The 72,089-nt window shown below is 39.7% G+C and overlaps 2 protein-coding genes across 2 annotated transcripts; one reads left to right on the top strand and one right to left on the bottom strand.

The window, feature by feature from the left end:
- Positions 1-5,616: 5,616 nt before the first annotated feature.
- Positions 5,617-6,570, top strand: LOC136392447 (olfactory receptor 10D1B-like). Its single transcript, XM_066364611.1, has one exon. It carries the CDS (start codon positions 5,617-5,619, stop codon positions 6,568-6,570), a length of 954 nt encoding a protein of 317 aa, XP_066220708.1.
- A 29,484-nt stretch (positions 6,571-36,054) lies between these two features.
- On the bottom strand, positions 36,055-37,943 carry LOC136393828 (olfactory receptor 8D1-like). The gene is made up of 2 exons (XM_066366478.1): positions 37,881-37,943; positions 36,055-36,994 (listed from the first exon to the last, which is right to left on the bottom strand). The coding sequence occupies exon 2, from the start codon at positions 36,976-36,978 to the stop codon at positions 36,055-36,057; it is 924 nt and encodes a 307-aa protein (XP_066222575.1). The 5' UTR covers positions 36,979-36,994; positions 37,881-37,943.
- Positions 37,944-72,089: the final 34,146 nt, after the last annotated feature.

Raw genomic sequence — 72,089 nt, 5'->3', positions numbered from 1 at the left:
AGGAGAGAGTAAGACCGTCAGAGAGTTAAATGACCAAATTGGAGGAGGAAAAAAAAAGAAAAAAAAAATCAAGAATGAAGATAAGAGAAGGAAACGAACAAATATAATAAAATGGGATAGGTTATAAAGTCTGCAGATTATTCTTGATTTTGAGAGGTTATCTTCTTGCTTTTTCTTTTCTCTCCCTCTTCCTGGTCGGTGACTCTGTACCCCGGGTTCTGCCCCTTTGGCACGCTCAGGTAGAGGTTTGCAGTTGATAAGTCTCTATGGCGATGTCGTGTATTGTGCTTCAGTCTCGTTGGCAGTCGAGGCTATTAGCATTTATAGGCTCCGACAGTGAGAGAGTCTGTGTTCCTGGAGCCTCTCTCCTAGTCTTTCCTTCCTCAATTAGTAGCCTGATAATCCAGCTATGGGGTTGTTGCTGCCTCTGCCTGGATAGTAAGAGGCTCAAAGAGCTGGCCACTCCCCACTCTATTCCCACTCAGCACAGGGCTCTGGGTAAGGCTCAGTCAATCAGAGCTGCTAGCATAATCAGGCGGGGCTTCTGCCCACTCAAAGACCTCTGGCTCTGCCACTCTGTTCGGTAACACGGGTGGGCACCCACTCCTGGGGCGCTTGGAGGAAACTCTCGCTCACTTATCTGTGCGAGCACCAGGATATCAGGCCAGCCGCCTCACCCTCTGAGTGAAACCCCTCCCGCACGGAAAAGTTGCAGCATTGGAATTGGCTCTCACTCCCTCCCCATGCTCGGCTCCCTCAGGGCACTGGGGCGGCCCGGAGATTCTGCTTTCGGCCCACGCAAAGGCTCTGACTCTGCCTCTCTGTGGGATAACACGGGCGCCCACTGCTGAGGCAGTCGGAGGAATCTCTCGCCCACTATCTGCGCATGCCGACCAGGAGATCGGGGAAAATGGCTGCCCCACTTGTCTTTCTTTGTCTGGGTTTGGCACGAGTGTTAGCTTGTGTTGCCCGGGTTGCCACAGGAACAGTTTTTCCTCGGGTTGGATCTTTGTGCCACAGCCTGGTTCGGCCGTTTGTGCCACAGCCTGGATCTATTCACCCCCTTTACCCTCCTCAGTTTCTATATTCTCAGTTCCCAGTGAAAGCTGCCCTGTTAAGGTTAGTCAGGAAAGTGGAGCATTTCTTACTCCCTAATTCCTTCGGGGTTTGATTATATATTTAGCCAATTTTTCGCTCGACCATACCTTCAGGTGTATTGCGAAACATTTGGAGGCTCCAAGGATAGGTTTTTCTGTTTCTGGTTGAAGATCTTGTTGAGTTTTGGGGGAGATTTATCGGTATCGCTTCCTACTGCGCCATTACGCTGACGTCATCCCTTTACACTTATTAGTCTGAACATGTATTATTATATTTATTGTTTACCTTTTGGCTTTCAGATGGGGGTTGGGCTTGGGGATTTCTAAAGCAAACACAAAACAAACAAAAACAACAAAAAACAGTCTTGATTCTGTCTTCTCCTTTATAATGCAGAATCAACAACAATTAGTTTTAAAGTAGCCTTGTTTAGTTTTCCACTTGCGTTCTCATGCTACGAAATCTACCAACTATAAATTCCTCAAGTCTAAACAAGCATCAGCCTTCATAAGCAACAGACATGTTTAGGGAAGCCCCCTTTCAGAGCTTGGCACTTCATATTTTAAGAAAATATAAAGCACTATGTGGTTTCAGAAACTGACGTCTGGGCAAGGGGCCCAAGACCGTCTCTCTCATTGGCTGTCCTCACCCTGCAGTTGTTTCCTGGCATCTGCAGGCTTGGCTACAAAAATATCAGATAGCATTGCTCCCAGACTCACCTGCTCACTCTGAACTTGGTGCTTCCAGGTCCAGGTACCATGTTCTACATACACTTGTGAATGAAACCCATTACCTGTCTACCCCAATTCCAAAAGTGCCATACTGTGAACCATTTAGCATTTGTTGTTCCCCTCCCAACTCCCAGCTATTGGTTCCTTAAAAAGAGTCCATCTGTTTGCAGGATCTGATTGTTTAGAAGAAAATCAAGAAAGAAACCCGTGCAATGAGTTAACTCCATGTATTCTGAGTTCTGTCAGTTTTGGCCTCTATATTTCGACGTTCTCTTGTTAAGTATACATACATCTGTGCCACAGCGATCTGCCTTGAGGGGACTGTCCAACCATCTGCCTCTTTTTGTTCTAAGTCAGTGGTGTTCCCAGACCCTAGAACTCAGCATATGCAGGCTCATAGTTGTAGTGCCAAGACATGGGCTTTCTGATGGTGATGTGAAAGGGAAAAACAAGACCACAGCTTTGCGTTTAAACACTGGCTCCCTGACCTCTGAGGCAAATAGAATAAATATCCTTAACTACATAGCTGAAGGATGATTTTCTTTATACCTTCTTGAATATTTCCAGAGACAAGGTGCTAACTACCTCCCCAGGTTGCTTATTTCACTGATGTCCATTTAGTTGTATATTTAATAATTAAACACTTTTTATCAACAGTGAAAAACAATCTGCCTTTCTACCACATCTACCCACAGTTCCTGAGCCACCACACAGAATAGTGCTTTGATACCAGCCCTGCAAACATTTGAAGATCGTATTTTATCTCTGCTGCTTTTTGAGTGCAAAACCCAATCTCTGGAATTTATAAGACAGTGATTGAAAGCATTGATTTTGAAGTTAGAGAGTCTCAGTTCGGTAACTTTCTAGTTATGTCATCATCAAGTTATTTAATCTATTTTTTTCAGTTTCTTTGTGAAATAATACCACCTACTTTATAAAGTTTCTTTTGGAGATTAAATATAATAATTCATTTTAAAATTCAGCCTAATACTTAGCACATGGTAAGTGCTTACAATAACTAACTAACTGTTAACTATTTTGTCAATAATTTTTCTTTTGAGATGGTTTATACTCTCTTTATCCTATGAATGTGCCTAGTATATCTTTGTCACTTTAAAAATGACATAAAGTGTACATAATGGTTAACACATAATGAATAATTACTAACTGATTAGGTTTTTATTTAAATGGTGATATTTATTAGAGCTAGCTATGACATATGAATATATAGATAATTCCAAAAGCAATGAGATACATGATATCATAAGCCAGGTGTAAAAGAAAACAAACACACAAAGGAATAGCATTGTAAGAATTGAAGGTTAGAATCCGAGCTCATCCTACCATATAAACTATTGTACCTTGGAGACAGATATTTCCCCCATTTATAGCCCCCCTTTCTGATGAGTTCATTACCACTGTTTCATAGCTAGATGATGAATCAGTTTGACAAACAAATTGCTCCCTCAGAGCCATGAGTTCAAAGTAAGGCTTCAGGGAGTCTGAAAACACTTCCAAGGGAGAAATCCAGGGAGAGTGAGTATGGATAGGTCTTGATAGTACAAACCCTATGGGACTCAGTTCTCCATAAACAGGAGAACTGAAGCGTCTGTTGCTGGAGCACTCTGTGCTCTGCTCAGAAACAGTAAATGTGAGGTCTTGTAACATTTTGGAAAACTGGACTGTGTTCTCAGGCAGACTGTGTGAGTGTTCAGACTGCTGCTCACGTCTCATGATCAGTCCCTGCTCCCCATACACTAACAGGTCCACACACAGGGTCCTTCCTGGCCCTTGCAGACTTCTTTTTCCTAAAATGGACTTAAAAATAAAATAGGATTATAGAATTATACATTATCATGATGTCTGATCATAGGCAAGGACCAATGACCTCAGAGAGCCTTTGTTGACCAGGGGAAGCTGTTCCGATCTCTGAGAAATTTGCACGGCTCTGGACTTAGGAACCAGAAGGAAGCGGTAAGCGACATTCTCTGCCATTCTGTCCCTGCTTCACTCTTTGTCACCTTCACCTTTGCTCATTTCTAGGATGGTATGTGAGTTACTCATTTTGGCTTGGTCATTCTCTTTCAATATGTTTTTTAGTGGCACTTGCCACAGTTTATGGTTAAAATCTTCATAGTGAATGTGTCTATTAAGTTCAAAGCTCCCATATTGGAGTTGATATTAAAGGTATAGTGTCAAAGGCAAAAAAGCATAAGCCCATTATCTGATTTTTAAAACTGAACTATATGTTAATAGATGTGCTCTAAAGTCAAGACTGGAAATGACCAGAAAGAAGTAAAACAAAAATACTTTTCCCACCTTAATATAAAATAATAATGTGAACCCATCCAGAACAGAGACATTGCCTAACAATGAAACAGACTATTTTTACAAAGCAGAGGCAAACAAAGGACAGGTTTTCTAATGATAGGTGTGGACAATGGCAAGAGAAACGTTTGAGTCTTGGCTCTGTCACATACTGCTTTGTAAGTTTGGGCAACTTGCTTACTTTTTCTAATTTTCAGTTTCCTGATCTGTAGATGGAAATAGTAGTAATAGTTCCTTCTTATAGGTTTATGAAAAATTAAATTATATTTTTAAAGCATTAAGCCCAGTCCTTGGAACACGGTAAATATTAATTAAATGGCATGCATACATATGCATGCACCTATGTAGTAGTATCCGGATTAATGTTAGTGTTAGTATTAGCATATGTTATCTGTGTCTGCCAGACACTACACCTTGCTCTTGACTTGTTTAACCTTTCTCATTTGAGTTGTTCTTTGCTTTTCTGCTATATGGGTGACAGTATCTCTTTCTTCACCACAGTAACATGAGTTTGATGCTTGTCTTGCTGCTACTGTCTCTTTTGCTTAGCATTTCAGAGTTGCCTCAAGTTCACTTAGAAAAGTTTAAAGAACCAGAAGAACCAAAGCAGTGGCATCTCCTGGTGGATTCAGGGATATTAGGTCTCCGAAGTCTGGAAGGATGTAATCTGAAAAAGGTATGATCTAAGTCTATTCAGTAATGTTATTTAAGAAAAAAAATTATTTGTAAATAATTATATAATACCAACATTAGAGAAAGGCACTTAAAGAAATAAATTTAAGATGAGTAAAAGAAAGGAGCTCTTTCCATTAGGATTTGTATTTTTGTCAAATAGTTTCACACAGACGTTTCATAAACTTTTCTGTGATACTAGGGTCTTTTTGTTGTGGATGTTGTAGTTATAATAATTATGAGATTTATTTTGTAGGTAGTGACACTATATCTATGAAAAGTGTATAAATCACTTAAACTAGTGTAGCTCATAAATTGCAAAAGCAGGATTGAAATGAAGTGTTCTCATTTCTAAAGTGATTTCTTTTCCTGATATTTTTCAGCAGGTAATAAATAGTGGGAGTTTGTTGCTCAAAGATCCAGGGAGAGTTCAAAATATAAAGATGCTTAAAGAGAGTAAAGCCGTGAATCAAACAACTGTAAAAAGGTTTCTAACTTAACATGAGAATGTTTTGACTATACCTTCAAACCGATCTTGTCGAAGACAGGCATCTGCCCATCTGCCTCCATGAAAACGTCCCTTCCAGGACTTGGAGAGACTGTGGCTCTAAAATAAGCAGTTCTTACTAACTGTTACTTTGATACAGACCTGGCCATTCATAAGAAGGCTGGTGGTTGCTTCTTAGAAACACAATCAAAACACTCATTGGCAAATAGGGTGGTAATTTCATACTGATGCTCAGACTTCGGTATCTTGAGTCCTTTTTCAAAGACTTCCCTTGTCAAAGCTATGAGGAATGCCTCAGTGGTGACCGAGTTTATCCTGCTGGGCATCCCCCACACAGAGGATCTGGAGACCATGCTCTTTGCCCTGTTTCTGTCCTTCTACATCTTCACCCTTGTGGGAAACCTGCTTATCCTGCTGGCAATTGTCTCCTCCGTTCAACTTCACACTCCCATGTACTTCTTCTTGTGCAAACTGTCGGTGTGTGACATATTCTTCCCTTCTGTGAGTTCCCCGAAGATGCTCTTCTACCTCTCGGGGCATACCCGAGCCATCTCCTATGCAGGTTGTGTGTGCCAGCTCTTCTTTTACCATTTCCTGGGTTGCACGGAGTGTTTCCTGTACACAGTGATGGCCTATGACCGCTTCGTTGCTATATGTCACCCTCTACGCTACACGGTAATCATGAGCCACAGAGTGTGTGCCATCCTGGCCATGGGTGCCTCATTTTTTGGCTGTATTCAGGCCACTTTTCTCAGCACTCTCACCTTCCAGTTACCCTATTGTGGCCCCAATGAGGTGGACTATTTCTTCTGTGACATCCCTGTGATGCTGAAGCTGGCCTGTGCAGACACCTCCGCCCTGGAGACGGTGGGGTTCATCAGTGTGGGCCTCATGCCCCTCAGCTGCTTCCTTCTCATCCTCACCTCCTACAGTCTCATTGTCTACTCCATCCTGCAGATCCGCTCTGCGGAGGGCCAGCGTCGTGCCTTCTCCACCTGCAGTGCCCACCTCACTGCCATCCTCCTTTTCTACATGCCTGTGGTCCTCATCTACTTGAGGCCAACCCCAAGCCCCTGGCTGGATGCAACTGTCCAGGTCCTGAATAACCTGGTCACCCCCATGCTGAACCCCTTGATCTACAGCCTCAGGAATAAGGAGGTAAAATTGTCTCTGAGGAAAGTCCTACATCAGCTGGGCTTTCTTCCTGAGCCATGGGAGAGAGAGAACAGTAGCTAATGCTTTAACTGGACTTTGTAACTTGTAAAATATTTTATATGGTTCTCACAAATGTTTTTGAATTGAAGAGTGAAGGTATTATTATGATTATCTCCAGTTTACAATGAAGGGACCGAGATTCAGAGTTAAAGTGACTTGTCGAAGGATACATGAAGAGTGGGGGCAGAACAAAGATGCTAGGGCTGGTTTTCTGACTCTGGGACCTGTGCTGTCTTGAGGATATCGATTGATGATGAGGATAGATAGGAGCTCGCCACAGTTGGCAGAAGAACCAGCACCTTCTGCTTTTTAATCTTTGTTTTCTTCATCCACCTACACCCCCTTCTCCTCTTCTTTCCCTCCTCATCCTGACAGTTATCTTGGCTGCATTGATTGTCTCCTCAAATGTTTGAGTTGAATAAACTTTCATTTATTGGCCTGGATGTCATTGAAAACATGGAACAGGTGCATCCCCATGGCTTTAAGAAATAAAGTTGTGTAAAGAGAATAACTTCTAGCAAGCATGTAAGTCAGGTTTCTTTTCTTTTCTTTTCTTTCTTTTACAGAGACAGAGAGAGAGTCAGAGAGAGGGATAGATAGGGATAGACAGACAGGAATGGAGAGAGATGAGAAGCATCAATCATCAGTTTTTTGTTGCGATACCTTAGTTGTTCATTGATTGCTTTCTCATATGTGCCTTGACCGTGGGGCTACAGCAGACCGAGTAACCCCTTGCTCAAGCCAGCGACCTTGGGTTCAAGCTGGTGAACTTTTGCTCAAACCAGATGAGCCTGTGCTCAAGCTGGCGACCTCCGGGTCTCGAACCTGGGTCCTCTGCATCCCAGTCCAACACTCTATCCACTGCGCCACCACCTGGTCCAGCTATAAGTCAGGTTTCTAATGAGTGAGGCAAAGGTACTGGTGTGTCTTATCACCTATAAACCCTGTCTGTGGGGCTTTGACCTGGAAGCAGTCCCCAGCTGTAGAAGCGCAGCATGTAAGTGAGAATGTATCAAGGGCAGATGGCGGACTCCATGGAGGGATGACTGTGGCGTGACACTGTATTAGACAATCTGGACTTGGTTTTGCATTTCCCAGTACATCCTGGGAACAATTCTGGGTTTAAGCTTTCATTATTTTGTGTCTTCTGTTTCTCCTTCCCTCCCTCCCTCCCTCCCTTCTTTCCTTCCTTTTTTGGCTGGAATAAGCAAAGAAGGAAAAAAATGTGCTATTTCAACGCAGTGAGCTATTGTTTTGATGACTGAATTCATTGAGAACATTATCACACTTGGGACACATAGTGACGTTTATTCTAACAGTGAAGTAGAGAGGGAAGGAAACTGGGAGGCAGATGATGGAAAAGGAAGGGACAGAGGTAGAGACTAGTTTGCCTGTGCTTCTCAGAAGCAGAGAGCAGCCAAGGCACCTGCCAGACCAAATCAGCACCACCGCATCTGTGCCTCCAGCCCCGGGGTGAGTCAGCACACACACACTCCTGCGGTGGAGACAAACTCTGGTGTAGTCACTTCCTTACATGCCTAACACCCCACCCCCACCGCTCAGTACTCGTTTGCCTTTGTTTCTCTGTAAACAAGAACTTAAAGGAGAAAATAGGAATACATCTAAAATTATTGCAAATATACCACATCCCAGCTGGAGCCTCTCCAAATCCATTTGGAGGTCTCTTCCCATTCCTCAGTTGCCCGGTGGTAGCTGCTCAGATGGTCAAAACAGAACAATTTGTAAGAATAAAAGACACAATCCAATTCCTTTTAATTTTCACTCGTATGGATGTCATTTGATGAATAACTTTGTGCTGGGGGTGGAGAATGCAAAGAGGAAGATGTGATCTTACCAGGATAAGACATAGTCTGAGGGAGAAAATAAACAGATAGGCAACTGACATCCTCATGAGAAAGGTATAAATATAGCAGAAAATGTGGGGTACATTTTTCTGGGGCTGTAGAGGGACCCCACAGAAGAGGGGCTGAGAGTTGAAGGTTTGTGTTTGTTTTCCCCCTTCCCCATGAAGAATGGCTCTTACAGGAAGAAGCAACATATTTCTCAGTCTTTTGTTTCTGAAGTGTTGGGGATGAGACGTAATTCCTTATGTGGGTATCTCAACTATTTGCCATGTATGAGTGAATGTTCTTGTAAAAAAAATAAAATAAATTTGGCCTGTTTTCTGAGTTCTTTTTTTCACCTCGGCAATTTGTTTCTGAATTGGAGAAATGCTTTGCACAAAATGGCTCTACCTCTATCTCCTTAAACAATCGACTCCTCTGCTTGTCCCAGAGTTTCTGAGAGATGCTGGAAGCTCTCTTGTCTCTAGGTAGGGTCTGAGCTCTCTTTCCTAAGCAGGAGACCAGAATGTCAGGCCCAGCCTAGGGTCTGATGGTGGAATGAGACTTTTCTGTGTACTAAATATAAAGAGACAATATTAGAAGAATTTTGAAAAAAATAGAAGTCAATAAGATAAAGCCAAACCAGGTAGAACTTCTAGCAGGATATTTGACTCACAGGGTAGAACATAGACAGGAACTCAAGCTCCAAACTGGGATTAAGGACTGGCAGAGAAGAAGAAAACTATTGAAGCAGATTCAGGGTATGTTTTGATCCCAGTACAGTATGTTTGGGCTATAGCAGCAGCATTTCCTGAGACACTAGATTCAATCATGGTCTAGGACTGGCATCCAAAACCTGACCTCAGGTAGATTCTAGGTCCTTCCTTTCTTCCTTTCTTCTTTCTTCCTTTCTTCCTTTCTTCTTTCTTCCTTTCTTCTTTCTTCCTTTCTTCTTTCTTCCTTTCTTCCTTTCTTCTTTCTTCCTTCCTTCCTTCTTTCTTCCTTTCTTCTTTCTTCCTTTCTTCTTTCTTTCTTTCTTTCCTTTCTTTCTTTCTTTCTTTCTTTCTTTCTTTCTTTCTTTCTTTCTTTCTTTCTTTCTTTCTCTCTCTCTCTCTTTCCTTCCTTCCTCCCTCCCTCCCTCCCTCCCTCCCTCCCTCCCTCCCTCCCTCCCTTCCTTCCTTCCTTCCTTCCTTCCTCTCTTTTTCTTTTGAAACTAAATTCAATGTGGTGACATTGATCCATAAGAGTACAGAGGTTTCAGGTGAACATCTCTATAGCATTTGAACTATTGATTATATTGTGTGCCCATCACCGAATGTCAAATCATTTTCCATCATTGTATATTGTCCCTCTTTACTTCCCTCCTCCATTTCCCTTCCCCAGGTAACCACTTCACTTTCATCTATGTCCATGAGCCTCCTTTTTATATCCCACTAATATGTGGAATCACATAGATTCCAGTTTCTTTAAAAGGTTTCTCTGTTTGCTCCAACACATTTTATAACAACCCATTGTAGTCTCTAATCAGTTTCTTTTTGCTCCTCCCTATATTTGTTACATAAGCAATGCCTGTTCTGAATTTCATCTATGTGTTGAGTTTTACCTACAGCCCCCGGGGAGAGAAACTGTGGTGTGGGCATCTAGCCTGGAAGCTTGTGACGCAGACACCGAAAGTAGCTGAGAAAGTGGCTCCTCACACGACTTTGGGGGAGTGTGGGCGGAAGTTGTCTAAGGAGTGTTCACAGTAGATGCCCATTCTGTTTGTTCCTTGCCTCTCTGGTACCCTGATGATTTGTTCTAAATCAAATTCATGAAATGAATGAATAACTAGTCAGAACTAATGTTTTTAGTCACTTGATTTGCAGGGGTTTTTTTTTGCTCCAGAATATTGACTTCACCTCTTCCAAAATAATGATTCCAAGGGAAGATAATATAATTATTTTTGTTTTGCTAGTTTGTTTAATGAAAGAAGAGCAATAATGCCCATGATAGGGCAATAATAAACTGGTGAGAGATAATGTATTATTTAGCATTCCTTTATTTTACTTTCCCTTATTTAAAAATATTAGTTTCATGCTTGTTTTGATAATGTTCCACATGACAACATCAAAAGGCCATTTTTCATTGTCCAGCAAGATGCTTTAAAAATGTTTGTATTAAATAGTAACTAATTAGAAAATGATATTAATAATATATGTAAAGTATGGAGAACTATGATACAGTGAACACTGGGTTCCACGACCTCCTTCAAGGGCGAGCACAGTGTAAATGCTCTGGATGTTCCCCGTAGCCCCGAGGGCCTGACTGCATCTCTTTCCCTCTCTTTAGAAGGCATCACTCTTCTGAATTTTGTGTTTATCATTCCATTGTTTTTCTTTAAGTTTTCCCTCAGATGTTTGCGTCCCTTAAACACCATATTGCAAGTTTTTTTTTTTAACTTATTTTGTTTTTGTTTTTTTTAGTTTAATATATATTTTTTATTTATTCATTTTAGGGAGGGGGCAGAGCAGGAGGCATCAACTCCCATATGTGCCTTGACCAGGCAAGCCCAGGGTTTTGAACCAGCAACCTCAGCATTTCCAGGTCAATGCTTTATCCACTGCACCACCACAGGTCAGGCCATATTGCAAGTTTTGGAATTTTATATTAATTTAATTCTACTGAAATTTGTTCCTTTAAACTTAAATGTTACTTTTTTGACATTTATGTCATTGTATATGTCTGAAATTAATTCACTGTTACCAAAGTATAACATCTGATTGTGTAAATGGATAAACATTTATTTTCTGCTGTTGTTTTTTATTCACGAATGAAGATGAATTTCAAGAATATAAAACTTCCTTATTTTAAAAAGCCATAGTCTCTTGTTGGGTTCTTTATACCTATCAGTATGATAGACATGACACAGAGATATCACCACCAGCCTTTCTTCAAGAGTCTCTTCTACGAAAGGAAAGAAAAAAATGGAAACTTTTATTTAGTTTGGGTTTGCCCAATAGCAGACGCTGAGACAAGGGTTTGAGTATAAGCAATTTATTTTTATTTTTTTATATTTTTTTTTACAGAGACAAAGAGAGAGTCAGAGAGAGGAATAGGTAGGGACAGACAGACAGGAACAAAGAGAGGTGAGAAGCATCAATCATTAGCTTTTTGTTGTGACACCTTAGTTGTTCATTGATTGTTTTCTCATATGTGCCTTGACCGGGGGGCTGCAGCAGACCGAGTAACCCCTTGCTCGAGTCAGCGACCTTGGGTCCACAAGCTGGTGAGCTTTTGCTCAAACCAGATGAGCCCATGCTCAAGCTGGCAACCTCGGGGTCTCGAACCTGGGTCCTCAGCATCCCAGTCTGACGCTCTATCCACTGCACCACCGCCTGGTCAGGCTATAAGCAATTTATTTGAATGATCCTGGGAAGCATGATAAGGGGGCAGGAGAACAAGACAGGAAAGGACAGTCAGTGAAGCAAGTGTCAAGGCGTTGTTTACCACTGTGGATAACCGGGGCTCAGTCATGCGGGCTGAGACCCTCTAGAAAGTGGCGTATAACAATCTACTGGGGTGTAAAGGAAGCTGCTTTTATACCAACTTCTGCCCCACACTTGCCTGTGGACTTTGAGGGGCATTAATTATCAGGCATTTCTGGCCTGCTCCATATATGTAGACTGAAAATTTTTCTTGGCTAAAGACTACTACCAGACAAAAGACATACAACTCAACAACAGGAAAGAAACAATCCAATTAAAAAATGAGCAAAGGACTTGAACAGACACTTCTCCCAAGAAGACATACAAATGGCCAACAGACATGTGAGAAGATGCTCAACTTATTAGATAAATGCAAATCAAAACCACAATGAGATACCACATACTTGTTAAAATGGCTATTATCAACAAAACAAGTAACAACGTGACTTGGAGAGGTTTGGGGACAAAAGGAAACCTCACTCACCGCTGGTGGGAATGTAAACTGGTGCAGCCACTGTGGAAAACAGTATAAAGGCTACTCAAAAAACTAGGAATAGAGTTACTATATGACCTAGCATCCCCCTTTCTGGGTATCTACCTCAAAAATTTGAAAACATTTATTCACAAAGATATATGTACCCCTATGATCCTTGTAGCATTTTCACAGTGACCAAGACATGGAAATCACTGATGTGTCCCTCAGTAGAAGATTGGATGAAGAAGATGTGGTCCATATATACAATGGAATACTACTAAGCCATAGGAAAAGATAAAATACTTCAATTTGTGGTAATATGGATAGATCTTAAGAACATCATGCTAAGCAAAATAAATCAGATAGAGAAAGTTAAGAACCATATGATTTTACTCATGTGTGGGATATAAAACTGGAAGCAACAAATGAATAAACAAGAAAAACACATAGACACAGACAACAGTATAGTAGTTACCAGAGGGAAAGGGGTGGGGTGGGGTAGAAAAAAAAATCTAACACAGTATCATGAATTTAATAGGGAGTTGGTAAATGTGTTACTTTCCTCTCTTTTGTGTTGCTTAAGAAATACATGTGTTTAAGTAAAATAAATGCAATAGAAAAACAATGTCCAGTTTACAACATTTTTCTTTGGAAATAATTTTTCAAGCAGAGAGCAGTGTTGAAGAGCTTTGTAGCCACATAGATTAGAATTGAATTTCCCATCTGCCCACTCGTCATTCATGTGTTAGGCGAGTCTCTCAGAACACACTTTGTTCAACTGTATTATGAGAAAGATACAAGCACCTAACTCATAAGGTCAATGTGAAGATTACATGACATTATCCATATAAAGTGCCTAGTACAGGGCTTAGCAACATAAGAACATGTTAGCCTGTATTGCATATATTAAAACATTTTGATATAATTTAATATAAAATACTTGTTTTATACATTCATTTAGACTCGTAATATTTTGGATTGATTAACACAAAATTGAATGAGGCTCTGTTTTCTGTTATAGTTCTTACAATGACTTTTTCTTCACTTAAATTCATTGAAACACTAAACCCTTGACTATATCATCCCACAAAAGTGATAGGTAATAGAATTAATAATGGAATTCCACAGTATTTGGTCTTTAGCTATAACTAACAAATTATAGATAGATATAAACAAAGACTTAGAAATAAAAAAAGCCAAAAATATATTTGCCAAGAAAGTAAACAATATACAAACTCTCCAGGAAATATCAGAAATAAAGATGATACTGCTGCTTGTGACTTTCACCAGAAATTGAGAATTTGTTGAAACAGTTTAAACAAAAAAACATATAGGATGAAAGGTTATATTAGCTTGAATATGACCAAGATTAGAGAAGCAAGCTAATAATCATATTAAATTAAATTGGAGATGAAAAAGGATAAACTAGAGCTGCTATCAAAAATGGTACAAAAATGTAAAATTATGTTGTGATTAGCTGAGGTTTTATGTGTTGTTTACCACGTGCTAAGCACTGTAGTCTTACTTTATTTCATTCTCATAATAATCCTATGAGGTAAATGCTTAGTATTATTATCCTTGTTTTACAGTTTAGGAAAATGAGATTGAGAGCTTGGATAACTTGCTCAAAATGATATGTGTAGCGCATGCGCTAGCTACTACCACTTAGTTCTAAGTCTGTCTTACTCTCTGTGTGGGCTGAATGGTATCCCCAAAATTCATAGGTTAAGCCCTAAATCCCAGAGCCTTGGAATATGGCTGTATTTGGAGATAGGGTCTTCACAGAGATGATTAAATAAAATGAGGCTGGTGTCCTTAAAAGAAGAGGAAATCTGGACACACGAAGAGATACCAGAGACATACACACAGAGGAGCGACATTATGAGGAGGCAGCATGAGGGTGGCCATATTCAAGCCAACAGGCTGAAACAGAACCTTCCCTTGCTCCTTTAGTGAAAATCAAGCTCTTTGAAACCTTGTTCTCAGACGTCTAGCCTCCAGAACTGTTAGAAAAAACATTTCTGTTCTTTAAGCCAGCTAGGTGGTGATGATTTGTTATGACTATCCTATATAAGTAATATATAAATACTTCCCAGCCTAGATCTGCTCTAATACCATGCGTGTTCAAGGTCTGCTCTGTGCTACTGTACTTTCTTTGTGCATTGTTATTAACCCTTGTTTGTCAAAGTCGGGAATGGAAAGCTCCACATAAGAAGCACACTTATAGAACGTTTCTTACCACTTACATCAGCTATAAGATTTCCCTGAGGGCATCACTGAGAACTTTTTAGATAATTAATCTCAAAGGTACTAATTTCTATGAGATGCTTCTCAATGCTTATTATGACTTTCGCTTTTATTGCCCTGTAATATTTCCTTCCCACTTGTGAGCTGTGTTAGTGGAGCAACGTGTATTAATAAGACTGGGAATTGGCTTAGGAAGTGCAAGAAGGCTTGTTAAAGTGTTATGATCTTGGGTTCTCTCTGTAATTATTATTCCAAGGAAAAACCAAGTGGGAGTGTAACACATGTATGCATGCACGCGTGCGCGCACACACACGTATATTGGTCCTCAGCCTCCTCCACATACACATATTTATGCACAGTTTTATTCACATCAGTTTTTCTAGTATTTTCAAAATGAGGCTTATTTTTTCCTAAATCACTGCAGAAAGAGAGCGCTCTTGAGAGAAATAAAGAGAAAGATCCTATACCATTACCTGTCTTGTGAGATTTAGTAATAAAAATTCCACTTGCCAGTTATGAATAAATTAAATTGCCTTCACAGGACAGTGAAAGCATGGAGTGTTTAATGTAAAAGCTTCAAGTGGCTCCATATTTGGAGTGTGGAATCTTCTCACTCTCAAAGAAGCATCAGTCGAATCTGTCTGTCATGCTTCAGTGCTCAGAACTGGCTTTGTCTATCGGAATTAAAATAAGGTAGTTAGACTGAGCTGCAGGACCCCGTAAGCAATTTGAGACTCGGTCAATTTCAAGAAAGAATGCAGAAAGCTCAATCTATCAACAATGACAGTTCTCATGGCCTAAGTGAATCAGATTCTGGCTGGTTCTTTCCATCAGCGCATTCTGTGAATATTTATCATCTCTCCTGTCACCCCAACCTCAATTTTGAAAGCCAAAATTTAGAAGGGCTTTACATTCTTTATTATTTTTTAAGTTATTTTGAGGACACTAAGAAAAATTTAATCCTTAAATACATACAAAGAAACATACACAATATAATCATTGGCAATAACAAGAATTTTGAAAATATACTGGTAAAATGAAATCTGTTGGTTTTCAACTAAATATCACAAAGATCCTTTACAGTTACCAATAAACAAGACTTCTTTATCAGATTCAAGAGATAATTCCACATTTCCTTTTATTTTTATTTATTTTTAATTGAATTTTACATGAGTGACACTAGTTAACATAATTATACAGGTTTCAGGCACCCAATTCCATAACACATCCCTGTATTCCATATTGTGTGTTCACCCCCTCAAGTCAGGTCTTCATCTTCCACCATTTATCCCTCCTGTCCCCTCCTCCACCTCCTTCCACCATGGCAGTCACCACACTGTTGTCTGTGTCCATAAAATGTTTTCTTTCTTATTTTTGTCTTTTGTTCTCAATTCCTCTACCCCATCACCTAGTCTCCATGCCCAATAGCTGTCCACCTGCTCTCTGTGTGTGAGTCTGTCTCTATTTTGCTTATTAGATTGTTATGTTCATTAGCCACCACATAGGAGTGAACTCATATGATACTGTCTTTTTCTGACTGGCTTATTTCACTGAGCATAGTGCTCTCCAGGTCCATCCATGCTGTTACGAATGATAAGATTTCCTTCTTTTTTTTTATAGCCATGTAGTATTCCACTGTGTAGAAAATGTGCCACAGCTTGTTTATCCACTCATTTACTGATAGGCACTTGGGTTGCTTCCAAATTTGGCTATTGTAAATAACACTGCAATGAACATAAGGGTGCAGATATTCTTTCAAATTAGTATAAGGTCTACTGGAAAGTTCTGTCCGTTTTTGGAATAAAACAAAATACAAATTTTTCTTACCGTCAATAAACTTCATTAAATAATATAATTGCCATTATTATTAATGATTTCTTGCCAGTGTGAGGGCAATTTGTATATCCCATTTTTGAAAAATGTTTTATCTTTTGATGCGAAAAATTAAACCAGTGCTTGTTTGATATCTTCTTCATTTTTGAATTTTTTGCCCTTCAAAAAATTTTGTAAGGACAAAAACAAGTGATAGTCAGAGGGTGCTAAGTCCGGGGAATATGGTGGATGCGACAGACATGCTTCTGTAGCATTTCTTCCTTGTTGAAATTTGTAAAAATTACAGTGGTGTAAATGAACTTTATCAGTAGCCATGGGTACACTATGGCTTCACACATAAGACTAATATGAATCAACTTTGTTTTAGTTAATTTGCTACGTCAGTATGTATACGTTAAGTGATAAAAATAGAGAGGCACACATGAGCCAAATAAACATGTGCTTATGTGTTGAAACTTGTTGTGATAGAAATAGACAGAACTTTCCGGTAGAACTTATATTTTGGGTTTCTTCAGATAAATTAAACCCAAGAGATAAGGAATTTAAATGAATTGACAACTACAAATAGTATGGTCTCAAGGTCAAGCTCATCCTCATTTAGAAAGGAATAAATTGTAGCCAATTGATTCCAAGTATTATTAGCCCATTGGAAAATTACTTGTATTGAGAGATAAATTCAACAGTTACTTAAAATATCTAATTTAGTGATTTACTAACTCTGGCCTAGGCAATAGTGTGAAGGTATGATAAAATTTCCGCCAGTCATTGGAAAAAAGAAAATTTAGTGCTGGTGTCTCCTTCTCTGTAGATTAAAAAAATATGTTGGCCCTGGCCAGTTGGCTCAGTGGTAGAGCATTAGCCCAGCATGTGGAAGTCCCAGATTCGATTCCTAGAAGCACCCATCTGCTTCTCCACCCTTCCCCCACTTTTTTCTCTCTGTCTCTCTCTTCTCCTCCTGCAGCCAAGGTTCCATTGGAGCAAAGTTGGCTTGGCACTGAGGATGGCTCCATGGCCTCTGCCTCAGGTGCTAGAATGGCTCTGGTTGCAATGGAGCAACACCCCAGTGGGCATGTCTCCTAGTGGGCATGCTGGGTGGATCACGGTTGGGCACATGCAGGAGTCTGTCTGTCTGCCACCCCACCCTTCTCATTTTGGAAAAAAAAAAAAAACCAAACCAGAAAAAAAAAACAGTATTTTTTTTCCTCTGAAATTATATGCATTTTTTTTTAGAATGGTAGCTTTAATGTTATTTATATTTGTAATGTCTTTACTTGCCAGAATAAATGTATGCAATTCCATAGATATCTCAATGAATGTTTAATTTACTTATTAATAAAATCCAGAACTTCAGAAAACCCAATTTTGTTTAATTTAATCCAATTTACCAATATTTCTCTGCTTTAGCTTCTAAAACCTTACTAAAGAGAAACTGCAGGCTGCAGATTTTGCCTCTCAGAGGGACAGTTATGATTCACGGTTTAAGTAAAAAGTTTTGGCATTCAGACCTCCCATGTGTAATGTAATATTTCTCTGAGTAATTCTATGTATTCTGGATTTATGGAAAATTAATAAATTAGAATGCTGGTTTTATGCCTAAGCTTTATGTGCTTGGGTAATATGAAATATATGACTTGAGAGGTCAACTCCCTTTCTGGGTGCAGAGAAAATTAAGTTTCTAAGACTACAAAACTGAAGGTCAGATGTCTAGGCTGTGATAAATTCACTGAGGTCATAATATCACTCTATGTCATTTTTTGGAGCAGTTGCTAGGCTTTTCCTGGTGATGCCTTTATATCACTGAAGCCTATACTCTTATCTTTATTGCACTGAAGAAGAAAAATAACTGAAAATCGTTAAAGGTAAGACATATACCTGAGGAAATGGAATAATTTGGGTGAAGCTGGTTTCCAAATCCAAGCCTTTTGATTGTTGGTCTTATTAACATATTTTTAGCCAGTGTTTCTTAAAATATTTCATGGAAGTGACTCTAAAGACTGTGGAGAAAAAATTCTGTAGAATAGGATGAACTTGGAAAGGAACGGCAATGATGGGGGAGGAATAGTTAACTTGAAATTATCTGTATCAATCTTAGATATTTTCTAAGCTCCATTTTGCATTAAAGGTTATTGGAGAGTTTGATTTATGAATATTTATAATCTATTCCATGATAAATTTATTTTAACTTTTTTTTCTATTAAGTGAGAGATGGGGAGGCAGAGACAGACTCCCACAAGCACCCTGACTGGGATCCACCCAGCAAGCCCCCTACCAGATGATGGTCTGCCTGTCTGGCCACTGCTCTGTTGTTTGGCAACTGAGCTATTTTAGCACCTGAGATGAGGCCATGGAGCCATCCTTGGCACCCAGGGCCAACTTGCTTGAACCATTCGAGCCATGGCTGTGGGAGGAGAAGGGGGAGGAAGGGTTGGAGAAGTAGATGGTCACTTCTCCTGTGTGCCCTGATCAAGAATTGAACTGGGGACTTCCACAGGCCAGGTCAATACTCTACCACTGAGCCAACTGGACAAGGCCTATTTCAACTTTTAAAATAATTTTATACTCAAAATTTTAAGTTCTTTTAGACTTTATAAATATCAATTTTATTCATTTTATTGCATCAAGAACCCTAAACTTAATCTTTGTCTACAGAACACAGTTTGAAATGCAGAGCTCCACAGTTATTTTCTTTCATTTTGGTCTTTATAAAAGTTATCTTTATTTTTCTTTCTTTCTTTCCCTCTATCTCTTTTTCCATGCATACTCGTCTATCTCCTTAGTCTTCATTTGGTCTGCAGGACTTCCAGTCTGGTCTTTAAGGAATAGTTGAAAGTTTTTCCACTACAGAAATATTGGGCATTTGGAAGATTCAGAAACAATGCCAGTGAAAAGTCTGGTTCAGTTTCTGTTTGTGAAGTACTTCTCTGACCATCAATTTCCCAAAACTTTTAAAAAGCCGTAGAGCTGGATAGAAGTCAACCACAGCTCATTGTTTGTTTGTTTGCTTTCTTGCTTATTTACTTGTCTGTTTTCAGTTCTACTTTTTGGAGCAGGTGAGACTCACTCTAACACCTAATTGCAAAGAATGAATCCAACTTTACTTTGTTTTATGTGGAACACTTATTCTGTTCATGACGTAGCTTATGTTTTCTACTGCCTACTGACAGATGCAGGGCACAAGTGTCCTATGTCACTATGGTAGTTCCTATGTTCATCACCTCTCTCCTTGAATATTGGCATAGTTTTTGTGATATTCTCTACAGTTTTATCATTTATGTATACTCAACTTTTGTGATGTGAAATCTATGTTCCAAATATACAGTCCAGCCTTTCTCCATACATACTCAAAAACCACTATTGGTGCCTCCTTCCAGGCAATCTATAATCTACAATATGTCCTTGGATGATTTGTCCAGTCTTCTGTTGCTGCTCACTTCTGAGCCCAGCCACATTCATTTATTAATCTATACTTAATTTGTCCTCTTATTTTCTACCTCTGTGCCTTTTATTTGTATAATCTCCTTTGATACATATTATAGGGCCTCAGTACTATATAGATAGATAGTAATCAATGTTGAATTGATTTGAAATTATTAGATTCAGAAAATAGGGAAACAACCATGAATACAGGGGTTGGGACTGTCAGTCCCATGCTCTCATTTCAGGGGAGTGAGAGAGACTGGAGATGGAATCAAACCCCAATGCCAATGATTTAATCAACTATGGCTATGTAATAAAGCCTTCATAAGAGTCCAAAGGACAGGATTAGGAGAACTTCCAGGTTAGTAAACACATGCAGGTGCGGGGAACACCTGGTGAGGGCATGAAAGCTTCATATCCTTTGCCCATATTTTGCCTTAAGCATCTCTTCCATCTGACTGTTCCTGAGTTACATATTTTTATAATAAACCAGTAATATAAGAAGTAAGATGCTTACCTGAATCTTGTGAGCTGCTCTAGAAAAGTAATCAAATCTAAGGAAGAGGTCATGGGAATCTCCAATTTGTAGTTGATTGGTCAAAAGCCCAAGGGACAAATTGAACTTGGGATTGGTATATAAAATTGGGGTTGGGGGATTGCTTAACCTGTGGGATCTGACTCTATCTCTGGGTAGATAGTGTCAGAATTGAGTTGAGTTGTAGGACACCCAGGTGGTGTTGGAGAATTACCTAGATGTGAGGGGAACTCCTCACCTCATTGGGAATTGGGTCCAGAAGAACTATTACAAGCCTAACAATAGGTGTTGAATGCTATTTATGGCAAACATCCTAAACCTATTTCTACTTTCTATAACACTGCTCCCATTCTATTCTTGCTATTGCCTAGTTCCAGCCTGCTGGCCCTTTTCAGTTTAACCACACTCAAACTCCTTTATAATTAATTTTTTGTTTGTTCTACCAGCATGATGTTTAGAATCACCCCCAAGGACTTGACTCTTATCTATCCTACTTGGAGATCACTGTGTTGTGCTCTCTTGAGCAAAATGTTTAATACAGAAAGAACTACATAGGTTTTCTTCTAGGCTCAAAGCTGCAATAAGGCAAGATCACTTGAGCTCTTTTTTTCTTTCTTTCTTTTTTTTTTTTTTATATTTTTCCGAAGCTGGAAACAGGGAGGCAGTCAGACAGACTCTCGCATGCGCCCGACCGGGATCCACCTGGCATGCCCACCAGGGGGCGATGCTCTGCCCATCCAGGGCATCACTCTGTTGCAACCAGAGCCACTCTAGCTCCTGAGGCAGAGGCCATGGAGCCATCCTCAGTGCCCGGCCATCTTTGCTCCAATGGAGCCTTGGCTGCGGGAGGGGAAGAGAGAGACAGAGAGGAAGGAGAGGGGGAGGGTTGGAGAAGCAGATGGGCGCCTCTCCTGTGTGCCCTGGCCAGGAGTCGAACCTGGGACTCCTGCACGCCAGGCCGATGCTCTACCACTGAGCCAACCGGCCAGGGCCACTTGAGCTCTTTTTAAAATTAGTCTATCCCTTGGGCTTAGTATGGGACCAGTCACAGAGTAGGTAGTCAAGGTAACTTGTTGATTTTGATTAGTTGAAGAAACGTTTTTGTTGTTTGTTTTGTCTTATTTCCTTGTTTTTACAAAATCCATTTTCTGGTAAGATGTCTGTTGTTATGGCAACACATACAAATTGTCATGGCAACATGCTCACATGTCAATTTCATATTCTTATGAAACAGAAATGTTTGTCTGATTCAAAACAAGCAAGATAGTAAGACTTACATTGTCAGTGTTAGGTTCTATGTTTTTATGCCCCTAGACCACTTCTAGTAACAATTCAACTCTCAATTTTTTACTTTATTGACAGTGACACTGGTTAATAAAATATATAGGTTTTAGGGGCATAGTCTTCAACACATCTCCTGTAAACTGTATTGTGTATTCACCACCCAAAGTCAAGTCTCCGTTCATCACCTTTATACACCTATACCAGCATCACCTGCAATCCTCCATCCCCCTCTGGCGATCCCCACACTCTTCTCCACATCACCTTTATACACCTATACCAGCATCACCTGCAATCCTCCATCCCCCTCTGGCGATCCCCACACTCTTGTCCACATCTATGAGTTTTCTGTCTTGCTTTTTTTGTCCTCTTTACTCAGTCCCTTTACCCCCCTCATCCAGGACTGATTTTCAGTGTTGAGTTTTACAAGTTCTTTATAAATTTTGGATGTAACATTTGTAACTCCTTATCAAATGTATCAGGAAATATATTCTCTCATTCAATGGGTTTTCTTTTTCTTTTGTTGATGGTTTATTGTTGTTGTTGTGTTTTTTTTTTTTTGCGATGCAAATTTTTTTAGTTGAATGTAATCCCATTTGTTAATTTTTTCTTTTGTCTCTCTTGACCACGGAGATAATTCAAAAAATGTATTGCTACAAGAAATGTCTGAAATTTTACTGCCTATGTTTTCTTCTGGGATTTTTATATCAATAGTTTCAAGGCTAACAATTCTTTAATCCATTTTGAGTTTATTCTTGGGTGTGGTGTAAGAAGACGGTCTAGTTTCATCCCCCCCATCTACCCAATTTTCCCAACACTATATATTGAATAGATAATCTTTAACCCATTTTATGTTTTTGCCTCCTTTGTCAAATATTAATTCACCCCAATGTCTTGGATTGATTTATTGGCTCTGCATTCTGTTCCATTGATCTATATCTCTGTTTTTATGCCAGGACCATGCTGTTATGATCACTATGGCCTTATAGTATAGTTAATATCAGATAATGTGATTGCTTGAACTTTGTTTTCCTTTCTCAGGATTGCTGTGGCTATTTGAGGTCTTTTGTGGTTCCATATAAAGTTTTGGAATATTTGTTCTGGTTCTGTGAAATACACCATTGTTCTCTCTTAATAAGTATTACATTTAATCTATAGATTGTTTTCTGTAATATGGACATTTTAATAATGTTTATTCTTCTTATCTGTGAACAAGAAATATGCTTCCACTTATTTGAATCTTCTCCAATTTTGTTCTTCAGTATCTTATAATTTTCCAAGTACAGGTCTTTTAGTTCCTTGATTAAATTTATTCTAAGGTACATATTTTATTCTTTTTGAAGCAATTGTGAATGGCAGTGTTTTCTTAGTTTTCCTTTCTGATAGTTTATTATTGGTATATAAAAATGCAACTGATTTCTGGATATTTATTTTGTATCCTGCTACTTTACTGAATTCATTGATTAGTTCCAGTAGTTTTTTGGTGGAATCTTTTGGGTTCTCTAATACAATATCACGTCATCTGCAAATAATGACAGTTTTACATCTTCCTTTCCAATTTGTATGCCTTTTATTTCTTCATCTTTTCTGATTGCTGTGGCTAAGACTTCCAGGACTATGTTGAATAAGAGTACTGATAGCAGGCATTCCCGTCTTATTCCTGATCTTAAGGGAAATGTTTGTAGTTTTTATCCATTAAGTATGACATTGGCTGTGCATTTGCCATATATGGTCTTTATTATGTTGAAGTATGTTCTCTTTATTCCCACTTACCAGACAGTTTTTAACATAAATGAATGTTAGATTTTATCAAATGTTTTTTTATGCATATATAAATGCGATCTTGTGATTTTATCTTTCATTTTGTTTATGTGGTGTACCATGTTTATTGCTTTGCATGACATATAAACTTTTTAATGCATTGCTGGATCCAGTTTGCTAATATTTCAATGAATATTGTAGCATCTATGTTCATCAGGAATACTGGCCTATAATTTTCTTTATCTGTGGTGTCTCTATTTGATTTTTGAATTAGAATAATATAGGACTCTTATAATGAGGTTGAGAGTCTTCCCTCTTGAATTATTTTGAATGGGTTGAGAAGGATAAGCGTTAGCTTTTTTTTAAATGTTTGGTAGCATTTACCTGTGAAGCCGTTCAGTCCCTTACTGTATTATTCATTTATTCAGCCATCATCTTGGATCTTCTTATTTTTTATTTCTTAATAACAAGCATAGAAATTAAATAACTTGGTAAAGCTGCTATAGAATTTACAATATACTACATTTATTATATATACTATCAAAATTTTTTACAGAAATTAATACAGATGTTTAAATAAGCATTTGACTATTGTTTTACTTTAAATTTTTAGTCCAATCAATAGTTAAAAAAGTTTAATTTGGAGATGACGTCAGAGTAATGGCGGGGTAGGAAGTGATACCGATAAATCTCCCCCAAAACTCAACAAGATCTTCAACCAGAAACAGAAAAACCTATACTTGGAGCCTCCAGATGCTTCGCAATACATTCAAAGGTATGGTCGAGTGAAAAATTGGCTAAATATATAACCAAACCCCGAAGGAAATAGGGAGTAAGAAATGCTCCGCCTTCCTCACTAACCTAAACAGGGCGGCTTTCTCTGGTAACTGTGAATATAGAAACTGAGGCGGGCAAAGGGGGTGAATAGATCCAGGCCGCGGCACAAACGGCCGAACCAGGCTGTGGCACTGAGATCCAAGCCGAGGAAAAACTGATCCTGTGGCAACCCGGGCAATACAAGCTAACACTCTCGCCAAACCCAAACAAAGAAAGACAAGCGGGGCAGCCATTTTACCCAGTCTCCTGGTAGGTGAGCAGTTAGTGGGCGAGAGATTTCTTCCTAAACCCCGGAAGTGGGTGCCCGTGTTACCCCACAGAGAGGCAGAGTCAGAGGCCTTTCTGTGGGCCGAAAGCAGAATCTCTGGGCAGCCCCAGCGCCCTGGGAAAGCCGCGCACGGGAGGGAGTGAGAACTAATTCCAACAGTGGAAATTTTCCGTGCTGGAGGGGGTTTCACTCAGAGGGAAATGCGGCCGGCCTCATATCCTGGTTTGCGCGCGCAGATAAGGAGTGAGCGATTCCTCCGAGTGCCTCGGCAGTGCGCGCCCGTGTTATCGCACAGAGGGGCAGAGTCAGGGGCCTTTGTGTGGGCCAAAGCGGAATCTCAGGCCGCCCCAGCACCTTGCAAAAGCCGCGCACGGGGACGGAGCGAGACTCAATTCCAACGTTGCAACTTTTCCATGCGGTTGGGGGTTTCACTCAGAGCGTGAGACTGCTGGCCGGATATCCTGGTCTGCGCATGCAGATAGTGAATGAGCGTTTCCTCCAAGCGCCCCGGAAGTGGGCACCCGCCTGTGTTACCAGACAGAGTGGCAGAGGCAGAGGTCTTTGAGTGGGCGGAAAGCCTACCTGATTATGCTAGCAGCTCTGACTGACTGAGCCTTACCCAGAGCCCTGTGCTGAGTGGAAATAGAGTGGGGAGTTGCCAGCTCTTTGAGCCTCTTACTATCCAGGCAGAGGCAGCAGCAACCCCATAGCTGGATTATCAGGCTACTAATTGAGGAAGGAAAGACTAGGAGAAAGGCTCCAGGAACACGGACTCTCTCACTGTCGGAGCCTATAAATGCTAATAGCCTCGACTGCCAACGAGACTAAAGCACAATACATGACATTGCCATAGAGACTTATCAACTGCAAACCTCTACCTGAGAGTGCCAAAGGGGCAGAACCCGGGGTACAGAGTCACTGACCAGGAAGAGGGAGAGAAAAGAAAAAGCAAGAAGATAACCTCTCAAAATCAAGAATAATCTGCAGACTTTATAACCTATCCCATTTTATTATATTTGTTCGTTTGTTTCTCTTATCTTCATTCTTGATACTTTTTTTCCTCCTCCAATTTGGCCGATTAACTCTCTGCTGGTCTTACTCTCTCCTCTCCTTGAACTACACTACCCATAAGTGTTACATCTCCCATTATCTTTTCTCTCCTCTTCCTTTCTCTCTATGAGGGTTGCACTCCAAAACCCTTAACTCTCTCTCTCTCCTTTCTTTTTTCTTTTTTTAGTGGTTCCCTCTTTTTTTCTCTCTCTCTCTTTCTTTTCTCCCTCTATATTAGTTTCTTCCTTTCTCCTTTACATCTCCTCTCATTCAAACCTCAATAACAAACAAAGTATCTTATCTGGGACTCAAACTTATGTTTGTGGCATTTTGGGGGGTTTTTAGTTCACCTTTTAAACTCACTAGCAGTGCTCCCATCCCTGGCTCTCCATTTTATCTAGTTCTTGTTCCACTAAATACAATAGTAATTTTTTAATTTGTCCCCCCATTTTTCTGTTTTCCTCTTATTCCTCCCATCATAACTCTTAGACAACCAACACCTAAAAGCAAATCATTTTATTCTTGACCCAATTTTTTTCCTTATTTGCTTTTTGTGGGTCCATACCCTCTTTTTTCTTTTTTTTTCTTTTTTTTGACCCTTTATAACTTTTCCCCAATTCAGGCCCTCCATCACAGGCATTGTTTGTTATAATTCACAGTTCACCACAAGATTTTCTCAAGAAAGGGGAGAGGAGAGGAGAGGAAAAAAGGAGGGGGGGAATAATTTCCTTTTTTTAAAATTTTTATTTTATTTTATTTTTCTTTATTTCATTATTAATTTTTTTTAAAAAACAACTCTTTTTTATTTTTTATTTTTTTATTATCTTTTTTATTTTTTTTAACTTTTTATTCTTTATTAAATCTCATTAATACTATCAACAAAACCACCCTCAGATGCCATTAAAGAAGAGAAAATCGAATATCATGGATACAAAAGAAAGAGAGGTAACACAGCTAGATGAGGAAAAATCTATGGAGAAAAAATTTAATATATTGGAAATCTTGGCGCTAAATGACAGAAAATTCAAGATAGAAATCCTAAAAATCCTCCGAGATATACAAGAAAACACAGAAAGGCAATTTAGGGAGCTCAGAAAACAACTCAATGAACACAAAGAATATATGTCCAAGGAAATTGAAACTATAAAAACAAATCAAACAGAGATGAAATACTCAATTCACGAGCTGAAAAACGAAGTAACAAGCTTAGCTAATAGAACAGGTCAGATAGAAGACAGCATTAGTGAAATAGAAGACAAGCAACTTGAGGCACAACAGAGAGAAGAAGAAAGAGACTCAAAAATTAAAAAAAATGAGATAGCCCTACAGGAATTATCTGACTCCATCAAAAAGAAAACATAAGAATAATAGGTATATCAGAGGGAGAAGAGAGAGAAAATGGAATGGAGAACATACTCAAACAAATAATAGATGAGAACTTCCCAAGCCTGTGGAAAGAACTAAAGCCTCAAGTTCAAGAAGCAAACAGAACTCCGAGTTTTCTTAACCCCAACAAACCTACTCCAAGGCATATCATAATGAAATTGACACAAACCAACAGCAAAGAAAAAATTCTCAAGGCAGCCAGGGAAAAGAAGAATACAACATATAAAGGAAGGCCCATTAGATTATCATCAGATTTCTCAGCAGAAACTCTACAAGCTAGAAGAGAGTGGACCCCAATATTTAAAGTCCTGAAAGAGAGGAACTTTCAGCCACAAATACTATACCCATCAAAGCTATCCTTCAAATATGAAGGAGAAATAAAAACATTCACAGATACAGAAAAGATGAGGGAATTTATCATCAGAAAACCCCCACTCCAGGAATTACTAAAGGGGGTTCTCCAATCAGATACAAAGAACAAAAAAAAAAAAAAAAAACAGAGCCACAAGTAAAAGCTCCAAGAAGAACACAATAAAACCAAATTTAAACTGTGACAACAACAAAAAGAAAGAGGGGGAGAAGATGGAGATTAACAGTAGCAAAGGACGATGGAGTGCAAAAGTACTCACAAAATAGTTCGCTACAATGAACAGGGTAGAGACCCTTTTCATTACTCAAAGTTAACCACCATTGAAAAAACCACCACAGAAGCACATGAGATAAAAAAGATAGCAACAGAGGAAAGATGTATGGAATACAACCAAATAAAAACAAAAGATAGAAAAACAAAAGAGAAGGATCAAACAAGACACAAAACTAACAGAAAGCAAGATATAAAATGGCAATAGGGAACTCACAAGTATCAATAATTACACTAAATGTAAACAGATTAAACTCACCAATAAAAAGGCACAGAGTAGCAGAATGGATTAAAAAAGAAAATCCAACTGTATGCTGCCTACAGGAAACTCATCTAAGTAACAAGGATAAAAACAAGTTCAAAGTGAAAGGCTGGAAAACAATACTCCAAGCAAATAACATCCCAAAAAAAGCAGGTGTAGCAATACTCATATCGGATAATGCTGACTACAAGACAGGAAAAGTACTCAGAGACAAAAATGGCCATTTCATAATGGCTAAGGGGACACTGAATCAAGAAGACATAACAATTCTTAATATATATGCACCAAACCAAGGAGCACCAAAATATATAAGACAGCTATTTATTGATCTTAAAACAAAAACTGACAAAAATACAATCATACTTGGAGACCTCAATACACCGCTGACGGCTCTAGATTGGTCATCCAAACAGAGAATCAACAAAGACATAGTGGCCTTAAACAAAACACTAGAGCACCTGGATATGATAGACATCTACAGGACATTTCATCCCAAAGTGACTGAGTATACATTTTTCTCCAGTGTACATGGATCATTCTCAAGAATTGACCATATGTTGGGCCACAAAAACAACATCAGCAAATTCAGAAAAATTGAAGTTGTACCAAGCATATTTTCTGATCATAAAGCCTTGAAACTAGAATTCAACTGCAAAAAAGAGGAAAAAAATCCCACAAAAATGTGGAAACTAAACAACATACTTTTAAAAAATGAATGTGTCAAAGAAGAAATAAGTGCAGAGATCAAAAGATATATACAGACAAATGAAAATGACAATACGACATATCAGAATCTATGGGATGCAGCAAAAGCAGTGATAAGAGGGAAGTTCATGTCACTTCAGGTATATATGAACAAACAAGAGAGAGCCCAAGTGAACCACTTAACTTCCCACCTTAAGGAACTAGAAAAAGAAGAACAAAGAAAACCCAAAACTGGCTGAAGAAAGGAGATAATAAAAATCAGAGCAGAAATAAATGAATTAGAGAACAGAAAAACTATAGAAAAAAATCAATAAAACAAGGAGCTGGTTCTTTGAAAAGATCAACAAAATTGACAAACCCTTGGCAAGACTTACCAAGGAAAAAAGAGAAAGAACTCATATAAACAAAATCCAAAATGAAAGAGGAGAAATCACCACGGACACCGTAGATATACAAAGAATTATTGTAGAATACTATGAAAAACTATATGCCACTAAATTCAACAACCTAGAAGAAATGGATAAATTCCTAGACCAATACAACCTTCCTAGACTGAGTCAAGAAGAAGCAGAAAGCTTAAACAGACCTATCAGTAGAGAAGAAATAGGAAAAACCATTAAAAACCTCCCCAAAAATAAAAGTCCAGGCCCTGACGGCTATACCAGCGAATTTTACCAAACATTCAAAGAAGACTTGGTTCCTATTCTACTCAAAGTCTTCCAAAAAATTGAAGAAAAAGCAATACTTCCAAACACATTTTATGAGGCCAACATAACCCTCATACCAAAACCAGGCAAGGATGGCACAAAAAAAGAAAACTACAGACCAATATCTCTAATGAATACAGATGCTAAAATACTAAACAAAATACTAGCAAATCGAATACAACAACATATTAAAAAAATAATACATCATGATCAAGTGGGATTCATCCCAGAATCTCCAGGATGGTTCAACATACGTAAAACGGTTAACGTAATACACCATATCAACAAAACAAAGAACAAAAACCACATGATCTTATCAATAGACGCAGAGAAGGCTTTCGATAAAATACAACACAATTTTATGTTTAAGACTCTCAACAAAATGGGTATAGAAGGAAAATATCTCAACATGATAAAGGCCATATATGATAAACCATCAGCTAACATCATATTAAATGGCACTAAACTGAAGGCTTTCCCCCTTAAATCAGGAACAAGACAGGGTTGTCCACTCTCTCCACTCTTATTTAACGTGGTGGTAGAGGTTCTAGCCAGAGCAATCAGACAAGACAAAGAAATAAAAGGCATCCATATCAGAAAAGAAGAAGTAAAGGTATCACTTTTTGCAGATGATATGATCCTATACATCGAAAACCCCAAAGAATCCACAAAAGGACTACTAGAAACAATAAGCCAATACAGTAAGGTCGCAGGATACAAAATTAACATACAGAAGTCAATAGCCTTTCTATATGCCAACAATGAAACAATTGATAACGAACTCAAAAGAATAATCCCCTTCACAATTGCAACAAAAAAATAAAATACTTAGGAATAAACTTAACAAAGAATGTAAAGGACCTATATAATGAAAACTATAAACCATTGTTAAGGGAAATCGAAAAAGATATAATGAGATGGAAGAATATACTTTGTTCTTGGCTAGGAAGAATAAATATAATCAAGATGGCTATATTACCCAAAGCAATATACAAATTTAATGCAATTCCCATCAAACTTCCAATGACGTTTTTTAAAGAAATAGAGCAAAAAATCATCAGTTATATGGAACTATAAAAAACCCCGAATAGCCAAAGCAATCCTAAAGAAAAAGAATGAAGCTGGGGGCATTACAATACCTGACTTTAAACTATATTATAGGGCCACGACAATCAAAACAGCATGGTATTGGCAGAAAAATAGACACTCAGACCAATGGAACAGAATAGAAAGTCCAGAAATAAAACCACATATATATAGTCAAATAATTTTTGATAAAGGGGCCAACAACACACAATGGAGAAAAGAAAGCCTCTTCAATAAATGGTGCTGGGAAAACTGGAAAGCCACTTGCAAAAGAATGAAAATGGACTACAGTCTCTCCCCCTGTACAAAAATTAACTCAAAATGGATCAAAGATCTAAACATAAGACCTGAAACAATTAAGTACATAGAAGAAGACATAGGTACTCAACTCATGGACCTGGGTTTTAAAGAGCATTTTATGAATTTGACTCCACAGGCAAGAGAAGTGAAGGCAAAAATTAATGAATGGGACTACATCAGACTAAGAAGTTTTTGCTCAGCAAGAGAAACTGATAACAAAATAAACAGAAAGCCAACTAAATGGGAAATGATATTTTCAAACAACAGCTCAGATAAGGGCCTAATATCCAAAATATACAAAGAACTCATAAATCTCAACAACAAACAAACAATCCAATAAAAAAATGGGAAGAGGATATGAATAGACACTTCTCCCAGGAAGAAATACAAATGGCCAACAGATATATGAAAAGATGCTCATCTTCTTTAGCTATTAGAGAAATGCAAATCAAAACTGCAATGAGATACCACCTCACACCTGTTCGATTAGCCATTATTAGCAAGACAGGTAATAGCAAATGTTGGAGAGGCTGTGGAGAAAAAGGAACCCTCATCCACTGTTGGTGGGAATGTAAAGTAGTACAACCATTATGGAAGAAAGTATGGTGGTTCCTCAAAAAACTAAAAATAGAACTACCTTATGACCCAGCAATCCCTCTACTGGGTATATACCCCCAAAACTCAGAAACATTGATACGTAAAGACACATGAAGCCCCATGTTTATTGCAGCATTGTTCACAGTGGCCAGGACATGGAAACAACCAAAAATCCCATCAATAGATGACTGGATAAAGAAGATGTGGCACATATACACTATGGAATACTACTCAGCCATAAGAAATGATGACATCGGATCATTTACAGCAAAATGGTGGGATCTTGATAACATGATACGAAGCGAAATAAGTAAATCAGAAAAAACCAGGAACTGCATTATTCCATACGTAGGTGGGACATAAAAGTGAAACTAAGAGACATTGTTAAGAGTGTGGTGGTTACGGGGGGGAGGGGCGAATGGGAGAGGGAAAGGGGGTGGGGAGGGGCACAAAGAAAACAAGATAGAAGGTGACAGAGGACAATCTGACTTTGGGTTCTGGGTATGCAACATAATTGAACGACAAGATAACCTGGACTTGTTATCTTTGAATATATGTATCCTGATTTATTGATGTCACCCCATTAAAAAAATAAATTTTTTTAAAAAAAAGAAGTTTAATTTGCATGTATAATTATTTTTTCTATATTTTCCCATTTAAATGATTTTTGGCTATTTTTCTATGGGCTAGTAATCTATTTGTATTAATTTATAAGGAACTTTTTACATATTTTTGTTTTAATCAGCTAAATCCTTTTGCAATCCTCTTTTGATTCTAATGTTTCCTTCTAGAGTAAGATGCAATCATCCCAATAGGTTTACTAACGAATGCTTTAAAGCCTATAGGAAATTTTGTGTCACTTTCTGTAAGACTTTCTTAGAATTTCTTAATCATAATTTAAGTTTTAAATCATCTAACTTTATTGATTCTATTTTTATTCAGTATAACCAAAAATATTTTTCTAAATTAATTGGAATCATTTTTTTTGGAATCATTTTTTTAAAATTTATTTTTATTAAAAAAATTTTAAACATTTTTATTTAATTTATTAGGGTAAGGAAATTTGTACAACCTATGGTTAATAAAAATGTACAGATTTCAGATGTACAATTCTACATACATCATTGCATTGTGGACAATTGCATTGTGTGTTCACCACTCCAAATCAAGTGTCTCTCCATCACCATCTATCCCCCCTCTATTTTTCCAAATTCTTGGAGTACAGGAAAGGAGAATGAGACACCTCTCCCTTATTCTTGATAGTTACTTCCATGTGGAGGTTTATTTATTACTCTAACACTCCAGCCCCAGCTTAGTACCCTTAGTCTTCCTCGGAAGGCAAAGTTACTTATTTTATTGGTAAATTTCAAAAGAGAAACTTTTTTTCTTCTTACTTAGTTTTTGAGAATTAGCATATTTTCAGAAAGAATATATTTCAGTACTCTTTCCCAAGCATTTCTACCTCTACTGGTAGAGACCTGCAGGCAGCCAGCATTTTGTGTCTTAGAGTAGCACGTTCACTCAATTCTAGAGCTTGGTGTTAAGTTGTTAAGTTCACTTGACCCAAAATCACTTTTACCAATAACAAAGATATTTTAGGTTTCACTTGAAATGTGTATTTACTATATATATTGATGCAGAACAAGGGCTCTGTATTTTACGTCCTCAAACAACTGACACTTTGTGAATTGGACCAATGTTATAGAGAAGTTACCAGAAGAAGTTGATTTAGGAGCAAAAGCAAAACTAAGAGTTTTGGGCTTTTGATAGGGAGAAGTGACTTTGAATTCAGTGGAATAAAGTGACATTTATTTCATTATATTTTTATAGTTTTAGTTTATGCATAACTTTTACCAATGTGACTATGACTCTAAATCCTTTGAGAATGTGGGATTTTAACCTCTATAGGTACAATATACAGGCAAGTGAATAATTTTATGTGGGTGCACAATGATTTTGCCAGAGGCCATACTGACTTTGGTGGGCCTCTAGCATAGGTAAATACGTTAACAGAGGCTAATTACCTTGAAAAGTGTGAGCTAAGTGAGCCTCCATGAATCAGTGTCTCCTATGGTCTTCTGCAAATGTAGGTTGAGGAATCCTCAACAACTATGTGAGTAAATATAGCTGCAGCCTAAATTTGGTATAAAGAGAATGCTTTCCCCAAGTGGTCAATGATTTGATTATAAAGAAAGGAGAATATTTTCATATAACTTTTTTTGTAGACAATAGGAGTAGAACAATCATTTGTTGTTTTCATGCTATTTTTTAGCCATATCTTCAGGAAATATTGAGTTTCAAGTCTAGTATGGCAGGTGGATAGACTGCTTTAAATTTTGTCTCTTTTTTAATGCTGCTTTACACTGCCTTTGTGACCCAGACATGGAACTATGGAAAGTCTAACTTTGAATTCTTGTAGCTTGTGTGTAGACTTAAGAGTCAGTTTGCACCAAGTGGGCTGAATTTGGTCCTGGATTTGGCTTTGAAGTTTTATCCTCTCATCTGAAGCTTCTCTCAAATGGGAAGTAGCTTTCACTAAAAAACCAGTAAAACTGGAGGGAGGGGGATTGTATCATAAATATACCATATTTAATTTTATGGAGAAAGAGAAAAACTCAATTAAATTGTAAACTAAGAAGGTAGCTGAAATATCTGAATTTGAAACACTCTGTGTCTAGGAATCAAGTTTACTTAGGAAACAAATGAGTTATAGGGTTGTTTTAGTTTTATAATCATAACAGGAGCAGTAGGAAAAAGAACACAATGTCGAGCAAAGCAAGTGTAATTAAACTGGGATAAAAGAGAGAATGAAGAAGACAGATTACAAATCTGTGTGATAGAAAATACTTTGAAGGCCTGGAGACTGGATCCAGGAAACTATTTATTTCAATATTAAGCCTCTGACAAAGAGTAAATAAATAACACATGTCCCTCTTAAAGAATGGAAGAATTTAATGGGGAGCTTGAGAAGATACAGACATTGTGGGACCCTATAAAATACATGAAAAAAAGAAAACAAGGTATAGAAAAGAGGAAGTATATATATTAAGGAATAGATAGGCAAGGTCATGATTCGATCTCAGGACCTGACTAAAGAAACTGATGGGTCAGATGTATTCTTGGTGGGATTATCAGAAGGACGGAACTAAATATAGGTAAGCGTTGCTACCACAGTAAGATTTTGGCAGACCCAGACCTACTGATTTCATATTTCTCAAATTATATTAATTTTCCAAGAGAAGCTCTAGAAAATAATGTAAAATTTATATTGGCAAAAGCAAGAAAACATTTTTTTTTAATGTAAAGAGAAAAAGACACCTAATTTCAACAAAAACTGCTAGTTTAACATCTTAAAATGAGTGAAGAGAAGCAACTTGTGATGGAAGATAAAATTTTAAAAATTCCATGGAACTTTTCTTAGAGGAAGAAATAAACAGCTGAAGGATGCAAAATAGTAGAGGGATGTTTCATTACACCCCACAAAAAGACAAGAACAAACAAAAGCAGAAAGAAATGATACTGGAGTATCTACAGAGTGCATAGTACTTACACCGTAATGTTACATGTTTAGAACGGCACTACAGCCTCAGTTTCAGGAGCTGGTTTAGAGCAAACTCCAACTGAAACAAATCTAAGAGTTACAGCTTCCCTGTGAGACAGGTTTCACAACCTTCATTGCAACATGTAGTGGAAACTCCAACTATGACACAGTCCTGAAAATGTCTGTTCAGAGGTACCTTAATATAGCACCATACATATCTACTGCTCACAAAAATTAGGGGATATTTCAAAATGAATATGAAGCTATCAAATATCCCCCTAATTTTTTTGTGAGCATTATCTATGTCACCAAGGAAATGAAAAGAAAGAGATTTTGAATATGCTGAATAGAAAAAAAAGGAGGAAAAGCATTTTGGACTAGAATTGCCATTCTTGTTCTGCAACTGTTTTTCTTTCATTTCTTTTCTCCACCATTGTGCATTTGACTGACTCCCTTGAGGATTAATGGAGACATTGGATTGAGTTACATATCTTGTTTATCATTTATATTAATGGACAACCCAGTGCTTTCTATATAGCAGTTATTTGATAAGAGAAAACACAGGATATTAAGGAAAGAATAATAATGCTCTAGGAAATAGGAATTCTCATCTTTTTTTTATCACAGTAGGTTAGAAAAAATAAAACTATCTAAACCTCAATTGTGTCAAAAATAAGAATACTAATACCTTTAGTGAAGGCTTTGCTAAATGCCTTTTCATTTCTTTTAGAAAATTTAATCAAATTAGAGATGAGGAAGTATTTTTATTTTTATTTATTTTTATTTATTTTTGCATTTTTTTGAAGTTGGAAACAGGGAGGCTGGTCAGACTCCTGCATGCGCCCACCGGGATCCACCCGGCACGCCCACCAGGGGGCGATGCTCTGCCCATCCGGGGCGTCGCTCTGTTTGCATCCAGAGCCATTCTAGCACCTGAGGCAGAGGCCACAGAGCCATCCCCAGCGCCTGGGCCATCTTTGCTCCAATGGAGCTGTGGGAGGGGAAGAGAGAGACAGAGAGGAAGGAGAGGAGGAGGGGTGGAGAAGCAGATGGGCGCTTCTCCTGTGTGCCCTGGCCGGGGATCGAATCCGGGACTCCTGCACGCCAGGTCAACGCTCTGCCACTAAGCAAATCGGCCAGGGCCGAGGAAGTATTTTTAAAAACCAAATATTATGTATATTATAATAGAAAAACAAAGAAAAATGAGCAAGAACATATTTTCATTGGAACCATTTATTTCTCTATTCTATCAATTTCCCAAAGGAAAACTCATTTTCTCACCAAAATCTTCCTCACTGCTTTCCTCACGTCCTTGTTCCTCAGACTGTATATTAAAGGGTTCAGCATGGGGATCACCGTGGTGTAAAACACTGAGGAAACCTTCTCCTGTTCTAGGGAGTTGGAAGGGGGCTTGAAATACATGAATGTGATGGACCCAAAGAAAATGCCCACAGCCAGGAGGTGAGAGCTGCAAGTCCTAAAAGCTTTGGACCGACCCTCTGAGGACTGGATGCGAAGGATGCTGCGGAAGATGAAGGCATAGGACACGAAGAGAGTGAGGATCGGCAGCAAGACATTAACCCCTCCAATGATAAAAAGCAGAAGCTCATTGAGGTGTGTGTTGGAGCAGGAAAGGTGGAGGAGTGGAAGGAAATTACAGAAGTAATGGTTGATGATGTGGGATTTGCAGAAGGACAGCTGCGTCATGGCACTGGTATGGGCCACAGCAGTGAGAAAGCCCAGGGTCAAGGCACCCAGCACCAGCAGTGAACAGACCTGAGAGGACATGATCACATTGTAACGCAGCGGGCTGCAGATAGCAGCGTAGCGGTCGTACGCCATGGCAGTCAGGAGGTAACACTCAGCCACCGCAAAGACGTTGAAGAAAAAGAGCTGCGCCATACACTCAGAATAGGGGATCACATTCTTCTTCCCCAGAAAGTTGACCAGCATTTTGGGGGTAATGACGGAGGAGTAGCAGAGATCGATGAAGGACAAGCTGCTGAGGAAGTAGTACATGGGAGTGTGAAGCAGGGGGCTGGCTGCGATGAGAAGGATCAAGCCCAGGTTGCCCATGACTGTCACCGTGTAGATTCCCAGGAACAGGAAGAAGAGAGGCGACTGGAGTTCTGGCTGCTGGGTCAGACCCACTAAGACGAATAGGATTGCTGTGGAATGATTCCCTGGGGCCATTCTTCTTTAGAGATTTCTGTGAAAATGTTAAATAAGAACTATATATATTAGAATGGATGTTCACTTTCTTTCCAAATGAAACCAGATCTACATAGGGAGGTGGATAGGATCAGAGAGACTGAATAGTAGCTCTCTTTATCTCTGTTTCCATCTCCCTAAAGCACCCTGACCCTCTTCCAAGCTGGTCCCAGGATTTCCAACACACACACACACACACACACACACACACACACACATACACACACACACACACACATACACACACACACACACACACACACTGTTCTTTGTCTGGTTAAGAAAACTTCACCATATGACTTTAGTAGTGAAATCAAAGCCCCTTTTATGGTGCAGATTTTATTAGCCAAGAGCTATTTGCTGATAGTCAAACAGAGGAAAAGATTCTAATTACTCTTTCAATTTCTCCAGTTTTCTCATGCTCTAAGATTTGCAGGCCTCCCCCACAGCTTCTGCAAACAGGAAGACAGAATAATACCTGGGATGCTAACAACGGCTTCTTACTCCCAATCAGAATAGTGTTTGGGCACAGGTAAGGCATATATGACCATTCTACCAACAAAAATGTCTCTAATAGTAAACAGCACTGCAGAAGCAGAATTACTCATCTAACATCCCTGGTCCTCCACTAAGCTGGGTGAAGATGAGGAAGACCGAAGAGTTCATTATAGGAATCACCGATAGAGAACAATTTCTTTTTTTTTAATTGAATTTTTATTTGAGTGATACTTTCTTTTAACTCAGGGACCAGCTAACTGTAAAGTTTATAATGAGCATCTCCTCAGACTGCAACCATTTCCAGAAATACTGGGTGGCTTGAACCCTAGGGATGAACTACTATCCCCTTGTGCATGAGACCCCAACCCTCACCGAGCATCCCTTACTGTGAAAGGCAGAGGACGTCTGAGATGAATGTTGTCACTGGTGTAAGCTTGACCTGAAGCCCAGAGTCCGTGATGGTTTAGCTTCTGGATCTGAAGAAATAAAAGAGTGTGGAATACTGTATTTTCCCCAGAAGTGGTGAAATCCAGTTAGTCCATCATCTTGCAAGATGAACTGGTTCCCAAATAGAGCCACTTTAGCTGGATATGGGTTTTAGTAGCATTCTAGTTATTCTTTTCTCCTATTTAGGAACACTCAATTGCTCTCATTAAAAAAAAAAAATCCCAGATTCTTTACCTAATACTTAAGACCTGTAATGAAGAGGCCTGAATTTAACTTTCAAGCTTCTATTTCTCTTGGAAGTCTTCCATGCCCCTATACCATTAAATGTTTTTCTTTCCCTGCCTCTCTTGATTGTACATCCTCTGCACTATTATCATTTGTTCTTTTTTTTTTTTTTTTGTTCAGTGAGAGGAGAGAGGCAAAGAGACAGACTCCCACATAGGCCCCAGTAGGGATCCACCTGGCAAGCCCACTAGGGGGTGATGCTCTGCCCATCTGGGGTGCTGTTCTGTTGCTCAGCAACCGAGATCTTCTTAGCACCTGAGGCGGAGGTGATGGAGCCATTCTCAGTGGCAGGGTCCAAGTGAGCCATGGCTTCAGGAGGGAGATAGAGAGAGAAAGAGAGAGAGAGAGAGAGAGAGAAAGAGAGAGAGAAGCGAGAAGGAGAGAGGTGGAGAAGTAGATGTGCCCTTCTCCTGTGTGCCTTGACCAGGAATTGAATCTGGGACAGGCCAACTCTCTACCACTGAACCAACTGGCCAGGACCAATCATTTGTTCTTTTTAGCCCAACTTAAATACTACCTCATTTTGAAGTCACTAGCACTTTCTGTGTCCCCATAACATCCTAAATATCTTCATTTTAATACAAAGTGTGCATATAACAGCTGTTTTCTTCTAAAACTCCCTGTGCTAGGCTTTAAGCCCTTTAAGGACAGTGACAGCATTAGGCATTTTTTGTGCTCCTAATTCCTAAATCATTGTGGACACTCCATATATATATTTTTAACGGGAATGTATGATGTTCCTGGCCATTCCTCAAAGACAATGAGGTTATTGGAGAGAGTGGGAAAATTACCAGTAACATATGTTTGCATAACTTCATTTGCCACCATTTTTAAAGTAAGTTAATATATAAACTTACTTTTCTCTTTATTTAGATGCCAGAGTTTTAAATTATTACATGTCAAATATATAACTACATATAAAAGAATAAATTTTTCACGTGTACTATTTTAATTTTAGTATAGATGTTTTTCTCTACCTTTGTTTCTTGCCCTCCATTCGTGGAGCCTTTAGCTTCTCAGTTAACTTTCTATGTGCTCATAGAATTTCACACACACACACACACACACACACACACACACACACACACACACGGTTTTGTCCTCTGCTTAGAATGTAAAATGATGAGGGTGACGTCACGGAAATGGCGCCGTGAGTAGCGCGTCCGACAGATCTCCCCAAAATCACAACAAATTTATCAACTAGAAACAGGAAAATTTATCTTCGGAGCAAACTGAAAGCAAAAGGACTGTTATCGCTCGAATCTGAGAGACGAGGGTGTGGAGGAAGCTACCGCAGGGACGTTCATTCAAGCCGCGAGAAAGTTCGCCTGTGGTAAGTCATCCCGCACTCGGAAGCCGCCGCCGCCGCCGCCGCCCGGGTCGTTTGCAGAACGAGCGGCGAGCAGCTGCTGGCGCGCTCCCGGTCTGGTTGCAGACCGAGCATTGCAGACCGAGCACCGCTAACGTTCCCAGCGGCCCGCGCACGGGGAGCGGGAGAGGCCCCAGGGCGGTATTCCCTACTTGGGAGATTCTCTCCGGGGGTGGGGCACCTCACCCAGCCATTCAAGCTAACAATCAAGCGTTGGGGGAGGGGCGCGCGCAGGCAGCCTGAAATACCTTCGGGAGCACAGCTGCGACCCAATTACTAAAATTAACTTAACCCGTGAAATCTGCGCACCCTCGGTTCTAATTGATAAGATCTCTCTCAGTTCACCGACCCAAGACAAGAGGCGTGATATTTTTTGGTGCCTCTCGCTAAAGGGGCGGGGGCAACTTCTGATTGATAGAGCCTCCATATTCAGGGATAAACGCTAACAAGAAGGACTTGGCAGATAATAAGATCTATACCAAACTAGTCGCAAGCAGAGACTAGTGCCTCTTCTTACCGGCCAAAACAGGCTACAAAGTGTGGAAAGCCTGGGTTGAGAGGTCCAACTGAATGCTAGGCGCTGAACAGACACCTTGACAACAATTGACTCCCACCCCCGCCTGATTACACTGGAGGCCCTGACTGTCAGAGCCCTTCCCAGAGCCTTGCACTGAGTGAGGATAGAGTGGGGATTTCCCAGCTCTTTGAGCCTCTTACTCCCCAGGCAGAAGCAGTGGCAGCCTTGTGGCTGGATCGCCAGGCTGCTGGTTCGGGAGGGGGGGACTGGGAGAGAGAATCCACGAAGGCAAACTCTCTCGTCGTTAGACCCTGCAGACGCTGGCAGGCCTTGATTACCAGCAAGACTAAAGCCAATTGTGTGACATTGCCGTAGAACCCCATCAACTGCAAGTCCCTGCCTGGGTGTGGCGCAGGGGCAGGGCCTGGGGTGCAGAGTCGCCGACCGGGAAGAGGGAGAGAGGAGAAGGAGGAAGAGGTTGACATCTCAAAATCAGGAAAAATCCACAGACTTTGCAGCTTGTTCCACTGTTTTTTTTTTTGTTTTTTTTTTTGTTGTTGTTTGTTCCTTCTATCTTATTGTCTTTATTTCCTCCACCTCAGTCCTTCTATTCTCTGCCCATCTTATGCTTCCCTTTTCTTGAACTACACTACCCATAAGTGTTACATTTTATTTCTCTTCTTCATCCTCACCCTCCTTTGGGGTTATACTCCAGGACACTTAATTCTCACTCTCTCCTCTTTTGTTTTTTTTTGCCTTATTTTGTTTTTTTCTCTTGCTTTTTTATTTCTTCCTTTGTTTTACTCTTTTTCTTATTTTTCCCTTTCTATTCGTTTTTTCTTTTCTCATTTTACTTTCCTCCCATTTAATCCTCAATCACGAACAAATTAGTTAATTTGGGACTCAAGGTTTTTTTTTTTGGCTTTGTTTTTCTTTTTCGGTTTTGTTTTTGTTTTTTTCTGGTTGGTTTGTTTTTGTGGCATTTTGGGTCCTCCCAACCCAAGGTCTCCATTGTATTTGGTCTTTGCTCCACTTAATACAACGTATTTTTACTTATTATTTTTATTTTTTCTTCTTTATTATTCCTTTTTTTGTCCTTTTTTCTGGTTCCCTCTTGTCCCTCTCATTATATCTCTTGGTTGACCGTCACCCGCAGGCAGATCAACTTATGCTTGTCTAAGATTTTCTTCCTTTTTTTATTTTTAATTTTTTTTTTTTCTTTTTTTTTTTTTTTTTTTTTTTTTTTGCCCCCTTGAACTCTTCACCGCAAACCAGGCCCTCCATTATAGGCACGATATTTTCCTGAGGAGGGGAGAGGAGGGAAGGGGAACAAAGCAAAAAAAAAGGGGGAAATAATAAATTATTACTGCTTTTTTTGTGGGGTGTTTTACCCTCTGGTTTTTTTTTTTTTTTTTTGTTGTTGTTGTTGTTTTTTTTGTTTGTTTTTTACTTTTTACTCTTTATTAATTCTAATTAGTGCTATCAACAAGACCACCCTCAGATGCCAATAAGAAAGAGGAAATCGAATATTATGGATACAAAAGAAAGAGAGGTAACACAAATAGATGTGGAAAAATCTATGGAGAAAAGACTTAACATATTGGAAGCCTTGGAGCTAAATGACAGAGAATTTAAAATAGAAATCTTAAAAATACTCAGAGATATACAAGAAAACACGGAAAGGCAATATAGGGAGATCAGAAAACAACTCAATGAACACAAAGAATATATTACCAAGGAAATTGAAACTATAAAAACAAATCAAACAGAAATGAAAAACTCAATTCACGAGCTGAAAAATGAGGTAACAAGCTTAGCTAGCAGAACAACCCAGATTGAAGATAGGATTAGTGAAATAGAAGACAAACAACTTGAGGCACAACAGAGAGAAGAAGAAAGAGACTCAAAAATAATAAAAAACGAGAAAGCCCTACAGGAATTATCTGACTCCATCAGAAAGAATAACATAAGAATAATAGGTATATCAGAGGGAGAAGAGAAAGAAAATGGAATGGAGAATATACTCAAACAAATAATAGACGAGAACTTCCCAAGCCTGTGGAAAGAACTAAAGCCTCAAATTCAAGAAGCAAACAGAACACCGAGTTTTCTTAACCCCAACAAACCCACTCTGAGGCACATCATAATAAAGATGACACAAACCAATGACAAAGAAAAAATTCTCAAGGCAGCCAGGGAAAAGAAGAGTACAACATATAAAGGAAGGCCTATTAGATTATCATCAGATTTCTCAGCAGAAACTCTACAAGCTAGAAGAGAGTGGACCCCAATATTTAAAGCCCTGAAAGAGAGGAACTTTCAGCCAAGAATACTATACCCATCAAAGCTATCCTTCAAGTATGAAGGAGATATAAAAACATTCACAAATACAGAAAAGATGAGAGAATTTATCACGAGAAAGCCCCCACTCCAGGAAATACTAAAGGGGGTTTTCCAACCAGATTCAAAGAACAAAAGAAAACAACACCACAAGTAACAGCTCCACCAAGAACACAATAAAACCAAACTTAAACTGTGACAACAAAGGAAAAAAAAAAAGGGGGGGGAGAGAATGGAGATTAACAGTAGCAAAGGACGATGAAGTGCAGAAATACTTATAAGATAGGGTACTACAATGAATATGGTAGGTACCCTTTTCATTACTTAATGGTAACCACCCTAGAAAAAACCACCACAAAAACACATGACTTAAAAAAGGTAGCAACAGAGGAAAGAAGTATGGAACACAAACAAACAGAAACAAATGATAGAAAAACAAAAGAGAAGAATCAAACTAGATACAAAACTAACAGAAAGCAATTTATAAAATGGCAGTAGGGAACCCACAAGTGTCAATAATTACACTAAATGTAAATGGATTAAACTTACCAATAAAAAGACACAGAGTAGCAGAATGGATTAAAAAAGAAAATCCAACTATATGCTGCCTACAAGAAACACATCTAAGCAACAAGGATAAAAACAAATTCAAAGTGAAAGGCTGGAAAACAATACTCCAAGCAAACAACACCCAAAAAAAAGCAGGTGTAGCAATACTCATATCTGATAATGCTGACTACAAGACAGAAAAAGTACTCAGAGACAAAAATGGTCACTTCATAATGATTAAGGGGACACTGAATCAAGAAGACATAACAATCCTTAATATATATGCACCAAACCAAGGAGCACCAAAATATATAAGACAGCTACTTATTGACCTTAAAACAAAAACTAACAAAAATACAATCATACTTGGAGACCTCAATACTCCGCTGACGGCTCTAGATCGGTCATCCAAACAGAGAATCAATAAAGATATAGTGGCCTTGAACGAAATACTAGAACACCTGGATATGATAGACATCTACAGGACACTTCATCCCAAAGCGACAGAGTATACATTTTTCTCTAGTGTACATGGAACATTCTCAAGAATTGACCATATGTTGGGCCACAAAGACAATATCAGCAAATTTAGAAAAATTGAAATTGTACCAAGCATATTTTCTGATCATAAAGCCTTGAAACTAGAATTCAACTGCAAAAAAGAGGGGGAAAAAAACCACAAAAATGTGGAAACTAAACAACATACTTCTAAAAAATGAATGGGTCAAAGAAGAAATAAGCGCAGAGATCAAAAGATACATACAGACAAATGAAAATGAAAATACGACATATCAGAATCTCTGGGATGCTGCAAAAGCAGTAATAAGAGGAAAGTTCATATCACTTCAGGCCTATATGAACAAACAAGAGAGAGCTGAAGTAAACCACTTAACTTCACACCTTAAGGAACTAGAAAAAGAAGAACAAAGACAACCCAAAACCAGCCGAAGAAAGGAGATAATAAAAATCAGAGCAGAAATAAATGAAATAGAGAACAGAAAAACTATAGAAAAAATCAATAAAACAAGGAGCTGGTTCTTTGAAAAGATCAACAAAATTGACAAACCCTTGGCAAGACTCACCAAGGAAAAAAGGCACAGGACTCAAATAAATAAAATCCAAAATGAAAGAGGAGAGATCACCACAGACATCATAGATATACAAAGAATTATTGTAGAATACTATGAAAAATTATATGCCACCAAATACAACAATCTAGAAGAAATGGATAAATTCCTAGAACAATACAACCTTCCTAGACTGAGTCATGAAGAAGCAGAAAGCCTAAACAGACCAATCAGCAGGGAGGAAATAGAAAAAACTATTAAAAACCTCCCCAAAAATAAAAGTCCAGGCCCAGACGGTTATACTAGTGAATTCTATCAAACATTCAAAGAAGACTTGGTTCCTATTCTACTCAAAGTCTTCCAAAAAATTGAAGAAGAAGCAATACTTCCAAACACATTTTATGAGGCCAACATAACCCTCATACCAAAACCTGGCAAGGATGGCACAAAGAAAGAAAACTACAGACCAATATCTCTAATGAATACAGATGCTAAAATTCGAAACAAAATACTGGCAAACCGAATACAACAACATATTAAAAAAATAATACATCATGATCAAGTGGGATTCATCCCAGAATCTCAAGGATGGTTCAACATATGCAAAACGGTTAACGTAATACACCATATCAACAAAACAAAGAACAAAAACCATATGATCTTATCAATAGATGCAGAAAAGGCTTTTGATAAAATACAACACAATTTTATGTTTAAGACTCTCAACAAAATGGGTATAGAAGGAAAATATCTCAACATGATAAAGGCCATATATGATAAACCATCAGCCAACATCATTTTAAATGGCATAAAACTGAGGACTTTCTACCTTAAATCAGGAACAAGACAGGGTTGTCCACTCTCTCCACTCTTATTTAACGTGGTGCTAGAAGTTCTGGCCAGAGCAATCAGACAAGACAAAGAAATAAAAGGCATCCATATCAGAAAAGAAGAAGTAAAGGTATCACTTTTTGCTGATGATATGATCCTATACATCGAAAACCCGAAGGACTCCACAAAAAGATTATTAGAAACAATAAACCAATACAGTAAGGTCGCAGGATACAAAATTAACATACAGAAGTCCATAGCCTTTCTCTATGCCAACAATGAAATATTAGAAAACGAACTCAAAAAAATAATCCCCTTCACGATTGCAACAAAAAAAATAAAATACCTAGGAATAAACATAACAAAGAATGTAAAGGACCTATATAATGAAAATTACAAAGCATTGTTAAGAGAAATCGAAAAAGATACAATGAGATGGAAAAATATTCCTTGTTCTTGGATAGGAAGAATAAATATAATCAAAATGGCCATATTACCCAAAGCAATATACAAATTTAATGCAATTCCCATCAAAATCCCTATGGGATTTTTTAAAGAAATGGAACAAAAAATCATCAGATTTATATGGAACTATAAAAAACCCCGAATAGCCAAAACAATCCTAAGGAAAAAGAATGAAGCTGGGGGCATTACAATACCTGACTTTAAACTATATTATAGGGCCACAATAATCAAAACAGCATGGTATTGGCAGAAAAATAGACACTCAGACCAATGGAACAGAATAGAAAGCCCAGAAATAAAACCACATATATATGGTCAAATAATCTTTGATAAAGGGGCCAACAACACACAATGGAGAAAAGAAAGCCTCTTCAACAAATGGTGTTGGGAAAACTGGAAAGCCACATGCAAAAGAATGAAACTCGACTACAGCCTGTCCCCGTGTACTAAAATTAATTCAAAATGGATCAAAGACCTAAATATAAGACCTGAAACAATAAAGTACATAGAAGAAGACATAGGTACTAAACTCATGGACCTGGGTTTTAAAGAACATTTTATGAACTTGACTCCAATGGCAAGAGAAGTGAAGGCAAAGATAAATGAATGGGACTACATCAGAATAAAAAGTTTTTGCTCAGCAAGAGAAACTGATATAAAAATAAACAGACAGCCAACTAAATGGGAAATGATATTTTCAAACAACAGCTCAGATAAGGGCCTAATTTCCAAAATTTACAAAGAACTCATAAAACTCAACAACAAACAAACAAACAATCCAATAAAAAAATGGGAAGAAGACATGAATAGACACTTCTCCCAGGAAGAGATATAAATGGCCAACAGATATATGAAAAAATGCTCAGCTTCATTAGTTATTAGGGAAATGCAAATCAAAACTACAATGAGATACCACCTCACACCTGTTAGATTAGCTATGATCAACAAGACGGGTAATAGCAAATGTTGGAGAGGCTGTGGAGAAAAAGGAACCCTCATTCACTGTTGGTGGGACTGTAAAGTAGTACAACCATTATGGAGGAAAGTATGGTGGTTCCTCAAAAAACTGCAAATAGAACTACCTTATGACCCAGCAATCCCTCTACTGGGTATATACCCCAAAACCTCAGAAACATTGATACGTGAAGACACATGTAGCCCCATGTTCATTGCAGCACTGTTCACAGTGGCCAAGACATGGAAACAACCAAAAAGCCCTTCAATAGAAGACTGGATAAAGAAGATGTGGCACATATACACTATGGAATACTACTCAGCCATAAGAAACGATGACATCAGATCATTTACAGCAAAATGGTGGGATCTTGATAACATTATAAGGAGTGAAATAAGTAAATCAGAAAAAAACAAGAACTACATGATTCCATACATTGGTGGAACATAAAAATGAGACTAAGAGACATGGACAAGAGTGTGGTGGTTACCAGGGGTGGGGGGAGGGAGGACAGGGGGAGAGTTAGGGGGAGGGGGAGGGGCACAGAGAACTAGATAGAGGGTGGCGAAGGACAATCTGACTTTGGGCGAGGGGTATGCAACATAATTTAATGACAAAATAACCTAGACATGTTTTCTTTGAATATATGTACCCTGATTTATTAATGTCATCCCATTACCATTAATAAAAATTTATTTAAAAAAAAAAAAAAAAAAAAAAAAAAGAATGTAAAATGATATTATTACATAAGATTTAAAAAAAATACCTTTTAGAATATTCCTTCAAGGCAAATGTGGCACTTGGATCCATTGTTTTAAATAGTGACATGATACTCAGTGGTGTTGATATGCCATAGTATATTTATGTCTTCTTATTGATAAGCATTAAACATTGTTTAGATTAAAAATGCTACCAATAAATATAATGTTATTTAAAAAAGCCATGCCCATTCATGTATTAGTGTTTTATTTCTATGAAATAATTTCCAAGAAGACATACTTATAATTTTTTTCTTTATATAAATGATGCAATCTTGATTTCCTAAAACTGCAATATATACATTTTGATAGCAATACATAAGTACCCTTTTTACAGAATCCTCACTAGCAACACATATTATCTGTTTTTGCCAGTGTGCTGGGTATTAATATGACAAATTATTATTATGCAATTTGCCTTTTTAAATCTTCTAATGTTTAGGTCTCCTAAAATGCTAGCTCATTTTTATATGGTTTAAGCCAATTTTGATTTGTTCTTAAAGTGTTTATTGTGTTGTGTATTTTTTTTTAATTTGTAGATACTCTTAGTCATTAAGAAGTTAACCTCTTTCTCTCCTCTACACTGTGATATTTCTTTCAACTCCATTTTTAAGTATTGATTTTATTTATGGTATCTTTTCTTTAAAGGTAGAGATCAAGCATTCCACGGGGTTAGCTTTGTTGCTAATCACCAACGGCACTTTTTATTAGAGTACGACTGCCATAAATGAAGCCGGACACTTACCTTGATCCTGCACAGACACGGACACTGTTAGGGATTGCTGACTATGTCTCTGTCACAGGCTTTTGCTATAGCTAAGAAGGAGCACAGCCTCTTCTACTGCCTGATGTTCAGGCTTGCATGTCAGTGGTTGAATTATTTGGCTGGCTAAAAGTAAAATATCAAAATTCATCTGAAGGTACACACCCTCTGGATCATGAAGCACATCACGGTACTTAGCTTTCCCAATTTTAAAAGCAAGGTGACGTGATATGTAACTTTTATTTGAGGTTTGTTGAACTTAAAAACATCATTAGAAATACTTACCTCACTTGCACATGCCGCTCCCATAAGACCTATTGAGCGTAGAGAGATTTCTGGAGTGCTCAGTTTTAATAATTCTGAAAAAATATTTATATCATCCTCTGGGCCTCCTTATTGTTATAGTTCCCAAGAGTAGCGATTGTCTTAAAAAGACTTCCTTATTTTATATTATCATGTTAGCAATGAGGGTTCTGAAACAGAGAAATTAGAAAAGTGATTCCCCAAGCAAATCTGCAATTAGTTGTAGACTCTTGACTATGATTTCAGGAGTCAGTAGGGAACAAGTGGAGAAAAATAATGAAATATAATTTTGCCAAAGGCAAATTTATTCAATATAAAAACTGCTTTATTCTTTCTATTTTATTGTAGTCCTAGTATATATTATACATAACATAACATTTACTATTTTAAGCATTTTAAGTGTATAGTTCTGAGGCTTGAAATACATTTACATTGTTATTCAATCATCATCATTATTGTCCGTCTGCAGAACTTTTTTTATACAATATTTCTCTTTTCGTGTCCAGCTCATTTCACTTAGTGTAGCAACTTCAATATTCATGTATGTTATAATAAATGTAAAAAAATTTTAAGATGGAATAAGTTTTCATTCTATAATAGATAATAGTTACAATTCTTGATTGGTTACTTATTTTCTTTTTCTTCACGAATGCTTTAACTTAGCGAACTAAACATTTGGTAACTCTATATGCCATCATTAGAATTTTAGCGTCCTTGGAAATACAAACCCTGAACACTGTGCAGCTATGGACATAGTGATGGCATAGAAACGTGAACTATGAGAAAAGGATGGGAGTTACAAGTGCCAAAGCTTTGGACCATCACTCCATGGAGCAAATATGGTGGATACTATGTAGATGTGATGAATGCATAAGAGATACATACAGCTAGCACAGATGCTTATGGGATTGACCTCTCCAATAATAAATGACAATATCTCATTGATAAGAGCTGGAGCAGGAGAGAGTCAACATGGGGAGGCTACTACAAAAATGACTGACAACATGAGACCCATGGAAGGACAACCCTGACATACAGGTCGCATGGACTGTAGCCCCAGACAAACCCAGTGAATATACCACAGTCATTACAGAGCAGACCCTAAGGGATATGGTAATACTGTAAAGTCGTGGACTAGAAGTAGTCTGACATGCCTACCTTGATTGTTTTGATTTCTTATCTGTCATATGACTACATCTTTTCCAGGGACCTCTTAAAAGCTCGAGGACAAAAACAAAGAATAGAATGCAGAGCTTTGGATTCACCCTAAAACCCTTTCATTTTGCTGCCAGCCTAACGACCTCACTTTGAAAGAAAGAACAAATTTTAAGACCTAACTAGTTTTTATTAATATTATTAAAAGGACATTGCTCCCCCTCTTTTTCTGGGCATGTGCTAATAGAAACTTCAGTCTTGGTTGCAAAATGGCTTTCAGACTGGCTCTGATCAGATAGAGTAGATTGTTTTGTTTTTTCAATCCATCTACATGAGTTAGCATAATTCATAGTCTTTACAGCAGGGTTATTAGAGACATAACACCCTTCTATAAAGAAACGATGAGTGCCAAAAGAAATTAGAGAAATGGTTCTCATAAATCCAGATACTCATTCTACTAATTCTGTCCTCTGGATAGAAAACTTTGGAAGTCCAGAAATTTTTTTTCACTGTCGATGTGGTTGAAAGAAAGGTGGCCCCAAAGGCTATTTATTCTTAGACTATATTTTAAATCTCTTTCATGGAAGAAACAGCAAAGAAATAAGATTGGTTTTCAGATGTAATACTTTATTATAATACAATCATTGTTCTCTCTCCAACTCTTCCCTGTTGTCCGTGATTACAGGACTAACTGTCTCAAAGTTGTTTGATCAGAAATGGGGGATTTCTCCTTTAATAATTTAGTCTTCCATAAATTATAGGGAAAGGATTCAGGGGAAAGGGTTTCCTGATTTCAGCTGATACATTATACGTTATATAAGGCAGCAATTTTTAACCAGTATGCTATAAGAATTTTTAAAACATGCAATACATGACTATTTAGTCAGGGACCCTGACCTCTTTTCCTTAGATTGTCAAATAAAAAAATTATACTGGCCAATAAAACAGTAGCTATCCAGTGTAAATGAATCAAGTTATACCAATTTTTTTTGTCAGATCAGTAAAATATATAATGTTTTCTGGTGTGCTGCCAAATTTAGTAAGTAGTGTATGTTTACCATGAGATAAAAAAATACTGAAAATGGCTGATGTAAGGAATTAACATTCATAAATTTTTATTAAGTCACGTTGAATATTACATAACATTTCTTTGATGCATAGTACTTAAGTGAGAACATGTGCCATATCTAAACATTTTAATTTTATTTTTCAAAATAAGAAAATATGTCAATGGAGGAAAATTCTGTACATTGAAAAATACATAGTTTGCTTTTATTTTGCATGAAAAAATGTGTAACCTGTGATAATTTTTTCCATAATCACAAACAAAAATTTATGAGACTTTGCTGTAATCTATTTTCTCTCTATACCTTTGAAAAGATATTAAGGGTATTCTGTTCTGAACTTGTTCAACAATCCATAGGAATACTTGCCTGGTGTTTCTGTTATTTATACAGAAGCCAACACTCCATGGAAGTCAATAGGGAAACAGGTGGACATTTGGGTTTGAGATCCGCTGAGTGGGTACCACAGTTCTTTTTAATAGGCTCACACATAATTCTGAATATTAAGGGTATTCAGTACATATGTTGATTTAGAGGCCTAATTAAATAAGGTGTTATTATCTCCAAAAGCACACTGGAAGAGAGCCTTGCTTCTAAGTTCAGAAAACTAGATAATACTTGAAGAGAAAGAAAATCAGAGTTACCAGGATACAACTTGAAGTAGCCTGATTAGTAATGGCCATGAAATCATTTCCAGATAGATTCTCTGAACTTGTTCAACAATCCATAGGAATACTTGCCTGGTGTTTCTGTTATTCATACACAAGCCAACACTCCATGGAAGTCAACAGGGAAACAGGTGGGCATTTGGGTTTGAGATCCGCTTAGTGGGTACCACAGTTCTTTTTAATAGGCTCACACATAAACTGGCTAAATTTTCTTTTATAATTCCAAATAATATTGAAATCATTACCACTAGGAAGAGTTGTCCAGAGGCCAGAATCAAAACAGAGTGATTCTTTCGTTACTGTAGAGATATTTCTGCTGATATTGAGACTAAAATTGCAGACCTTTTAGATTAAACAAACCCATTAGGCAATGCTTTGATAGAATCCAATGGATTGAGGAAAGCAAAAAATATGTTGCAATACTTTACTTATCTGGAGGTTTGTGTTTCTTTGTTTTTTGGGTTTTTTTGACAGAGACAGAGAGAGGAACAGACAGACAGGAAGGGAGAGAGATGAGAAGCATAAGTTCTTTGTTGTTGCATCTTAGTTATTCATTGATTGCTTTCTCATATGTGCCTTGACCGGGGATCTACAGCAGAGCGAGGGACCCCTTGCTCAAACCAGATGAGCCCTCACTCAAACTGGCGACCTCGGGGTCTCAAACCTGGGTCCTCCGTGTTCCAGTCCGATGCTCTATCCACTGCACGACCGCCTGGTCAGGCTGGAGATTTTTATCTAGTGACTTAGAATTTTCAATATTACCTAGAAACTGAATGTAACTAAAAACACCTTTAAGACATCAATATGAATGTCATAATATCTGTTCATTAAAGTGATTCACTTATCAGTCTGCATTGATTCTCTTAGTTCCACATTATTCTTTTGAGAAAGAAATAGTTTTAGCAGACCTGGAGGAATTCATAACGAAGGCAGCAAATTTAAAAGGGGAGATGGGGCATGCGAAAGCTGTTGAAGAAAATCGAGGATGACAAGGTGAGCAAGTCAATGAGGGAGGCAGGCAGCTTAGAGCAGGCTCCTCCTTGCAGTGTGGCTTGTGGGAGGGGCCGCATGTTAGCAATGGCAGCTAAGCTCTGTTTTTATCTTTATTTTGTTTTTAAGAGAGGGAGGACCATCGAGCTGCTCCTATATGTGCCCTGGCCAGAAAATCAAACCAGCAACCTCTGTACTCCTGGACAATGCTCCAACCAGCTGAACTATCTAGCCAGGGCGTAATTTTTATTGATTTTTTTTTTTTTTTTTAGAGAGAGACAGAGAGGAAGAGAGAGAAAGAGGGGAGGGTGAAGGGAGCATTCATTGTTGTTCCATTCAGTTGTGTATTCTTTGGTTGCTTCCCATGTGTGCCTTCACTGAGGATTGAACCTGCAACCTCGTCATTTCAGGACGATGTTCTTAAACCGACTGAACCAACCGGCCAGGGCCAGCTCTGTTTTTAAATTTGAGCCCAGTTAGCCACCAGGAGCCCTTTGCAACAGGTGCATTTTATTCTTAGGGTCGATACCTTTCTATGATGCAACTTCTTTATTTCAGAGAAAATAAAATTGGCTCAATATCAGAATCTCAGATATTGGGAATGTAGATGTCTCTTTGGGTTTTAATAAAGTGGGCATTTTGTCAAGAAAATATAATTTATTAAGTGTAATCTTTTGTGCTCTGGCTTATTAATTTTATTGCTTAAACTGGTTTTTTTCTTTTTAGACTTTGGCTCCATTAACTATGAGTTCAGAAAATAGAAAAAAAAATTCCTCAGAGACTTATAGCATTAGGATATTAAAATTTTTCTGCTTGAGAACCAAGTGTTGACTCTTTTTTAAAAAAAATCTTAAAAAATTTTTTTATTGGTTGATTTTAGAGAGAGGAGAAAAAGAGAGAGAGGAGAGGAGGGAAGAGCGGGAAACATCAACTTGTAGTAGTTGTTTCTCATATGTGCCTTGAGTGGGTTAGCCTAGGCACTTCAGCATTCCAGGTCAATGCTTTATCCACTGTGCCACCACAGGTCAGGTCCTAGTTTTGACTCTTATTTTCTCTCAGTCAGTAGTATTTTGGGTAAAACGGTTTTGATAATAAAATTGTGAAGTTTTACAGATGCTCCTCTACTTAAAGCGCAGAAAGCATCAGAGCACAAGCATTACCCAAGGATGGTTCTGTGGCTCCTCGGAGCTGAAGATCAAGCATCCATTTCTTGACCTTCAGCCAAGGAGTCTACTTCAGTTGCGATGGAAGAAAGAGAAGACAGTGTCCTTGTTATTATCAGATGATCAACCTAGTAATACAGCACAAAGGATATGATTCTGTGTTTGGACATGCTAGGTAACAGATTAGTACCAAGAGACAGAGCCTCTCCCAGAAAATCGACATCTTTATACTTTATTTGAGCTAAGGTGTGCACACTGTCTCCTTGGAGACACCATCTTCTACTCAAATTGCATCTTTAGAGATTTTATATTCCCCAGTTCAGTGGAGACTGAAATCTTCTGTGTCCAGACTCTGCAGGTCATCCTAACCTCTGACACGAAGGTTAATTAATGTTTTTCTGCTTCACATCAAATCATTTACTCAATGATCACATTTAGTGTTTTATATCGGGGTGTAAAACTGTGAGGCCAGGGGTATAGGAATTCGTTTTCTAAACATGGGGACATACAGATCAAGCCCAGTGTGGTCAGGGGTGGTTTTCTTATAAGAGTATCCCACAGGCAGAACTTTGTTGATTGCATGAAATAAAAATTTCTGTATGCTGTTTTTACAAATTGTTTACATACTATTTTCAATGTTGTTTTATTTGTGATTCTCACTAAGTCTTCCAAAGCCAAGATTTTAGTAAAGCATCTTTCTCTGCAATTAACTCCCATAAGCATCCCCAAAATTCTTTTAAAATTTCTGAGCATTCTTATTAGATAAAGGCCACAGATGTTTCCCTAATGGTTATAAAGTACGGTTCAAAGGACAGAGCATACAAAACAGTTGTTTTCTCCCACTCAATATTCCCCAGAATAGTACTGTTCAATAGAAATACAATAGATTTTTGCCTGACCAGGAGGTTGCACAGTGCATAGAGTATTGTCTTGGGATGCAGAGGACTCAGGTTTGAAACCCTGCAGTCTCTCGTTTAAGCACAGGCTCATCTATCTGACTTGAGTGTGGGCTTACCAGCTTGAGCATGGGGTTGCCAGTTTGAGCATGGGATCATCCACATGACCCCATGATTGCTGGCTGAAGCCCAAAGGCTGCTGATTTGAAGTCCAGAGGTTGCTGGCTTGAAGCCCAAGGTCACTGGCTTGAACAGGGGGTTGATGACTCGGCTGGAGCCCCACCCCATCCCTGAGCAAGGCACATATGAGAAAGCAATCAATGAACAACTAAGGTGCCGCAATGAAGAATTGCTGCTTCTCATCTCTTTTCCTTCCTGTCTGTCTGTCCCTGTCTGTCCCCATCCCCTTTTACTCTCTCCCTCAAAAGAGAAGAAAGAAAGAAAGAAAGAAAGAAAGAAAGAAAGAAAGAAAGAAAGAAAGAAAGAAGAAAAAAAGAAAGAAATACAATAGATTGCTAAGTGAAATTAGCCAGTCAGAGAAAGATAAGTACCATAGGATTTCACTCATATGTGAAATCTAATGAACAAAATTAACTAACAAGCAAGACAGAGACAGACTCATGCATAGAGAGCAGTCTGACAGCTGTCGGGATCAGGGGTGGAAGTATTGAGAAAAAGTGGAGAAAAAGCAAAAAAAAAACCAAAAAAACAAACCCAAGGACAACAGTGTGGTGATTGTCGGGGGGTGGGGAGGTGGGAGGAGATGGAGGAGGGAATAGGGTGGATACATGGTGATGGGTGGAGACTTGACTTGGGGGGTGAACACACAATACAATGTGTAAATGATGTGTTGTAGAATTGTGCATCTAAAACCTATATAATTTTGTTAACCAGTGTCATCCCAATAAATTCAATAAAAAGGGAAAAAATACAATGTATTATATCAATATCAATATATTGGTTGTGAATTTTGCCATAGTCTCAAGATATTATCATCAGGGAAAGTGGAATATATATAAGGTACATGTGGTCTCTCTGAATTATTTTTATAATTACATGTGAATTATAATTTACATGTGAATCTATAATTAAAATTAAAATCTTAATTAAAAAATAATAGCAGGTATAGGCTTTTATCCCTGAAACAGAGAAGTTAATGCATTTAAAAGATTTTTAAAAATTATATTCTCCTTGAAACTGAAATCTGAAGACATTAGCCATTTTGGTTGATTTTATTGTTTTGAATTTAATTTGGATGAACAGTTTCAGTGTAATCAATGCTTACATACTAGAACAGCTTTCTCAAGCTTTGGTGTGCCCTTAATAGATACTGTTGTGAGGCGTCCTTATGTGCATTCTGCTCATCCCTGAATTAATTTCTCCCACTAATAGAGCCACTCAACATACCAAATGATTCCCAAGATTCAAATGAGCTCACTAGTGGTGCACATGTTAAATACTGTTTGTTTCCCACATTGGTTCATAGTGATGAAAATAAAGTTACATTCAAGACTTAGGCTCATTATTCAGAACCAAAGAGTTGATCATGTATTCTTAATCCTTACGCATTTGTCTGATTCATTCTCCTTGGATATACAAAATTGCCCATGCCTGACACTGCTGTAATCCACCTTTCTTCCCTACCTCTTTCACTATTTCTGCATACAGGTGTCTTTTTTAGTTATCTTGAATCTGAACTAGCTTTCCAGAAACTTCTCCTCAGTGGTTTTCATTCCCAAAAGTTCCCACACTCTTTCTTTCCAGGAAGCAATCATTTGATTGAAACTTTTTACCAGCTTCACAGCAACAAAAGCTTCATACAATCTTGAGTATAAAGAAAAAAAAAGTGGCCCTGGCTGGTGGTTCAGTGGATAGAGCGTGGGCCTAGCATACGGACATCCCAGGTTCTATTCCCAGTCAGGGCACTAAGGAGATGTGACCATCTGCTTCTCCTCTCCCCTTCTCTCTTCCCTTTCTGCAGCCAGTGGCTTAATTGGTTTGAGTATGGCCCCAGGTGCTGAGGATAGCTCCATTGGAGCGCATCAGCCTCAGGTGCTAAAAATAACTCAGTGCTTGAGCATCAGTCTCAGATGGGGGTGCTGGGTGGATCCGGGTCAGGACGCACTAGGGAGCTGCCTCATTATCTCTCCTCTTTTCACAAGAAAAGAGAAAAAAGGAAAAAAAGGAAGGCCAAGGCTTCAAAAAACTCAGTTTCTGGGCTCTTCAAAGGTCTAGGAACTCAATCATCTTCATAAAAAATAAAAAAGTATGTCAGTGTGTGTATGTGTGTGTGTGTGTATCTTTACACACAGATACATATATACAGAACTTGGATACAATGTGTATTATATTCACACAAACCTTGGGAACAATACATATACACACATATATGTAGGTATGTATTTTAACATAGCATAAAGAATGTGTTTTCAATCTGTGATTTACTTGGACTTTTATTGTTTTTTATTTTTATCTAGATCTGTTCAGCATCTATGTTTATTTTGGGGGTGGGTGCTCCATCAGAGCTGGACCACATCTGCGTAGTGCAGTGCTATATCCCCAGTGCCAGTGCAGAGCCCAGTACATTGCAGGTGCTCATTTTAGTGCTTCCTACATGGATATATGAAAACGAAGAAAGCAACGGAAGTGGCCAACGTTCAGAAAGCAGCAGATGAGTATGGGAGCAGAAAATCAAGGACCAAGGCAGTGGACTTCTATGTCAGGAACTGGTGACACAGCCACAGAGAACGGACTGCTCTCTGAGTCCTGCTGAGAGGGCTGCAGGCAAATCTGACAGAAACTCGGGCACAAGCAGCTGTTCTTTTCTGCAAAGCAGTGTAACTTCCACCGAGGAGGGAGGAGGAGGTTGCAGGAGAGGGTCAGTGGAGACCTGGACGAGCAGTGGGGTGCTGGTGAGATGACTGCTGGTTCCTAAACACAACCAGATCTTTCTGGAGACTCCCAGAAATTCTTAACGAGATTTCCCAGGAGCTGAATTTTTGCACTAGTTTGTGATAGCACAGCAGATAAAAACTATTTTATTTGTTCATTAGATTCTATATGTAAGTGAGATCACATGGTATTTGTCTTTCTCTGTCACCCCAATAAATTCAATAAAAAAATTAAAAAGTATTTTAACAAATGATTAGTGGTTTTAAAATCTAAGGAGTTTTCCGGTGCTATCACCCCCATTCATGGTGAAATAGCTTTAAAGACATTTCTGGCAAATGGTCATTCAGCTTTTACTTGGATATTCCTAGCAATGGTCACTTAGAGGAAGGGCCACCTCCAACTCAGATTACAGATATCTTGGATCTGACAAAAACGTTTTTAAGTGGGCATCAATCATGTGAAATACCCAGAGATCCTTTAAAAGGTTGCAAAGAATTAAAACAATAATTGCTTTTATTAAACATTAAATTTCTGTAGAAGAGCAGGGTTATAATTTAAAAGTGCACAACACTCGTCTTGTCATTTAGAAATTAACTTTGGGTGGGGACAAATCTCATAATCTCTTTGTTATTAGCAGACCAAGTAGTTCACTTAAACTGCCACCAGGTTGTGCTGGTGACTCAATAACATTGCTTACACCCCAAAAATAAATATAAATAAGAATATAAAAGTGAATTCTGCTTAAGATTATATTTTGCATTTTTCTCAGGCTCCTAAAATGTATAGCCATGGATTTTTATATATCACCTCATATAAAAATTTCAACTTATTGAAACATAAACTTTTAAAAAGATGTGTGTAAAACAAATTTAAACTAAACAGCTTGAATATATTCAATTTGCATAACTTATTGGGCACTTACTAGGTTGTGTTGTAAAGAAATAATGAATAAGGCATGTCAATCACAGTCTTATTATTCCAATATAAAAAAAATTACTAGAATATCAGTGCAAGTTTATTTATATATTTATTTATTTTTACTGCTCTATTCCCAACACTTGGAATACAGGAGGCATACAACAAACAATTATTGAGTGAATGAAGAATTTGATCAATTAGTTATTATATAATAGATGTTTATAGGAACTGCTATGAAGATAATTAGTTTCTGTTGTTGTTCTCTAGTTTTCCAGAAAACAGTGTTTTTAACCATATTAAACACATTTGATAAAAATTTAAATTTTATAATCCATAAGACTTTATTATATACCCAAAAGGAAGAATCTTTCCCCCATTCTTTAGAATAAATGGTAACAAGAATATAAATACTATCTTATTTGTATTTTCTCCAGAATGTTTTATATTACTAAATTGCATTATGAAACTATTTGTACTAACTTTTCTTTCAATATACAAAAGTAAATGACACTACTAATTTTTTTAAAGTATAAACGATGCCTTTGAAGATTCTGACATATTCCAGTAATGAGTTTGACTCACCCCCCAATCTTGTGCGAGTTACTGTTGAAAACAAATCAAGGCCAAATGTTTCTTTGTAGCTGGCTTTCTTCATCCACTCATAGAAACAAACTTTTAAAAAATACAGAATGTTCAAGCATCTACTTTGGAATCTAAGCCAGTGCAGACTAAATTTCACTGTGATAGGGACTTCAGGACACTACTGCTGTGTTTACTCTCTCTTCCATGTTGATTTACAAACATTTCACTAGACTGTCATTTTTTTCACTGTTCTTATATTTCTCTATTTCACTTTCTGATTTTTTCTCATTCATTCAATACCAAGAGGCGGGCTCCCTGGAAACCAGGAGGCAGAATGCTTCTAAGAGGGCCCCACGGATTCCTGCTTCGTCGTGTTCATGAATTTGTGTAAACCCGCCCTTGGAGTACCTTATTTCTAACAATCCCTCAACGTTGAAAAAAATGTCACTTCTGTGACAATTAGGTTATACAAATTGTCAGTCTTGAAAGCAGACTCTTACCCTGCTGGCTTATTGAAGCCAGTTGGCATGTTGTGACCTGCTTTATTGGACAGACTCATCTTCCCTGGACCTAAGGGTGACCTCCAGCCAGCAGCCGGAAAAGAACTGAGATCCATGTTACAATAACTCTCTGTTATTGGTACGCACACAAACACACACTCTGAAATATACATATTTCATTATTATATATTAAATATATATGTTATATTAATTATATATAAACATAAAATATATTATATTAAATATATTAATTGTATATTAATTACATTTAAATATATACTAAAAATGATATGGTCAGCCATAGGAAAGAAGGAAGTCCCACTATTTGTATCAACATGGATGGAACCAGAGGGCATTAAGCTAAGTGGAATAAGTCAGACAGAGAAAGACATCACTTACATGTGGAATCTAAAAAAGCCAAACTCATAGAAACAAACACTAGAGTGGCAGTTGCTAGGGGGCTTGGAGTTGGAAGAAATGGAGAGATATTGGTCAAAGGGTACAGATTTCTACTGATAAGGTGAATAATTTCTGGGGCCCTAACATACAGCATGGTGATTATAGCTAATGATACTGTACTATATACACTTCAGGCTGGTGAAGAGACTAAATCTTAATTGTTCCCTCCACGGAAGGGAAAAAAAAATATGACTTCTGTTGTCCTTGTGTGACTCTGATGGTAGACATAAACAATGTTCTTACACGTGGATAGCATTAATTGCAAAGGGCACTTATATGCATTTTTTTTCATTTAGACACTACAGCAATTTCATAGTAGATAGACAAGAGTTATTTACTTCTATTTTACATATGATAAAAGTGGGACTAAAATCAGACACGTGAGAAGCCTTAATTACAAAACCTGTCAAGACAGCTTTTCTTATTTCCAGTTGAGCCGGTGCTCTCTGTGCAGTTTTACTTCCAGCTTCCCGTGAGTCTCTTGGGGATGACTGCTGACAAGAGAGGCCTAATGGCTTCAGAGCAGAGCTGGCCTTTCATCTGGCCTCAGCCGTCAGACACCTGCATTCCGAAATCCTGCGGTCTTGCCCCGCCTGCCGTGGGGACATTGTGTCCAGGTCTCTGGTGTCATCTCTCCTAGTTTGCCTTGCACAAGTTTAGGTTTTGTCTGCTGTCTCAGGGTATTTTTAAATTGGGCAAAATTTCACTTCTAATGTTTGATGGATATGATCATAAATATATTACCACTCTTAATGAGCCTCAGTAAAAAGATCCCTCAAGCTCTCTACCTGAACCCCAGTCTGTGACATATTGAAATCTATTACTTCCCTTTGGAGCAAGATTGATAGAAATTTAATCCTTGCCAATCCATTTATCTACTTCAAGCATAGGTAAGCCTCTGACCCTCCTTCTGATCCTGTCCGTGCCCGGGATCCAGGTCTGCCCACTCTCTGCAGAGCAAAAGTTTCTGCCCTGGGGTCAGAGTGCACCAGCCTTGCTCCCAGGGCCATCGGCACCGGCTTCCTAGATGCCGCTTTGCTTAGTGCCTGTTTCTAGAGAGCCAGCTCTGTGCCCCTCCTTCGGGACTGCTACTATCCCTGTTTTGCTTCAAACCGACTGCACGGTTTAGGTGTCAGAAGCTGTATGACCTTCGACAGTCAATCCATCTCTCTGAGGCTCAGTTGCCTGAGCTATAAAATATGGAGAATAAATACCAACATCATGGGTTGCTGTGATAGTAAAATTGGCATTTAATGTGACAAAGCATCACACAAAAAGTGTAAATTGTATTGATTTGGATTGTCTTCCATGTATTCAAGTCCTCCTCCTAGCGGCAAGCCCATCATGGCCCCTCTATTCAATCCTGTCGTATTGTCACTCATGCCCCAGATTAATAAGCCTTTGCCCTCAGTGGAAGGATGCTTGGAGCGATTTTTCCAGCTGGTGATTGTTTTTGTGTCAGTCATTTATTAAATCTGCAGGGTTCGATGAACAATTGCTGTGTGCCAGCCTCATTCATTTCGTGCCTTGGCATTTATAATATACACTTAAAGGAGCATTAGCAGATATCAGTCATTGGCTGTGGAACAGTGCCCAGGATAGCGGCTCACACAGACTGAAGCCCACATGCTTGGTTCATGGACAGCATTACTGTGCGCGAGGCCCGGTCTGTTTCTAGCCTCTGCTTGTGGCCTCCTCCCCACAGTGAGGCCACTTGGTTTTGTCTGCAGAAAGTATTAACCTCACCACCAGAGTCCTGATGTTAGTACCCAAGGACCCAATGATGTGATATCAAGGACACCTTACTTCTTGTCCAATGCTGGCTCAGTGATCAGAATCTGACAATGTGGTTTCTAAGCCCACCCCCACTCTGGGCCCCAACACTTATGACCAGCTTTCTACCCTGGACCCTGCTTTAGTGAACATTCTTTTTTTTTTTTTTTTTTCTGAAGCTTGAAATGGCGAGGCAGCCAGACAGACTCCCGCATGCGCCCGACCGGGATCCACCCGGCATGCCCACCAGGGGGGCGATTCTCTGCCCATCTGGGTGTCACTCTGTCGCGACCAGAGCCACTCTAGCGCCTGAGGCAGAGGCCACGGAGCCATCCTCAGTGCCCGGGCCATCTTTGCTCTAATGGAGCCTCGTCTGCGGGAGGAGAAGAGAGAGACAGAGAGGAAGGAGAGGGGGAGGGGCAGCGGAGAAGCAAATGGGTGCTTCTCCTGTGTGCCCTGGCCAGGAATCGAACCCGGGACTTCCGCACGCCAGGCCAACGCTCTACCACTGAGCCAACCGGCCAGGGCATAGTGAACATTCTTATATCTCACAGCTCTCCCAAGTCCCAAGTACTGCCTTGTCATTTTGTGCCCTTCTGAGTACTACTCCTCAGTTACAGGCTAGTGACTTGGTTCCTATTCCATGACGCCACCTGCTTGTGCTCCCAAATCCCACCCCCTCTGTGTCTAGAATACCCTTTGTTACTTAACCTTGAGCGCCATCTTCCATTGTTCCTTTGGTCCACCGTTGCCATGCACACTTAGACCTGCTTCCTGGCCAGCTAGCCAACGTCCTCTACTTGTATCAGTAGTCAGATCCATTACCCTCAGTTCTGGTCCCATCTGAATAGGAGGGTCTAGGTGTTACATCTGACAAGATCTAAGTGAACAGTTCTAATGACTTCGGAGATAAGACCTCAAAAAGATGATAACCATAGTAGACCTTATTTACATTGCGTTGAATAGATTCTGGGGTTTCTGCCCACTCACTCATGATCCGAGGAGCTCTAGCCCAGCCTGACACGCCCTAGCTCAGCCCTGACCTTTAAGACAGTCTGCCCTTTTCTTCAGTGAGAAGGTGAGAAGGAGAAGACTTGGTCACATTCAACTTACGATCTTCTACTCTCTCTCTGCTGCAGATCTTTAAAGCCGCACATTCAATCTAAGAGAGGCTGTTAGGGTCATTGCTCATCCCCACAGGAAAGCCAGCCATCAGCAGTGAATGCTGGACAATGGACTTGGCTGAGTGACAAAAGACAATGTAAGAGCCAGTGTCTGGCAAACCTGCAGTGACACCTCTGAGAGCAGGCTCCTGCAGTTGGCATCTTCTCTCCAAGCATCGCAAATTATCCAACAAAAGAAGAAAGCCGTGGCAGAATTAATTAGCATCTGAAAAACAATTTCACACTAGAATAAACAGAGGACACAGGATATAATAAATGAGCTGTAGAGTCCAGGCCCCAACCTGAGTCATGATAGTACCGAAAAAAAATCAATTATTTTCAGCAATGACTAAAAAGCATATTGTTTAACAAAATAAGTAAAAGAGATTTGGGGTAGAGAGTAGTTGTCTGATGGGCCACATCCTGAAATGATAAATACCTAATGTCAAGTCATGGGCTTCTGACAGATACCAGGCCACTTGGTTAGATCTCAGTGAGCAGAAGGAATGGGAAGAATACAGAAAAACAGTAGAAGAAGGAAAGACATAGCAGCTACTAGTGGATGATTGTAAAACTGGTAAACATCTAATAGGACTGATTGAGAGATAAAGAAGAAAAAAACCTGAGTCACCAGCATCAGGTGTCAGAGAGGGACTAGTCTAGATTGTGTTGTCCTCCATTACATTTTATAGTAGAAGCAGTTAAATTCCAGAGCCTTTTGGTTCTATCAGGCTTAGTTTTTTATTTCTTATTATGACCTATTTCTGTTTCCATTCACAATTTATTCCAAGGGGAGGCCTTCCTACAAGTCATGTCTCTTATTTCTAAGATGTGGCTTTTTCTGGGTCTGGTCAAAGAGGCTGAGCTGTTCTCCATTTTACTGGGTGGAATTCCAAAGTTCCCAGAGCTATTTGGCCTCTTATGTCTCTGTTCAGCCCACAGAGACCATCTCTACCAGATCTGTGGAGTATGAACTGGCACACACTCAGCCAGCCAAGAGACAAGGGCTAAGCTCATGGGAGCATTCCACGCAGACTTCTGCTTCCCTGCCTCCTCTGAGCCCCACGTGTCCACCATGTCTGCAGGCCAGACTCCAGTCTGAGCTCTGCCCTGGGCTCACTCTGCCTTCCTTCGCTATATATATTATCTGCCACCAGGCGGAAAACCTTGGTGACTACGGGGGGTGACCCTATGCATTCCTTCCCTTTGTCTATAGTTTTATGCCACCTGTTGATAAATGCCAGAAAACAGCTACCTCATTTTTTTTTTTTTTTTTTTTTTGGCTCAGGTTTATAGTTATTTACAGCCGAAAGGTAACTCCAGAATGAGTAACTGTGATGGCTGAAAGCAAAATGCTCTGTGTGTATTGTAGACACACAGAGAGGTAGATTAGTACTCTTTGAAACTCAAAATAAAAGACTAGAGGGAAAAATACTTTGTTTTCATGGAAAACATGATTACAGAAGCATGATACCAGTATACGCCATATCCTTTGTGTAGGAGGGATGACACCCAGCCAAGGACCCTGAGATGAGACATCGGAGGGAACCAGATGCACACGCTCCTTCCCTCCCCTCTGGCTCTCTCTTCACCTTGGTCCATTGCTGATGCATCCAATGTCCAATCTGAAAAACCTAGGACGAACTCGCCTACACACTTTGAAACAATCCATCCAGTTGTAGACTCTCTGAGAAGGAAAGCATTGTGAACATAAAAGACACTGCAGCTCCTAGAAGGTGAGTAGCTGGTCCAAGGTTGTGGGACAAACATTGGAGGCAGAGGCAGGACTTCTTAGCCATTGATCTTCCGCTGTTGACAGAGCTGTCAGGGAGAGGCAGGGGCTCTCCAAAACCAGGGAACCATCCTTCTGTTGAGCTTTGGCTCAGCTGGATCTGTTAGGTATTTATTTACTCAGTCCTTGGCATGATTTGTGCTTCTCGGACCGGCTTCATCTGTCTCTAAATGCAAGTCTCTTGGGCTATCTGTCCGGCCAGGCGCTTCTTGTCTCTGGAGGCTGCCACGTCTGCCTCTTCTATTTGGACTCTAAACTAATGAAAGCAGGAGAGGTCATTCATCACTGTAATGAGATCCTCACATTCAGATATTAGAGGCCTCTAATTTATTGCTGCCTTAGGATAAAATACTCAAGAAATTGTTACTCCCACAACCGACTAGTTCTGTGAGACTTGTTAATGTAATCCACAGAGAAACCCTATGATAAATGATCTGCCAGGGGCTTCTGCAAAAACTGCTTCCCTCCCTCAACCACATCCTGATGACTATGCCCCCCCTGCCCCGGCTGGACCCTGCCCTAGCTCCCCCTCTGTGTCCGGATCTACTTGGTACAAATCACACCCCTACATTTTTAAAGGCACAGTGTGATTGGGAGGCCCGGGCCCGGCAGATGGCCTGAGCTCCCTCCACCACCAGCTAGGAGAAGGTGGTCCTGCTACACCAGCTAATGCACATGATACTGGTACGTGTGGAGTCACATCATAAGAAGAAAAGTTTTCTAAAGCATCCACAGAAATGAATCAATGTTTTCTGTATGCCCAAAGGACCAGGCTGTGAAACGATGACAGATGTCTCTGTTTCCCCCAGGACTCGGTGGGCATCTCTGTGTGTGTGTGGACCCGGGCCTGGGGCTGAGCCACTGACACCTCAGGAGAGTCAACTCGGGGTGGGGGTGAGGGGGGCCACAAGCACTGGAGTAGGGGCCAGAAACATACTTGTACACAGGCTTTGCCACATACTAGACACACCCTCTCCAAGCACTTAGTCCCCTCCAGTTCCTTACTGGGGACCCCAACTCGTTATCACGTATATAAGGCTGTGTGAACGTCATCTGCGTGTTCTCAGGCTCTCCCACTTGTGAGCACCAATGAGGTCATGTGCAGTTATCCTGACGTTCCTTGACTCAGCAGCCTCACCTTCTGGCCCTGGAAGGACAATCCCCGTGTCCCCATGACCTACCAGCTACACCATGCTGTCCTGGGGGGCCACAGCCGCGACACCCATTTGGCTGAGGTGAGGACACATCAGAAATCAGTGCGGGTGGATTTCTTGCTACTGCTGTAGCGTGTGATGCCAGCCCACCACGTGAAGGCAGCTGTGGGTTCAGCTTGTTCTCCCCGCACTGGGCCTTCCTGGCACTGCTGTCCCCATTTTTACAGATAAGCAAACTGAGGTTTTGTGAGGTGAAGTACGCACACAGAGTTGGACCTGTGCAGCGTGGCTCCAGGGGCCTGGGACCTCTCCCACTCTGCTGAATATAATTAGTCCTTCAGGTCTGGCTGCTCTTAGAACCGCGGGCGGCCCCAGAGCTCCCCACTGGCAGCCCCCTGCCTTTCCACGCTGCTCCTCATGGCAGAAGTCGGGGTCACCTTCAACTTGAGAGTGCTGTGAGCAGGTTTAGACTCCTTGGAGTACTGCTTCAAACCCTCAGGCTTCACCTACACACAAGGCTTTTATGCCAGGCCCCCGGTTTGACCTTGTAACTGGCTCTTCTTAAGGAAAGGGTCCACACAATGGCTCCTCCTTCGTTCTCCCAGACTGAGGCCCTCCTGTAGCTCAGCAGGACAATAGGGTCAGAACTCAGTGGGTGACAAAGATCCTGCCTTGACCAAACTTAGAGAGGTACCTTTGAGTCCTCTTTTCCTCTAGGTCTTGACCTTGGTCTTTGAACCCCAATTTTAGTAAAGACTCCTGCTAAATCAGTTTAGCAAGAACACCTCACCCTTGATAATCTGATTAATTTTCTTACCTCTTATCCTTGATGTCTAAGTCCTTAGTCTGACTTTGGCACAAATCCTGTTAGGACAATTCAGCAAGAATCCCTCTACCCTTGATAGAGGGATTCTGATTCCTTCTAGTAACTTCAATCCACTGACCCCTCACTCTGCTCCTTGGCTATAAATCTCCAACTGTCTCTGTTGTATTCAGAGGTGAGCTCAGCTCTATACTAAAGTCTCTCCCCTCTACTGCAGCGGTACAAATAAAGTCTTGCCATTCTTAACAAGTGTTCAGCAAAAATTTTTCTCTTATATAGACTGGTGACAAGATGAGAGACTCCCTTCTCAGAACTTCTTTTCTTACATTAAAATAAAACCAAAACCAAAACCTAACAAGACAAAGCCAAGCAAAGCCACACAAAACATTTCTCAACTTTACTGAAACATTAAAACACACATATATGGTGTGCATATACATGTAAAATGATATATTTTTATGAGTTGAGTACAACCGCTCATTCAGATCAGGAAACAGAACAAGATCCCTGGCCAGTGGCGCAGTGGATAGAACACTGTCCTGGAGTGCCGAGGTTGCAGGTCAATCCCAGGGTCGACTGCTTGAGACTGGGGTTGCCGGTTCAATTCCAGGGTTGCCGCCTTGACCCTGAGGTCACTGGCTTGAACCTAAGGTCAGCGGTTTGAGCCCTGGTCAGGGCACATACGAGAAGCAATCAAAGGCACAATAAAGTGGAACAACAAATTGATTCTCTCTCTCTTCCTCTCTTTTCTCTCTCTTTTCCCTTCCTTTCTCTCTCAAAAGAATTTTTTTTTTGAAAAAAGGAAACAGAACAAGACCAATGTCCTTCCCTTCATTGTTGAGTTTTCTCAAAATCCAAGTGATTCATTCTTAAACAATACCTTAAATGTAGGAAGGACTCTCAATAAGCAGTGGACTGGGTTTAACAAATTTTAGTTGCAACTCTACTGCGCACACAATGACCCGGCTCTGCTTGGACTGAACCGCGTCTCGTCTCCTGTTATGTATGAGAGAGTGATTACATTAGTAACTCTGCCAAAGACTAGAAATAAAGGACAGCTTCCTTTAAAACTCACTGCCAATTAAACAAATGCTGCCTGGAGACATCAATTGTCTTAAACATTAAAAACCTTTTCTTGTTAATTAAAGTTTTTTTTTTTTTCTCTTCCTACAGAGCCTGGATGATTTATGAGGAAAACTAAAACAATCATGGTCATTGCCAACAACTGAGTTCCCATCCTATGTCTGCGCCAGTCATTGGGCCAGGCAACAACATGTAGTATTCATTTAGTTCCTACAACCAGCTGCAGGTTACTGTTTGTTAGGAGCATCTGAGGTGCTAAATGACTTGCCTGTTGTCACAGCCAGTAGGTCAGTAGGGGACTGTGTGAGTTCCGACCCCAGGTTTGACCTTGATGTTGTGCCTCCACAGGAATAGAGCATACTCCTTAAAAGTCTTGTCGCCTGACCAAGGTCAAGCATGTGCCTCCCTCAGCTGAGGGTGTGAATATCCTGTCTCTTCTCTGTAAGGTCTCAGATCCTTCTTCATAGAAATGGGTGTCTCTTGCCTAACTCTGCGATTTCCTCTTTTGCAAAAGGTTCCCCAAAGTGAGGGAAGCTCTTACGCATACTAATCGGTCCCTCCTAGAAATAACAAATTGCATTAGACCTACCCCACAGAAGGAGACCCACAAAGGTCTCCTTGCTCATTTCCGTCTGACATCCTCCAGGAAGGAAGTGCTCTAGCTCCCGGGGTGGGGGTGGGGGGCTGTTTTGAGCACCTGGGAGGCCGGGCCTGGGCCCCTCTGAAGGCTGGGAAGCTGTGCCCAGTGTCCCTATTGCCACCAAGTCATGGTTTCACTGGCATTTAATAAAATTGTAGCCTAAACAAACAAGGAAAAACAACATTAATATGGGTTTCCTTATATTATAATTTGTGTTCTTTGAAAATGCTGTCTTTATTTTTCTGTTATGTGTTTTAAAAAGCTTTGCTCAGAAAATTTAAAAAAAGAGAGATTTAATAAGAACATTTAAGCTGCTTAAAATAAAAAACATATAAAGCACCATAAGCATACAGTTTTATATTATGAAAACCCTCAGTTTTGCCTAGACATTAACATGTCTTCCAGAGACCTTTACTAGATAATATTTTATTTGCATTCTTAAAGTCAAATATATAGGCCCTGGCTGATTGGCTCAGTGCATAGAGCATTGGCTCTGTGTTTGGACGTCCTGGGTTGGATTTCCGGTGTGGGCACACAGGAGAAACGACCATCTGCTTCTCTCCTCTTCCTCTTCTCTCCCTTTTCCCCTCTCACAGCCAGTGGTTCGATTGGTTCCAGCGTGGCCCGGGTGCTGAGAATAGCTCAGTTTGTCGGAGTACATCAGCCTCAGGAACTAAAAATAGTTTGGTAGATTTGAGCATTGGCCCCAGACAGGGGTTGCTGGGTGGATCCTGGTCAGAACGCATGGGGGAGTTTGTCTCACTATCTCCCCTCCTTTCATTAAAAAAAAAAGTCAAATATATGGATAGTGAGGTTTTTTTTAATTAACTGAAATAGAAAATTAAATAATAAAAAAGGGTAAGTAAGTATAATGATCAGAAAAGCCAACAATGGTACTGTAATTAAATAATGAATTTAGCGTGGTTTTCTGGACTTCTATTAAGAAATGGGAAAAACAAATCTTCATGCCTCTCAGTATTTGATAAAAGAGAATACATCATTTCTTTAAAAGGGGTGAAATGTTTTAGGTACTAAATTATAAAAGGAAACTGTCATACCAGAGTTTATGTACATTCCTGCAATCTATAAAAACATATTTATTTGTTTTAAAAATGCCCATCTGTTATACTGCTCACTAGTTCAAACAGATTTTCCCACAAAGAATCCATGTTAGTGATTGTTTTGTTTCATTTTAGAACTTGCTTTGTTTAATTTTGCTTTGCTTTGTTTTGTTTTGTCTGGCATTTGCTTTTTTGATTTTCTAAGTGTTTCTCTGATTGCTCCTAATAGAGGTGCATTACTCATTCAGGAGACTTTTTTTTTTTCCGTGTGCACGCGAGAGAAGAACGAACAGGAAGGAAGAGAGATGAGGAGCATCAACTCAGTTGTGGCACCTTACTTGTTCACTGATTGCTTTCTCATATGTGCCTTGACTGGGGAGCAGGGGGCCTCCAGTCAAGCTAGTGGCCCCTTGCTCAAGCCAGCTACCTTGGTCACAAGCCAGTGACCATGAGGTCATATCTATGATCTCATGCTCAAACCAGTGACCCCGCGCTCAAGCTGGTGAGCTCACACTCAGGGTTTCAAACTTGGGTCCTCAACATCCCAGAGACTGATGCTCTACCCATTGTGCCACCGCCTGGTCAGGTGATAATCATTTTTTAATGGAAGGTCTATGCTGTGTCAGACATGTGGATGTGCTGGCAAAGAAGACACACAGCCCCTGTTTTTTGTTTTTTTTTGTTTTTTTGGGTTTTTTTTGTATTTTTCTGAAGCTGGAAACGGGGGGAGACAGTCAGACAGACTCCTGCATGCGCCCAACCGGGATCCACCTGGCACGCCCACCAGGGGCCACGCTCTGCCCATCAGGGGGCGATGCTCTGCCCCTCCAGGGCGTCGCTCTGTTGCGACCAGAGCCACTCTAGCGCCTGGGGCAGAGGCCAAGGAGCCATCCCCAGCACCCGGGCCATCTTTTCTCCAATGGAGCCTCGGCTGCAGGAGGGGAAGAGAGAGACAGAGAGGAAGGAGAGGGGGAGGGGTGGAGAAGCAGATGGGCGCTTCTCCTGTGTGCCCTGGCCGGGAATCGAACCCGGGACTTCTGCATGCCAGGCCGACGCTCTACCACTGAGCCAACTGGCCAGGGCGCCTCTGCTTTTTTGAAGCCTATAGATATCAAGAAAACAAGACCTGAAACAAACCAATGACCACACAGAAAGACAGCTAATTAAAACAGTGATTAAAATGATAGCAGAGGCATTCTAGAATACTATGAAAGCACAGAAGGAGGAGAGGTTGTGCTTTATAGGACACATTTGAGTTGTGATCAGAGTGGCTTCCCTGAGTAAGTCATATCTTTTTGAGACCTATAGAATGAGTAGAACCCAGCTAAGCCAGGGGAAGAGGAGAGGGACAGACAAAAAGTAGGGGGATAGCATGCGTGAGGCACGAGGAGTGAATGCCACTGTGCCTGGCACGTAGGGAAATAAGCATGTGGCATGAGATGATCCTAAGGAGACTGGCAAGGGTCAGAGTTTTCTGGGCCCTATAGGCCATGCTGAGACATTTTGAATTAATTAAGAATTACTATTAGGAGTGATGGAAAGTTTTTTGAGAGGTATTAAATGGGCAAGACCACATGGCATGGGGGGGGGGGCTGAGATTAGCAACCAAAAGCAGAGTTGTCTGAAAGGAGACAAGAGAGGACGTGGGCTGTGCATCCCAGACAAGTGATAGTAACTCGGACCAGGGTAAGACAGCGGAGGTGCGGAGAAGTGAACAGAGTCAGGATGACCCGGTGGATTGACTTGACAGGCCTTGGTGACAAATTACCTGTTTGGACTGGAGTGTCGACGACAACTCCAGGATTCTGGCTGTAAGTTCAGAGGGATGGGAGGAGCCATCAGTAAGCATTATCCTGAAGGAAACAAACGGACTCTGGGAGACAGCCTGGGAACATGGAGAGGTGAAGGAGAGATGGACATGGGAGATGCCAGTCAATGGAAGCCCAGCATCCTTCACCTCCCGCCCACAGGCTGGTTGTGTAAATCACTCCAAGCAAGGTGACCTATAAGCGTCAATAACACAGGTGCTCTGGGTCAAGCTGAGGACATTTTAGAGGTGTGGGGAACTACTAGAATTTGTGGTCCCTATGGTTTGCATGAGACTAGCTTACTTGGAGTGAAAGCTTTGTGTTAGACTGTGCTTTCCAAACAGCAGAGCCTGAGGAATAGGGCTCCTGTCCTTGATGAGGGGATGAGATCTGAGAACCAAGGGGGCTGAAGCTAGCGGGCCCGGTGGACCAGGACGGGAAGGCATACTGGGAGACTGCTGTGCACAGCTGATTGTTCTGTTAGAGGACTGGCTGTGGAGGCCGTGCAAACTGTCTCAGGATACTTTATCCGGGAAGTAAGAGGAAAGAACGTATCTGTGATCATTTCTGTTGGTCAAAACTTTGCCCCCTTGGGCCTTTCCCCCTGCATAGGATGGGCATGAGACCAGGTGCTATCAGGCAGGGCCCTCGGGAGGTTGGTTGAAATCCATGTAGGGAGTCTGGGGCTGGAATTAGTGACCAAGGGCCCTGCAGACAGGTCAGGCTGAGACTGCGAGATATACAATTCCTGCACTGTCCTCCAGAAGGAACCAAGTCCCCTGGATCTAGCTCAGCATACAGAAGCCTTATCCACCACCCTCAACCCATCAGGCCCAGGTCTCACTGCCCAATCACCCAGGGGAGGAGAGGTACAAGCCCTTACACCCCCTTCATGAGGGCTGGAGGCTCTAAGAGGGCACTTCTAGTTCATATTTGGCTTCGGAAGGAGCAAGATGATTTCCTCCCAGCAAATTCTGTTCTTTGCTACATTTGAATATTAAAATTGTTAGCGCAGGTAGCTAGATATTGATAAAGGAAGGAAGCAAAAAAAAAAAAAAAATCAGACATTAAGCAGCCTAATCAACAAGGGAGCTGAATCAGATAATAAGCCTGCTTTACTGGGAAGCTGCAGCATTCACAGGCTCCCAAGGGATTACAGCACTGTGCTGCCAAGGGGATTAGCTCTCCTGAGTAGGCAGGAAGGTCCAGCTTTTCAATCTCCCTGGGGTCCAACTGGCCATTATCCCAGAGGACCAAGGGAAAGGTAAAGCAATAAAGGGGAAATTCCTGTGCTGGGCACATGTACAGCAGAAGCAAAGATGGCAACCATAAAGACCTGTCAGTCTAGCCTGAGAGAAGGAA

This window comes from Saccopteryx leptura, chromosome 2 (assembly GCF_036850995.1).
Source record: "Saccopteryx leptura isolate mSacLep1 chromosome 2, mSacLep1_pri_phased_curated, whole genome shotgun sequence".
NCBI classification, from domain to species: domain Eukaryota; kingdom Metazoa; phylum Chordata; class Mammalia; order Chiroptera; family Emballonuridae; genus Saccopteryx; species Saccopteryx leptura.
The sequence above is the reverse complement of the archived record's forward strand: the minus strand, read 5'-3'. Positions and strand labels throughout refer to the sequence as shown.

Excerpts from the sequence above, each read along its gene's own strand:
- LOC136392447 (XM_066364611.1), top strand. The coding sequence starts at position 5,617 with ATGAGGAATGCCTCAGTGGTGACCGAGTTTATCCTGCTGGGCATCCCC.
- LOC136393828 (XM_066366478.1), bottom strand. The coding sequence starts at position 36,978 with ATGGCCCCAGGGAATCATTCCACAGCAATCCTATTCGTCTTAGTGGGT.